The 60,948-nt window shown below is 32.8% G+C and overlaps 1 protein-coding gene and 1 long non-coding RNA gene across 6 annotated transcripts; both read right to left on the bottom strand.

Moving 5' to 3' along the window:
* Positions 1-37,683: 37,683 nt before the first annotated feature.
* Positions 37,684-41,999, bottom strand: LOC107949683 (histone-lysine N-methyltransferase, H3 lysine-9 specific SUVH5). 5 transcript variants are annotated; one of them, XM_016884413.2, is made up of 5 exons: positions 41,843-41,999; positions 40,840-41,145; positions 40,596-40,769; positions 40,334-40,438; positions 37,684-40,174 (listed from the first exon to the last, which is right to left on the bottom strand). In XM_016884413.2, exons 2-5 carry the CDS (start codon positions 41,135-41,137, stop codon positions 38,112-38,114), a joined length of 2,640 nt encoding a protein of 879 aa, XP_016739902.2. In that variant the 5' UTR covers positions 41,138-41,145; positions 41,843-41,999; the 3' UTR covers positions 37,684-38,111. The 5 variants fall into 5 exon arrangements, with proteins under 5 accessions (XP_016739902.2, XP_016739905.2, XP_016739904.2 ...); XM_016884416.2 differs by having other exon boundaries at positions 40,403-40,438; positions 41,843-41,996; XM_016884415.2 differs by lacking the exon at positions 41,843-41,999 and adding an exon at positions 41,705-41,841.
* Positions 42,000-58,502: 16,503 nt separating this feature from the next.
* LOC121215496 (uncharacterized) lies at positions 58,503-60,175 on the bottom strand. The gene is made up of 3 exons (XR_005911367.1): positions 60,059-60,175; positions 59,582-59,668; positions 58,503-58,741 (listed from the first exon to the last, which is right to left on the bottom strand). It is a non-coding gene; the product is annotated as an uncharacterized lncRNA (long non-coding RNA).
* Positions 60,176-60,948: the final 773 nt, after the last annotated feature.

The raw sequence follows: 60,948 nt of genomic DNA on the forward strand, positions 1-60,948 counted from the left end.
TGTATTTTTAAGTCAATTGACGCTCTTTATTTATAGAGAGAATTACAAGAGTTCTGGTTAAATAAATCTTTGTTAAATAGTATTATTAAAATAGAACATACAATCTCTCTCCAAGTGAGAGAGAGGGGGGCGACACATCCTAGTATTTTCTACTAAGGTTTCCTCCCCTTATACTAAGTATGAGGGTTAGTGGGACTTCTCATGTATTGGGTCAAATTATATGTGATTTCTAAACTTTTGACTCAGCGCTGTATAATTTAATCCAACATAATATTTATTTTCCGTTTCCCGAAATAAATATCAGTTAATTAATTTAATTCTCAAATAAATAATTTGCTCAACCCAATTCTAATTCCGTTAGAGTAATAACAACTTTATTGTAATAGAATTTATGAGGAAATATATTTAATTTCCTTATTCAACAGATTCATAAGATCTATTTCTCTTAATTCTATTTTAAATCTTCAATTATTTAATTATAAGTAATTCAATAATAATTCAAAAATCCTTTAACTAATTCTCAAGTTATTTCTATACTTAGCGAGAAAACACATTCATTGCAAATGCGATCACTGTTCCCATTCATTTCTATTAATTTGGTTCTACATGCAATTCATTTATGGTTTTAATAAGCTAGCGGAGGGACCAATTGGATATATATAATTAGGGCTCAAATAATTTATAATTAAGTTTCGAATTTTCACCTATTAATTATAAACTTATTTAATTACAAATTCATTCCACTAAAGTATTGTGACTAAGCTCTCCCTTATTATATACCATCATGTAATGCCGATGAGAGGATATCATTTACAATTTAGTTGGGCTACGAATTTCACTATTGTGGAATGATGCTACATATTACAAAAGTCATATACCCAATGTACTAGATTTCAGTTCCTTATCTTTTTGAACTCAGACTTTCATTTACATCAAAATTTATGAGTCACGCATACATAGCCCATTATCCACTCATGATTAAGGTTGTAACTGTAACACCCCCTACCCGTATCCATCACCGGAATAGGATACAAGGTATTACCAGATTTTACTGAATAAAATTTTTTTAACTCAATATAACCCGTTTATAAATATCTACTCTTCCCTAAAATTTTAAAACCGAGACCAATCCAACACAACCAATCCATTTCAAAATATTTTCAAGATAGATTTACCGTATTCATAAGATAATCTTATCACATACCAAAATCAAAATTTGTCAGGCATACCAATGGCTAACCATACATTCATTTCACATTAACATTTACTTTACTAGCTTATACATGCCATTGACTTCCAAAATAAAGTTACTTTATATACCGAAATCTTGAGGTTGATAGTGTGATGCGTCTCCGACCAAATCCGACCTCTGAGCTCTTAACACTACAAAATAGGGAAAAAGGAAACAGGGTAAGCACTTTGTGCTTAGTAAGCTCATGTAACAAGAATTATACTTACCTAATATTTTCAGTACAATGCAATAAACATTCATATATCCATTCAATACATTATTCCCCTATCATGCACAAACTCAACATTCAAATTAGCCCAATAATTTTCATGTATCAATAATATATATCATGATTGATGAGCTCATCAATTCCATGATTTCCATTGTCTTGTTATTTTTCCATATTTATCCCGTTGAACTTCTCGGAATTTCGATGGATTTTCAGAGGTACACTTTTAGTGTACAAATCCAGGTTCGTCAATTCATATTCATGTGCGCACATTTCCATTTCCGAGAGCACACTCCCGCGAACCTCATCCTTTCAGCGAGATTACCAGTCCAAGCTAAATCCCCTGTAATATAAACTCATAGAGTATTGTCGGGATTACCAGTCTAGGCTAAATCCCCTACAACGACAATTACTCTAATGAGCTTGGATCTGAATTACCAATCCAGGCTAAATTCAGACCCTAATTCAGATTACCGGTCCAGGCTAAATCCATTTTCCACATATTCTTCGGGAGGGCTATATCAGGATAGGATCACCCGTCTGGGCTAGATCCTTTTTACCATCAATTTCTTTTCAGAGATCCATCGAATTTTCCTTCCATTCAACCGGGATTTCTTCCCCTTTTTATCAAATATATCAATGTTTCATCAATTTTCATATAATGAACATTCAAATCATATTCACGTCAATAACAAACATTTCAAGCATTTAAGAATATAATTCAAGTTACACGAACTTACCTCGACACTTGTTCGTAAACAAAAATCTACTAATCCCTAATTTTTTCTTTTCCTCGATCTAGCTTCGTATTTGAATTTTCTGGATTTGGTGCAAAAATTATGAAAAACCAGCTTGAAGAAACCCTTAGGATGCTTTTGGCTGATGAGAATGCAGAAAAATATGAAGAGAATTCTAGATATTCCACTTTAGTCCTAACTTTTAAAGCAAATTTTTGCAATATTCTAATTTTACCCTTAATTCTTCAATTCTCCTGATTTTTCTCAGCTATTGCTGCCCAAAATATCTCATTTTAGGGTTATTTGCAATTTATGTCCCTCCTCATTTAACAATTGAGCTATTTAATCCTTCTAGTAACTTTTACACCTTTTTCAATTTAGTCCTTTTTACTTAATTGACTACCCAAACATTAAAATTTTCTAACGAAATTTTAATACCCTTTTACTAACACTTCATAAATATTTATAAAAATATTTTTGACTCGAATTTACGAGATCGAGGTCTCGATACCTTATTTTTACCCAATTTCTTCAATACTTTCTTTTTCTAACTAACCACTAAATCGGTAAAATTTTTCTATCAATATTTTCATACGATTTTCCTATCATACCAATATTCATGCAAAAATATTAAAATAAATTTCTCTTTAAATCAGATTTGTGGTTACGAAACCACTATTCCGATAGCCTTGAATTTGGGCCATTACAACTCTCCCCCCTTAAGGATTTTCGTCCTCGAAAATTTTACCAATAAAGAGGTTCGGGTATTGTTTTCTCATTGCCTCCTCCGGTTCCCATGCCGCTTCCTCTATCCTGTGCTTTCGCCATAAAACTTTCACCAAATTTATCTTTTTATTTCTAAGCTCATTTGGTTCCCGTGCCAATATCTTGACCGGTTCTTCATTGTAAGTCATATCCGGCTGAATGTCCACTTCTGTCGGAGAAATAACATGTGAAGGATCTGATTGATACCGTCATAGCATAAACACATAAAAAAACATTATGAATTTTATCGAGTTTCGGTGGTAACGCCAATCGATAAGCGACCGGTCCAATTCTTTCTATAATTTCATATGGCCCGATAAATCTTAGACTCAATTTACCCTTTCGACCGAATCGGAGAACTTTCTTCCATGGAGACACTTTTAAGAATACCTTATCACCTACTTGAAATTCAATCTCTTTTCATTTAAGATCAGCATATGACTTCTGACGATCGGAAGCTGCTTTTAGACTATCTTGAATCACCTTGACTTTTTCTTCTGTTTCCCGGATCAAATCAACCCCATGTATCTTTTTTTTACTAAGCTCTGTCCAATATAACGGTGTTCTACATTTTCTACCATACAAAGCTTTATACGGAGCCATTTTAATACTGGATTGATAACTGTTATTATAAGCAAATTCAATCAAAGGTAGATACCTCTCCCAATTACCTTCAAACTCTAATATACAACATCGGAGCATATCTTCCAGTACTTGAATTACACGCTCAGATTGGCCATCTATTTGAGGATGAAATGCAGTGCTGAAATGCAATTGAGTACCTAAGGCTTCTTGCAATTTGTCCCAGAAACGAGATGTAAATCGGGGATCTCTATCTGATATAATGGAGATCGGCACTCCGTGTAGCCTGACAATCTCAGATATATACAGTCCAGCCAATTTATCTAGAGTATAATCCATACGTACCGGGATAAAATGTGCTGATTTTGTTAATCAATCAACGATCACCCAAATGGCATCTTTCTTCTTTGGTGACAATGGTAATCCCAACACAAAATCCATAGTAATTCTTTCCCATTTCCATTCCGGTATAGTAATTGGCTAGAGCAATCCCGAAGGTACCTGATGTTCTGCTTTGACCTGTTGACATATCAGACATCTTGATACAAACTCAGAAATATCACGTTTTATACCTGGCCACAAGTACATCTTCTTCAAATCATTATACATTTTATTACCTCCCAGATGCACGGACATAATACCACTGTGTGCCTCATGTAAAATCTTCTGTACAAGCTCTGAATTCTTTGGTACACATACTCTGCCTCTGAATAATAAACAACCATCAGTCCCAATCTGAAATTCTGAATCATTACCCGACTCACATTGTACCCGTTTAGCCTGTAGCTTCTCATCATTTTTCTGAGCTTCATATATTTGTTGTAGAAATGTCAGTTTAACTCTCAACTCAGATACGACTGAACCATCATCAACCAAAGACAATTGGGCATTCATAGCTCGCAAAGCAAACAGAGATTTTCGACTTAAAGCATCAGCTACAACATTAGCCTTACCCGGATGGTAATCGATAATCAAATCATAGTCCTTTATCAATTCAAGCCACCTATGCTGTCTCAAATTTAGATCTTTTTGTGTCATCAGATATTTCAAACTTTTATGATCAGTATAAATATGACATTTTTCACCATACAAATAATGCCGCCATATTTTTAATGCAAATACAATAGCAGCTAATTCAAGATCATGCACTGGGTAACTTTACCTTCTTGCATCAAGACACAACCTAAACCATTTAATGATGTATCACTATAGATAATAAATTCTTTACCTGGTTCAGGTTGTACCAACACTGGTGCTTTCGTCAACAAATCTTTCAATCGGTCGAAACTCTGCTGGCATTCATCAATCCACTTGAATTTAACATCTTTTTGTAATAAACGGGTCATCGGAGAAGCTATCATAGAAAACCCCTGTACAAATATTCGATAATAACCAGCTAAACCCAAGAAACTTCTAACTTCAGATACATTTTTCGGTGGACTCCAATTAATAATAGCTGAGATTTTACTCGGATCTACCCTGATGCCTTCTGCAGATACAATATGTCCGAGAAAACCCACTTCTCGAAGCCAAAATTCACATTTACTGAATTTAGCAAATAACTGCTTTTCTCGCAGAATTTGCAACACAATTCTCAAATGTTCTGCATGCTCATTTTCGTCTCGAGAATAGACCAAGTCCATAAATACTACAGGTGCATTAGTCAGCCCAAACGGCATAACCAGAAACTCATAATGCCCATACCTGGTTCTGAAAGTTGTTTTTGGTACATCTGACTCTTTTACCCGTAGCTAATAATAACCCGATCGGAGATCAATCTTTGAAAATACAGTGGCACCCTTCAACTGGTCAAACAGGTCATCAATCCGAGGCAATGGGTACTTATTCTTTATAGTGACTTTGTTGAGCTATCGGTAGTCGATACACAATCTCAAAGACCCGTCCTTCTTCATCACAAATAGAACCGGAGCACCCCAAGGTGAATGACTCGGTCAAACAAAACCCCTGTCAACAAGTTCTTGCAACTGTGTCTTTAACTCCTTTAATTCTGTAGAAGCCATACGATACGGAGATATGGAGATTAGAGTAGTTCCCGAAATCAAATCTATAGAAAATTCCACTTCTCTTTCTGGTGGCAACCCTGGTAATTCCTCTAGAAACACATCAGAAAATTCACATACAACTGGCACTGCCTAGATCTTTGACTCAGATACCTTAGTGTCTAACACATATGCCAAATAAGCATCACACCCTTTTTTGATACACCTCTGAGCTATCATCACTGAAATCACATTAGATAATTCCTCTGTCTAATCAGATTTAACCCGAAGTAATTCTCCATTCTGACACTTCAACACAATATATTTCTGTCTACAGTTTACTACTGCATCATGCTGAGTTAGCCAGTCCATACCCAGTATTACATCGAACTCATCAAAAGGAAGTAACATCAAGTTAGCCGGAAAACAAATACCTTTTACCATCAGTGGACAATTTTTACAAACTTTATCCACCATCACAAACTGGCCCAAGGGGTTCGAGACTTTAACCACAAATTCAGTAGGTTCAACAGATAAATTTTTAACAAATACTAATTTTGTGCATATGTAAGAATGTGTAGAACCAGGATCAATCAATGCAGTAATATTAGTATCAAGTAAAAAAATGTACTAGTAATAACATCGGGTGCTGAAGCGTCTTCTCTAGCACGGATGGCATATGTCCTAGCAGGTGCTCGTGCCTCAGGCCTGCCTGCAGTATCTCTCGTAGCTCCTCGACTACCACCAACATCACCAGATGGTCGAGGTGGCCTACCCCTTGAAACTGGATTACTCGGCCTCGATGTCAGTTCAGCTTCTTTTTCACCCCTTTCTGGACAATCTCTGAGGAAATGATCAAAAGAACCACATCGGTAACAAGCCCCGCTCTTTAATCGGCATTCACCAAAGTGAGTTTTATTATAGTACTGGCATCTTGGCTTAGGGGTGCCAACACTGCCAACACTGGTCACTGATGGAGTGGAAGGTCTTGGATTAGTGCGTTGAAAACCTCGCTCTCTACTCGAATACCCAGTAGTTGAGGTAGAACGATCCTGGTATTTCTTCAATTTCTTTGAAGCAGAAAACTGAGATTTTTCCATCGATCTTTTACTGAAAACCCGAGCTTCTCTTTCAGCTTGTTTCTTTTCTTTGCTCAGTTCTTCTGCTTTATAAGCTCGCTCTGCAAGGGTAGCAAACTCTCGGATTTCAAGAATTCCGATCAATAGCTTAATCTCTTCATTCAACCCTTCTTCAAATCGTTTGCACATCTCGACTTCTGATTTTACCCATTCTCAAGCATATTTGCTCAATCGGACAAATTTTCTTTCATACTCAGATACCGATCTGTTGCCCTGTTTCAACTCAAGAAATTCTTTTCTCTTCTGATTAAGGAACCTCTGACTGATATATTTCTTTCTGAACTCAGCCTGAAAGAATTCCCATGTGATTTCTTCTTTCGAAACAACTGAAACTTTAGTATTCCACCAGTGGTAAGCTGTATCTTTTAGCAATGATACTGCACATTTCAGACACTTTTCTGGTGTGCAAGATAATTCCTCCAAAATCCGAATAGTATTCTCTAACCAAAACTTAGCCCGTTCGGGATCATCATCAACTACAGCTCTAAATTCTTCTGCCCCATATTTTCTGATTCTATCAACCAGAGCTTTTCCTTTTCTGATAGATTCAGTACCTGTACCCTGTGGAATCTCGGGAACCGGTAGAGGAAGGGGAGGAGGAGCTTGAGCTTGCTGCACTACAGGGTTAGTTCTTATATACTAAGCAAACCATTCATTCATCATTTGATAGAAGGCCATTTTAGCCTCTTCACCTTGGTCTCTTGTCTCGGACCTTCTACTACTAGTAGCTTCAACTTCTCTATGTTCTGAAGTCGGAGCATGACTCCCGGTTTCCTCGGGTTGAGCTTGGTCGGTAGACATTTACTATAAAAAAATCACATTTCAAATGGTCAGGAGATATCACACTATCAATAATAATTCGAATGACATGTATAGCTAATATCATATTTGCTACATCGGCCCGAGAACAGCTAAACCGTAGCTCTGATACCAACAAATGTAACACCCCCTACCCGTATCCGTCGCCGGAATAGGATACGAGGTATTACCAGATTTTACTGAATAAATTTTTTTAACTCAATATAACCCGTTTATAAATATCTACTCTTCCCTAAAATTTTAAAACTGAGACCAATCCAACACAACCAATCCATTTCAAAATATTTTCAAGATAGATTTACCGTATTCATAAGATAATCTTATCACATACCAAAACCAAAATTTGTCAGCCATACCAATGGCTAACCATACATTCATTTCACATTAACATTTACTTTACTAGCTTATACATGCCATTGACTTCCAAAATAAAGTTACTTTATATACCGAAATCTTGAGGTTGATAGTGTGATGCGTCTCTGACCAAATCCGACCTCTGAGCTCTTAACACTACAAAATAGGGAAAAAGGAAACAGGGTAAGCACTTTGTGCTTTGTAAGCTCATGTAACAAGAATTATACTTACCTAATATTTTCAGTACAATGCAATAAACATTCATATATCCATTCAATACATTATTCCCCTATCATGCACAAACTTAACATTCAAATTAGCCCAATAATTTTCATGTATCAATAATATATATCATGATTGATGAGCTCATCAATTCCATGATTTCCATTGCCTTGTTATTTTTCCATATTTATCCCGTTGAACTTCTCGGAATTTCGATGGATTTTCAGAAGTGCATTTTTAGTGTACAAATCCAGGTCCGTCAATTCATATTCATGTGCGCACATTTCCATTTCAGAGAGCACACTCCCGCGAACCTCATCCTTACAGCGGGATTACCAGTCCAAGCTAAATCCCCTGTAATATAAACTCATAGAGTATTGTCGGAATTACCAGTCCAGGCTAAATCCCCTACAACGACAATTACTCTAATGAGCTTGGATCTGAATTACCAGTCCAGGCTAAATTCAGGCCCTAATTCGGATTACCCGTCCGGGCTAAATCCATTTTCCACATATTCTTCGGGAGGGCTATATCAGGATAGGATCACCCGTCCGGGCTAGATCCTTTTTACCGTCAATTTCTTTTCAGAGATCCATCGAATTTTCCTTCTATTCAACCAGGATTTCTTCCCCTTTTTATCAAATATATCAATGTTTCATCAATTTTCATATAATGAACATTCAAATCATATTCACGTCAATAACAAACATTTCAAGCATTTAAGAATATAATTCAAGTTATACGAACTTACCTCAACACTTGTTCGTAAACAAAAATCTACTAATCCCAAACTTTTCTTTTCCTCGATCTAGCTTCGTATTTGAATTTTCTGGATTTGGTGCAAAAATTATGAAAAACCAGCTTGAAGAAACCCTTAGGACGTTTTTGGCTGATGAGAATGCAGAAAAATATGAAGAGAATTCTAGATATTCCACTTTAGTCCTAACTTTTAAAGCAAATTTTTGCAATATTCCAATTTTACCATTAATTCTTCAATTCTCCTGATTTTTCTCAGCTATTGCCGCCCAAAATATCTCATTTTGGGGTTATTTGCAATTTATGTCCCTCCTCATTTAACAATTGAGCTATTTAGTCCTTCTAGTAACTTTTACACCTTTTTCAATTTAGTCATTTTTACTTAATTGACTACCCAAACATTAAAATTTTCCAACGAAATTTTAATACCATTTTACTAAAACTTCATAAATATTTATAAAAATATTTTTGACTCGATTTTACGAGATCGAGGTCTCGATACCTTATTTTTACCTAATTTCTTCAATACTTTCTTTTTCTAACTAACCACTAAATCGATAAAATTTTTCTATCAATATTTTCATACGATTTTCCTATCATACCAATATTCATGCAAAAATATTAAAATAAATTTCTCTTTAAATCGGATTTGTGGTTACGAAACCACCATTCCGATAGCCTTGAATTTGGGCCATTACAGTAACACCCTATACCCGATCTGGTCGCCAAGCCTGAATCTCAAGATACCACACCACCGTCTCATGCCATACTCATAGTAAATTGTCACACTATTAAAAAATCATCATCTTTATCAGTGATCTTATAAATTTTTAATCAAACATATGTCAATCATCATTAGAACATGTCAAACATACTTTAAATAAACTTATAGTAATAATTAAACATGCCTTAGGATCACTTAGCAAAATTTCCAAGACAATCACGTAGGTATCGATACTAGAACATGGGTATCGATATTTCACATGCACAGTATTGATAACGTATGGAAAATCGGAACCAAATCAGCATTCTATTTCTCGTCAAAAATCAAAACACAATAAATTATTGGTACAATTGAAAAAGTATCGATAAAATTACCCTGAGTATCGATACTCGTGATAGGGTATGGGTACCAATTTACAAATCTGACTTCCTACAATTACAGTGGTATCATTTTTTACAACACGAATATCGATACCTTTACTTCAAACTAGAAAAATACAACATTTTTAAGCTTATAAGTCATTCCAACTTGTACCAATTCATCATGCTATCATATCATCATCAAATAAACATCAAAATGGCTATAATAACAGTTTCAAACATCAGGAATAAATTCTAGCAATAATCAACATATTACGATTCAAATCTTTAAATTCTAAGAACAAATAAGCTATGAAAACATCCAAAATATCATGGCAAATACCAAAAAAAAGTCTACCACATTGCCTTATTCCTAAAACATAACCAAATAATAATAACACCTACGAAATAACAAAAATGGACCTGTTTGGATCACCCCTTGGAACCACACTGCTCACACCGACACTTAACTTTTCTACATGGGTTTAAAAGGAGTGAGTGAGCTTAACAAGCTCAGTGAATTCCTAGAACAACTACCATGCAAACAATTCATCAAGCATTAACAAAACAACCATATATCACAACCTCAACTGTTCCAACTCTAGTGTCATATTATACTTACTCGCACATTATTTACTAGCTAATTTATATGGTAATCATACTACTTTTAAGTATATATCACAATACTCAAAAACATGTTTATAGATAAATTGACGCTTGACATATGAAATGTAAAAGTGGGCACTATCACCACTCATCGGATACACAAATCTCTAACATACCACATAGACTCATAGAGTCAAACATGTCCCAAAAGTGAAGTATAACGCTAACACTCTCCAACACACCAAATATGTCCCATTGAATGGAGCTTAGCTCACGTTCCCTTATCTCTCCAACATGTCCCAGGGCCTCAACGCCCAAATCATATAACATATAAGTGAATACTCACAATCATATGGCATGCCAACTATATCCAATGATTTCAAGGATCACAAGGCCAAAATATCTGTTATTAAGTACACATATATTACTTACCGATTTACCGTTCACTATCATTACATATTTACATCATAAGCACATAATTATCACTTCCACTTGGCATAATTGACATGCCTACATATGCACTTCCACAACAGTAATCATGAGCACATGTCACATGTTATTGCATCTTATCTCAATTCACATTTTTATAATAACACAAGCACATATTTCACAAGTTAAACATGAGTATGAGAAAGATTACACTAGAAATTTAGAGTATGGGTTTAGGCTACAACTAAATTCCCAAATAATGCATTGAATCATGTCCACAAGCAATTATTCCAAACACTTACCAATTATGCTTTCGTCGAAAAATCGAAAGCCCAAACTAGCCTTTCCTTAACTCGTAGATGGTCTTAATGAATCTGAAGCTTTAACAAAACAAATCACACAAAATACATTCAAAAATTAGCAAAGGACTCAACCCAAGCAATCAAAAACATAAGCCTAAGCTAAGTTCTCAAGTAATCGAAACCTTCAACATAGAAAACGAAAAATTCAAATATCTCGATCTATACTTAATATTTTTGCCTAAAACTGATTTTGTTCATCTATTTATTCACCTATGGCAGGTTATCAACCTTTAAACTACACAAAACTACTCAATTCATGGTATTGAAATTTTCAACATATTCATGACAATTTTCACGAAATTCATTAAAATGTTAGAAATATTTAACAAAAATTTAAAGTAAGTTTAGAAACCTTCTAATCATATAAAAAAAGTTGAAAATACTTTGAAACCGTATTTTTACCCAAAATCCCAAAATCCACCATTAACGACCCAATTTTTTACTTTTATTTAAAACATGCGATTTAATGGCTAAAAATTCCGTTTAAAAGACTAGATATCATCTAAAACTAATTAGGAGTCAAATCGTTACCTTAGTTGACGAAAAAACAAGCTTTTGATTGATAACCCGAAAAACCCGAAAGCTTGATAATAGAGAAAATTATGGTGTTTTGGGGTGTTTCTCTTAACTTCTATAGAGGTTTATGACTAGGAGGATGATAGAGATCAAAGGAATAGGGCTTAGGAATCAAAATTGGAAGATTTGTGCTTAAGAAACTCAAGGGATGACAACACTAAAATATGAAAGAGGAATTATTATGACCTTAATATAGATGGAGGGCAAAATAGAGTGTTTTAAAGTTTTGGTTTAATTGCCTTTTAAAAACTCACAATTTAGATCCTTTTACAAATCTATCCTTATTTCAAAATTAATGATCTTTTAAACACCTTTTTCAAAAATTGACATGATTTTCAAAAAATCATAGACAAAAACATTACTAATATACCATGTCAAAAAATTCTGAATACTCTAAGGCTAAAATTCCTAGATTACCTCTAAAACTCTTAGGCTCTATTTTGGGGTGTGACAAAGGTATGCTACACTATGAATGCGAAAAGTGAATAAATCCATAAACGGATCTAGGATCTATTCTACTTAGGTCCTGTCCAATGTATTGTTGGTTTAGTCAGTCACATCTATGTCTCTATCTTCTAGGAGTCATCCGCCCCAATACCCAAGATAAGGTATCTCCCCAATTAGAATTGATAGAAGACATATTAGTCTTTCAATAAATTTTCTCGTTTTCGATCAGACTAAGGACATGTTTAGATTATCTAATAATATAAGTTGTCCTTTCGTATTATGATTTGACCACATAATACCGCTTAGTGTTAAACATTAGATAATCAATAAGTCAATATTTTCTTTCATTTTTATTTGCGTACAAAAACCACTGAGGACGCTATATAAATGATATTAATGTAATTTAATAGATATTTTATTGAATTAATTTGTCCAAAAAATACAAATATTCATAAATGAAAATACATGTTAAGAAAAAAGAGTACAATGTGTATTTACTCACACTCATGAAAAAGTCACATGATATCTCAAATTCTACGTATTACAATCTTGAATACTAGCTTTTCAAAAGATCAATTGAATGAGTTTAATAGACGTTTTGTAACACCCTATACCTGACCCGAATTATCATATCTGGATATCGGATGTTACCATATACTAACACTTAGCATAAATTTTAAAATTATTTTTGCATAATCCTTTTTCAACTTATTTCATATTATTTTATAAAGGTTTTCTGAAAAAGAGAAATAAAGAAAACATTCAAGGATATCACATCCCGAAAATCGGGTTAGGAGAATCGGGTAAGTAAATTGGGGTTTAGTGAACCGAAAATCGTAATTAAATTATATATTTAAATAATTAGGAATTGATCAAATAAAATATTAGAATAATTAGTATTAATAATTTTAGGTTAGGAAATTAAAATTAGGTGTGCGAGAATTAATTTGACGAAAATTGATTTATAAAAACGAGTTTTGATTTGAAAATAATTTTGAAAATGGTTTTAATTGAAAAGTAAAGACCAGTTTGAAAAAGGGAAGAAGGCTGAGGTGGTTAAATGGGCAATGACCCAATTTTTAAAAATGGGTTGTCTATTTAACAACCCCCACGTCTCCTTCCCTCCCATTTTTCATCTTCGTCAAAACTTTGCCAAACACCAAATTAAAGCTTTTTTTTCCCAAAACTAGTTCATCCTTTTTTATTCTAAGCTCTCTAAACACAAAATCTCTTTTCAATTTTGATGAAAACTCATGTTTCCATCCTCAAAATTCTCAAGAGATCTTCACACGTTTTAGTTTGAATTAGCTTCATAGCTCATCGATTTTGAAAAATTGAGGTGAGATTCTAACTTTTTATGACTAAACTAAGTGATTTATTATTTCAATTTGAGAATTAAATGATTTAATCAAGATCTCAATATATCACTTGATTTTAAGTTGATTTTTAGCTTGAAAATGGTAGATCTCGTATTTCTTGGCTAAGCTTTGGTTTTAAAGTGATTTCTAACTCATTTTGATCTAATTAAAAGGTATTTGACCTTAATTTAACAAATCCTTAATGAATTTAAGCAAATCGAATGCTTTCCCCTTTTTAAAAGATCACATAAGCTTGATTTTTTCAGAAAAATTAAATCGGCGAAATTGGGTAAATTTGATGTATTAGATTTGTAATTAGATGATATTTAGGATGTAAGAAGTTGAAATATAAGCTTATAAGTGAGATTTGAGTGGTTAAACACCTATTTCGCCAAAACTAGTTAAGTTTTCGGTATAGAGGTTAATAGGCTCTGATCTATGATTTTGGAATGATTTAATGGTATTTGTTGATGTTAGTAATGCCTTTGTAATGTGTTTTATGTGTATGAAAAGTGTCAGTTCATTTGGGATCTTCTACAACCATGGACAAAGGTAAATAGAAGCTTACTTGAGCATGGTAGTTGAAGCTTCTACATTTAAACTCCGACATACAGGCTAAGGTAACATATGCGAACCCCCATTTATGGTATGTGAACCTTGACTTCTTCCTTGTGCAAATCCTTACAATTTTGGTTGAATCGTTGAGTATATACACTATGCGATTTTAATGGTGAAAAAAATGCATAAACTTATGATATATATACATGGGCTTTATTTTATATATAGTATATATATTAATGGGTTTTTTTAATATACATATATATAAGCGTGTGGGGTTGTATATATATTATATGCATGGGTTTTATTATATAATATATATGTTTATAGATTTTTTTATCTAGTATATATAAATGTATATGGGACTTTTAATGTATGCTAAAATTTGACGAGACAAAGGCCACTAAATAGGTAGGTATATACATGTAATATATATTCGTATATGGTTATGTATTACTTGCGAACAGGTATAAAACTAAATATTATAATATGGATTTTTATAACATATGAATTTTATTGATAATGCACATTTATGCACGCACGAACCTGTAAGTAAATTATGAGTTTTACGATATTGTGAGCTTTGATTAGTGCAAAATAATATTATCATGAAATGCTAAGTATGAGCTCAACTCTAGTGCGAGTCAATTATATTTGTGTAATGTGTTATATTGTGAACCATGTTAACTTGGTCAATTATATTGTTATGGTGAACTGTGTTAATTTGGTGATTTGTATTAATATGGAAAACTGTATTAATTTGTCAAACCGTGTATTGTGAGATTTTGAGTTGTATTGTATGTAAGCTAAGCTACTGTGTGCCCTATGCTAAATAAAATATGCGAACAATGACTTATGTGAGCTATGTCATGAATGATATGTGAATTGTGTTATGTGTGCAATATATGTTACATGAAAGTGATATAATTTGCAAACCATGCTCTATTACGAATTATGAATTGCGAACTATGTTATAATATGTAAGCTTTGCTTAATTGCTAGTCCTATTATACTGAATATTTTGAATGTGTTAAAGAGATATTTTGGCATTGTGAACTTATGGAACCATTGGATATAGTTGGCATGCCATAAGATTGTGAGTACTCACCCTTTTTATTGTGATGGGCATTTTGGCCTGGAGATGCTTGGAGAGATAAGGGAATGTTGAGTATAACTCCATTCACTGTAGATAGCATGGTGTGTTTAGAGAGTGTGAGCATACGTGCTACACTTACATGGAGATAGCATACGACTATGAGTCATGTAGTGTGTTTTGGAGATTCGTTTATCCAATATGTGGTGATAGAGTCCACTTATAGGTGGTGATAGAGTCCCCTATAAGTTTCATAATCACAAAAATGTCAATTTATAATTATTTGAGATATCTGAGTTATGATGGAGCATGAAATGTTATTTTGCGTGAATTGTTATTTGGTATGAATTGATATTTCATATGAACTATTATTTTGCATGAGTTGTCATTTGGTAAGAACTATTATTTCATATGAACATATGTTTGGTACGAATTGATAATTTATGTGATCTGCCCATTTTATGTGAATTGCTTATTATATGTGCACTGGTTATTGTATGAGAACTGTTGTGTTGTGTGAGTTACAATTTTGTATAGATTGTAATAATATGTGAACTGTTATTGTTTGTCACCTTTTAACCTAACTGATATGTTTATTTGTAGTATGTTTGAGTACTCACTAAGTTTTCATAAGCTCACCCACTCTTTTATAATATTGTAGTGATTTAACTTGTGAAGAGGTGTGGGAGTGAGTCATCCAAGTGATCCAAATTGAGGCTATATCTAGGAATGTCGTTGTGTTCCCAAACCCAGTGAGGAAGGTAACGTGGGACCAAGTTATGTGATTTAGTATTAGACTTATAATTTTCGGGTTGTAATTGGACACTATGGACTATTTAATTGTTTGGTTTAAAACTTTTATCATTGTGCTAGATATATGATTGAATGATGGATTATAATTATTTGACAATTGGTTTGAATAACTGTTCGACTAACTTGTAAGTGCAGGTTGAAGAGTCGCTGGTCATCGAGGTAATCCTTAGATGTTTTATGTGTGATTTGGATACAAACATGTGCTTGGTATGCATGGTGTAACACAAAATTTGGTCAAGTCATGTAAACTGTTAAATGTTTACTAACTAATTAATTAATAATATTATTAGGTTGTGCGAGATGCTTTAATAAATTTTCCAAAATAAGGTTTATACATTTAATCCTACAATACTAATGTTAAAATTTGTGAAATGGTGTTTTTCCCAACATGTTACTATATATTAAGTTTTAAATCTAATTATACATTTTTAAATTAAACAATTTTCCAAGTCTCTACAAATATAACCTTTCAAAAAATACCCTACTGCATGCATGTATATTTAACTAAAGTTTTCGAGGTAATTGTCTATTAAGTATTAAATTGTGAATTAATCTTGATGTTGATTGTTAATTAGAGTAGCACAATGAAAGCATGATATTCTATTTTTATTAAATATTCCATGATTAATTGTATAGTGTGATTGGTTGGTTGGTGTGTTTTGTGGTGGTTTTAAATGGAGTGTCACTTTGGTGGTTAATGTGACGTTCAAAATTCGGGTTGGACTATCCTGGCCAGGTTTGGGGTGCCACAGATACATCAAACTCTTAAAAATTATATAATACATTACAAAACAACAGTTTGTTAAAATAGACTTTCTTTAGCGTAGAAAACTATACGCCATGCTTTTAAGACGTTCTTTGTATGCATAATATCCCATCTCTCATTTTCCCTAATGCATCCCTGGCTTGGTCTCTCCTAGAAAACTTGTATATACAGCTACACTTGAAAAATAAACAATACGCTTGTAAGTTCATGCGACCTTAGTGAGATTTAATACAAAATACATTGGAACCTTTCTAGTTGAATTATTCATCCTGAAGATTTTAGATTACCACTCTGTCTTTGGTGGATACATTCATAGTATCAAACAGGTATCTATACGCCAACTTTCATACTTACATGAAAACTCATTTCACTACTTGGCTGACTCCAAATCTTACCAGACGATATATATATCTTCTTTTTCTTAGGAAAACAAAGGTACTTCTCAAAGAATATCCATACAGAGCCTACTTTCTACGGATTTCCTCTTTAAAGAACATTTAACATATTTTCCTGGAATGATTTTTCAAAGATACTAATCCTTGGCAAATATGTACAAAATAATCTTACCTTTGGTAGATTCCTATATTGAGTTTGATAACCATCAAACCAACAATAAACTTATACCCTGTTACAGACCAAAACAAGCTCATACTGATGATGAAACATCACAGATCATTCAGAAGAATTCCAAATGTCTATGCTATAAAACACAAGAACGCCCAATTTGATAATCAACTCAGATTCCAAATAACCCCAAAATGAGGCAAGATACTATTCATACATGGGGAATACCAGATATCTCATATTTCAACCTTACATAGCGTAGTCAATCTTAAACCAACTAACACTTAAACTTTTCATAATTACGAATACATTTATATCTTGTACTGAAAAATTATTATGACAAATTTCCTCTTTAGAAAATACATAGATATACTTCCTTTCAGAAATTTTTCCCTTAGACTCATTCAATTCCATCACAAGACTAATCAAACCAAGTTAACTTTAGGCGTATTAGATCTTTATCGTAAGATTATCATAAAAAAGATCTCAATACTTTACCCAAATTTACCACATAGGCGAATAGCCAAATTCTGCCAAGTAGGTATTCCCAAATATACCCCACAGGCTTTTCGTGATTCACCATAAAGGCAACATAAAATATGCCACAAAGGCACTTACAGAATATGCCACAAAGGCTTCATAGATGACTTGCCCAAAAAGGCTCTGTTTGGTTGCCACCAAGGCATCACATGAACTGCCATGTTTACAATATGGATTTTCCTAAACTCACTAGTGTGTGAGGATTATCCATCATCACCCTGGGACACGCAAAAACCCAAGTAGATAAATACAACTCAACTGCCCTCTCCAGAATGTTCCATGACCATGGTCTTTCTTCAGACTTGTTGTATCAAATTTCGTGTTTATTTTCCTTATGGACTTCATTTCAAACCACCATGGTGTTAAAACTCATGTCACATAATCTCTCAATACTCCGTTCAACCCTCATTTCTCCAACATGTGAAATTGTGCATCATATATCTAACATAATTACACATTCGTGTAGGCTATACTCAATTTCCTAATTGAAGCATACTTCTTTACATGTTTCAACCACAACAATACGATCATGCATTACATTATATATTTCATGTGCATACATACATTTTCTTCACAGAATCATGTACACCCATACATATGACACACCACACACTCAAACTTACATGGACATTATATGAAAATCACATATACACATTCAGTAGTCGTTTAAGAACTCATACATCGTTACTAAATCATCAATCATAATAAGATCTTACTGAAATAATTACAAGAGTAGAAACTACGATCTCAATTGATATTCACCTATAATGTAGCTTGGATTTTCAGACTCAAAAATTCTTTTTGAACCAGCAACAACAACTGCTTAAAAACATAATACCACCATTAAAACCCATTTACAGACAAATGACTAACATTTCAATCACAGATGACCTCCATGTAAGGTCTTTTATTCACAACTCACTGTTCATATGCTTCTTAATATCCTTATTCTTTCAAAAACTTAACATGCAGAGCCATCAGACATATCAGAAGGTGAAACATCCACTCATTGATTCAAAAACCTTAGCTTTCAGCTTAATAAAGGAGAAGAAAACATATAAGTTTAATAAGAAGAACTAGAGAGCAGTATTGAAGGAAGAAAACCATCCAGACGAACCCTTTTCACCATATATAGATATATATATTCAGTTCCCTTTAGTGGAACTTGACAAGTGTTAATTGTATCCAGAGTTTGTCATAATAAATGGCCTACACAGATCCGAGTGAAATATAAATGAAGGACCTATACATAAGTTATTTGACCAGTCAATTCCGTTGGATCCTAACCAAATCACATTACAAAACCCAATTAGCACAATGCTTAGGCAAACTGGGCGTACAATACATTTAGTAGTAACTCTTACCATGCTTACACTTCGCTTGCAATAATCTTTTCTTATTTTGCAGAAGAACTTGAGATAGAATCATTAATTACTTATACAGAGGATACTTTACGCCAACTCTTATCCGCCAAAAAACTACAAATGGGCAGACTACACTATGCCGAACAAATAAATTCACATCTACACGTCTACTAATCAGCTCCGCCGGTTTTGGGGTGTGACAACTCTCTCCCATAAAGAAAATTTCATCCTCGAAAATTTTCTAACTTGAGAATTTCCACTACAAGAAAAAATGTGTAGCTAACTGTCCGCGCTAGACATATAACACTAATTGGCAGATTACCCACATACCCATAACGATTTATCTTAATAGATGTACACTTTAAGGATCCTCTATTGGTGAGAGTTCCAACAGTCTGCTTCAATTGGCGGATTCAGAACTTCATAGGTACGCTTATGATTTCAAACGTTACTTAACTTACTCTTTGACAGTTACCACAAATTAAACTTCTTGCACACATTTGGTTCTCTATAAAATTGAAACTTAAACATCCCTTTCAAACACCTTGCTACAACATCGAAACCCTAATTTCTTTTCTATATAAGCTTTTTACTTCATTTGTCTTCAGTTCTCCTATTTTTCAAAGGTAATCACTATTCTTCTTTTCTTTCTATTTCATTTATACAAAATGGTTAGAACCACTACACGAGAGAGGGGCCGAGGCCATAGTAATCAAAACATCAATCTCTAAGGTCCAACAATCTTCGAACACAAAGGTCCCAATGACACACCCCACGCACAGAGGCTCTAATGCACAACTATAGTACTACCCAAGATGAATTACATCGGTACTAAAGAGCCCGGGTCATTATCTATCCTAACTTTGTTATGATTTTGGACGACCATGAGAGTGTCGCCTGAGCGATAATAACAAAGGTTTTGTCCTTCCTTTAATCTTGTTGGAGGTTGGCATCCACTTGTCACTATACCATTTCTTTTGTACGATGCTCAAGGAGTACGGCATCACACCAAAGCAATTACTAGCCCTATTCTAATGGACATTGGTGGCTTTCTTTATAAACTGTTGCATGTGTAATGAACCACCGATGCTGGGCGTGATCTAAAAGTTTTATCAGTTGAAGGTAAAAAGAAAGTGAGCTTCTATCGGTAGCGCTATTTTCAGTATACACCCAGGTTGTGAGCCCATAATCCAGAAAATGATTTCAAATATACATTTAAGGATAAATACGTGAGAGTTATCTACAAACTAGAGAATAGGTTTGCCTTTCCCACACGATGGTCTCTTCTTCAGGAAAGTGTTCGTGCACAATGCCAGTCGATTCCCAAGTTGCATAGAAGTAGTATAAACGATTGAGAAGAAGGCATGCACTTGAATTGGTGGAAGTTATTTCAGTCAGAAACATCTTCCAATATTGTATATAGGATTTAAGCCCAAATAGTTGTCAGGCGAATGACCCCATAAATTGGTTGGATGATTTCAATGTGCCTTATGCTACAGTAGTTTGGCCTCACAATGCAAATAGTGATTTGGCACAAGTTTTAACAGGGCGTATAAGAGAACCTCCCTTCTACTTCTATGACATTTGTGGACTATGTCCATGTAATTGGAATATTACGCATCCGGTACTTCTTCTTCCTCTTCAAGTTAGGCTAATTCTCATGTTGATGTGAGGGTCTTCTTCAAACTCTTATACTACGCCCGTTCCAACATCAAACATGGACATCATGGCAATTCTGGATAAGGCCTGTGCAAAAGCAAGGGTTATTGTTGCCCTACCTAGAAAAACAATAGTGAAGAAAATTCAAAAGAGACTGAGGGTAGAAGAAAGCACCCAAGAGACCGAGGAAATTGAATGCTTACAATTAATATGATGTAGGCTTAAGAGAGGGCTTGCTACAGTAGAAACTTATACCTCTCCAATTCCAACCCTACCTAAAGCACCTGGTCTACCAGTAGAGTCTGCCCAATTTGCAGACTCCCTCATTTGCACCACTGATCCTTCTCTGACTGAGATTTCAATGATAAGTCCAGAATAGCCCGTCGTTCCATCTAGTTCTTAAACTTTCAACGATTCTAATGGCGAGCTAAAAAATTCTTTCCATGGCATGATTTGTTAAATTCAGGGTTATCTTCTATCTATCTGGGCTTCATATATCAACAATAAATTAATTTAGTGCCTCAGCAGATAAAAGAGGCTATATCTTCCAATCTTACTTCCAATCCTGAGTTATCTTCTATTGTCTGTGGAGTACAGACTTTGGAGTTGGGCCCTCTAAGAAACCAGCAATCTTCATCGTGTTAAGATAGCGAGTTTGGAGGAGACTGTGAAGGCTGGTGAATAATCCTTGTGTTGGAAAAACTGGATTAGAAAATGCAGTAGAAAATAAATTTAGGGAAAAATCAGAGTTTTAAAATTTTTCCAAAACAATATCTTGGTTGTGATATATAAAGTAATAAACACTTAATAAAAAAATTACCTTTTCGATTCGTCTAGGATGAGCACTTTGACCGAGTAGTTTTCTTCGCTATCCTCAAGCTCACGTCTGTCGAGTGTGCGCTCACTTCGAATCAAAAAAAATTACAAAAATTATCAGTGGGGTAATTTTTCAATTTCTCTAAACTTTTGGTTCAATTTGTAAATTAGAAAAAATATCTCTAGAAATTTTCTGGAATAATTTCTTTAGAGAATTTTCTCTACACAACTTTCTCTTAAATTCAAGTGTATGTAAATAATGACCCAATGCTTTCTTTATATAAGGAGAGTTTTGAGAGTTCAACTATGATTAAACTTAATCACTTTAATATTATATTAATATTATATAATATTTATCTTGATAAATATTAGATTAAATTTAATATTAAATCTTATTAAAATAATATAATGTTTATCTTGTAAATTAAGTTTAATATTAAGATAATCAATCTATTAAGATAAAATACTATTAAGATAAGTATTAAATTAAATTAATATTAAACTATTAAAATAATATTATTAAGATACTATTAAGTGATTCTCTTAATATTAAATTAATAAAATACTATTAAGATAAGTATTAAATTTAATTTAATATTAAACTATTAAAATAATATTATTTCTGGAATAATTAATCTAAAATCAAATTTTCTAGTCAAGTCCTAGTAGGAGTGTAACTCTTCCACTGCTCAACCATCGTTGACCAACCACCGCCGGCCATCGGGATGTCGTCGTCACAGCCATCAGCAATGTCGTGTCCGGTGATGCAGTTGCGACACCTTTATCGCACCTCGAGCCGATTCGGTCTAGGTCAATGATGAACTGACCTGTCCGATCTAACCACTAGTTGGACTGTCGACCCAATTTCACATACCGGGCCCAGTTCGACCTGTTTTTGGGCTTCAGTTTTGGTTTTGGGCTCTGAGACCCAATTTACAATCTCAGGTCCAATTTTCAAATTCAATTACCCATTGAGCCAATTATCTGACTTGAAAATTAACTTCAAAAAATATTATATTAATTTTAATTGATTTGATTAATTTAATTTTACTTGATCAAAATTAATATTTCCAAAAATCACTTAGATTTTCAAAATTAATTTTTCAAGAAAATTCTTTAATCAAATTCTTTAGTTGAACAGTTCTCACGACCACCTAATTTAATTTCATATCGAATAAATTGACTCAATTAAATTATTCCCAAAGTCATAGAATTTTCTTCTGATTCAAATTCAGTCCGATTGGACTTTTCTTGAGCTAGCGGATGGACCAATGGAACACATACAATTAGGCTCTAGTAATTGCAATTATGTCCAGAAGCATCGTTCCAATAATTCGCAATTATTTAATCATGGAGTCAGTGCACAAGGAGTAACATGATTGAAAACTCCTTATTGTATACTCTTTACGAAAGCAATTCATCAAACTGCTTTATCGAATGACCTCGTCATGTGTGTGTTACCTTCACTTGATATCCTTAATTTCTTTGAGTTAAATTCATTGACGCAATACAATCATATTTTATCTCATTTTCAGCATTGTACCTTCTTAATTATTAATATGATCACTGTCAACAAATGACTATGCTAAATTGCTCGTTCGAGAATAAGCAACTCGTGACCACATTTCATATTTATCAACCCACATAATGCCAACGAGAGGATATCAATCCATACACAAGTCATGTACCCAACATACTGGCTATGGGCTCGATCATCTTTAAAGCATAAGCCTCCTCTTATATCAAAGCACATGAGTTGCATACGCATAGTCAGTGACTAACTCAGAATTTAGGTAAATCACACTATGAATGTCACAGGTGAACTAATTCACAAACATATTCAGAATTAATTCATCTTGGGTTCAGTCTAATGTATTATTCTACCAATGAATACATCTATATCTCTATTCGTGGAGTCAACTGCTCCAATAGCTAAGACTAGCAATCTCCCCAATTGGAATTGTAGACGACATAATAATCCTTCTTAGTATTGGAATCAAATGTTCACTTTGATTATTTTACGGGATTACGGACTCATTTAGATTATCTACTGAATTAAGTTGTCTTTCTCACAATGTAAATGTCCTTACAATGTCACGTATCTTCAGTTTTAACTTAGACAATCATTGGGCTAATATTTGCTTGTCACAATTTTGCTATGCATGGAAAATATAAAAGTTATAAATACAGAAGACATAATAGTGAAATGTGAAATTAACTTTATTTATTCATTCATCGTTCAAATAAATAGAAAATAGTTACATGTTTACTACAATATGGACACATTTCCCAACAATCTCCCACTTGTCGTAGTTGAGTAAATGTGTCACATTTCGCATTCTAATATCCTCGATGTGTTTGTTAAAAATCTTAGTTAGAAGAGTCTTATTAAATAGATCCGCAAGGTTATCTTCAGAAGCTACTTTCATCACATCTACAATTTCTTCGGCTACTACCTCTTGTATCAAGTGATACTTTTGATCAATATGTTTCGTCCTCTTATGACTTCTCATTTCCTTGGTATTTGTTATTGCAGCATTGTTATCACAATATAATGTTATAAAATTTTCCATACCAGGAATAACTTCAAGTTCAATTAAAAACTTTCGAAGCCATATTGCTTCTTTCGTTGCCTCAGAAGCAGTCACATACTTGGCCTCCATAGTAGAGTCAGTAGTGCAAGTTTATTTTACAGTTCTCCATACTATGGCTCCACGACCTAGAACCAATACATTTCCCAACATTGATTTCTTCGAATCTTTACAAGTTTGTAAGTCTATGTATCCAACAAGAGTAAGGTCCTCCCCAGAATACACAAGCATATCATCCTTGGTTCTTTTAAGATACCTTAATATATGCTTTACAGCTTGTCAATGCCTGAGACTTGGATTCGCCTGATATCAACTAGCCATTCATATTGCAAAATAGATATCTGGATGTATGCAAAGCATCGCATACATAAGGCTTCCAATTGCCAAAACATATAGAACCTTACTCATACACTCTCTTTCTTCCTCTATCCTAGAAAAGTCATCTAAAGAAAGGTGAAAACCTGATGCAGTCAGCTAAACGTTTGGATCCGTATCGATCATTGCAAAACGTTCCAGTACCTTGTCGATGTATGAAACTTGAGATAATACTATCATTTTATTCTTTCGGACCCTAAGGATTTGAATTCCAAGAATATAACTAGCTTCACCCAAGTCCTTCATGCTAAACTATTAAGCTAACCACAGTTTAATCGATGATAATTCCCCTACATCGTTTCTGATAAGTAAAATATCATCAACAGACAAAACTGGGAAGACCACATTTTGTCCTTTATACGCTTATAAACACAAGGTTCATCAGCATTTTGCTCAAATCAAAAAGTCTTAATCGTTTGATCAAATCTTTTATTCCATGAGCGGGACACCTGTTTAAGTCCATAAATGTATCTTAGCAGTTTGCAAACTTTCTACTCATTTCCTAACATAGATAATGGGTTGAACCATGGAAATGATCTCATCATGATAGTCATTCAAGAATGTTGTCTTGACATCCATTTGCCAGATCATGAATTCAAAAGCAACAGTAGTGAATAAGAGTATGTAGATAGACTTGAGCATGGCTACCAAAGAAAAGGTTTCATCGTAATCGGTGCCTTCTTTCTGCTTATAGCATTTCCCTGCAAGTCTAGCATTGTGTATTTCCAATTTCCCTTCTGTATTTCTCTTCTTCTAGTAGATCCACTTACACCCTATGGGTTTAATCCCAAACGGTAAGCCTACAAGCTCCCACACCGTATTGGATTTCATAGAATCCATCTCAACATCCATGACTTATTTCCAGATCTTGGAATCAATGTCCAGCATAGCCTCCTCGTAAGTGAATAGATCATCACTCTCATGTTTGGCTTCTATATTATAAATACTACCGTCATAGATGAAGAAATTTGGTTTCTTAGAAACTCTCCTACTATGACAGATTCCCCTATGATGTTGATTGTTTGCAAATTTTTTACAACTTTCTCAAGAAATGAATTTGGTGATTGTTCTGCCACTCCTGAAAGTTCCTCGAGTACCACTTTACTTCGAGGCTTAAATTTATCCATGTAGCTTTTCTCGAGGAAAGTAGCATGAGTAGAAAATTTATTCGTATTATCTTTCAAATAGTAGAATAATCCTCTCGTTGTTTCTTTTCGATATCCTACAAACATGCACAATTCTGCCTGTGCATCCAACTTCTTTGTATCCTTATCCAAAACATGTGCTGGAAAACCTCATATTCTAAGCGATTTAGAGCGAGTTTCATTCCATGCCACAGTTCATAAGGTGTCTTACAAGAAGACTTGGTCGACACATCATTCAGAATATAGCAAGTCGTTTGTATTGTATATCCCCAGAAGGAAGTAGGAAGTTGTGAATAGCTTAACATTGAATGAACCATGTCAAGCAAGGTTCTATTCCTTCTTTCAGCTATATCATTCTACTGTGGAGTGCTCAGCGCAGTCAATGGGGATAAAATTTCATTCGCTATGAGGTTTCCTAAGACCTTATCAGACAAGTATTCCCCACCTTGGTCAAACCGAAGATTCTTTATGGATAAACCTAATTGTTTTTCCACTTCCGCATGAATGTCTCAATTTTTTTCAAAGGTTTCACTTTTTACGGTGCATTAGATACACATATCCATATCGAGAGTAGTCGTCGATAAAAGTCACATAATAATCATCACTTCCTCAGGCCTTGATGCTCATAGGACCACATACATCAGTGTGCACAAGTTCTAAAGGTTGGTTGGCCCTTGTACCTTTCACATTAAAAGACCTCTTAGTCATTTTACCTTCCAAGCAAGATTCACATTGTGGAAGACTAACTTTCTTAAGCATACTTAAGGGACCGTCTTTCACGAGACTTGTGGTTCTTTCTTGGTTAATATGACCAAGTCTTAAATGCCATAGGTACCCCTCATTAGAGTGAGAAGTTTTAAGCTTTTTATTCACTATTTCAGTTTGAAGCATCGAGTAGTTATTTGGTTTGATAAAGTAGAGACTGTTTTCCATCCATCCATTACAAATTAAAGAAAGATTTCTGTGGATAGCAATCCCTTTATTGAATGTCACGGCATAACTATCATAAAATAAATATCATACAGAAAGTAAATTCCTCTTAAATGAGGTACATAATACATGTTTTTTAAAACAATCTTCCTAAAATTATCAAAGTATACAACAACTTTTCCCATTACTTCGGCTAAAACATAACTCCCATCTCCGGTCTGCAACGAGAGACTCCTGTCACACAGATTTCTCATTTCGATGAACCCTTATAAAGAAACACACACATAGTTAGTGGCTACAAAATCAATAACCCAGTTGTCAATTAATTCTTCCAGTAAGCAAGCTTCAACCAAAAAGAGTTCCATACATTTTCCCTTTTTGGCTAGGTAATCAAATACTCCTTGTAGTTTGATATGAAATTCCTTTTCCTGTTGCAGAAGAAACATTTGATATTTTTAGGATCTTTTGACTTCTTAGCCTTTTTCTTATCCACAAGAGGTGGAACCGAATACTTAGTCGGTTTCTTCTTTCCCATGGCTTTCTATTTCCTCTTCAAGGACGAGTGGCCCACAACTAAGTTTGCCTCAAGTTTCTCCTAAACCAACTTACCACCATTTAGCATCAACTCATAGGATTGTAATTCCTTCATGAGTTGAGTCAAGGTAAGCGCCTTATTCTCAAAGTTGTAAGCGACCCTAAAACCCGCAAACTCCTTGGTTAAGGATTTATACACTATTTCAATTTGAGTGTTCACGTCTAGTTCAACCTCATTGTCCTTCACTTTCGTAAAGAATCCCATAAGCTTAAGCATATGTTCTTTGACCGGAGTGCCAATTTTCTGTTGAGAATTCATCAAATTCGTAAAAGCGGATTGTCGAGGCAATGCGACTTAGCCTCCGAGAAAATCCTCCAAATTTTTCATGATCTCTTTGGTAGTACAGAAATTCTCGTGTTGCTTTTGCAACACACTACTCATGCTCACTAACATATAACATCGAGCAATCGTGTCAAAATCTCTCTCTAGCGATTTCTCGCTTTGGGCTGAGCTTCAAAATGGCACGTTTAGTTAAGAACAAATTAGTGTTTCTCCTAACTGATAACTATCAGCAAGTTCTGTTTCCATTCTCAAAAGTTATCCCCATTTAATTTATTCTTAGTAAGAATGCTAATAAGATGACTAGGAGACATATAATAAGATGAGTATGAGACATATTTGAATTGAAAAAATAAACATTTCAGTAATTACTATCTTTGTATTAAGCAAATATTTTTCATTTCAGCAACATATCAAGAATGCAATATGATGCATGTGTCTTGTATTAAAACCTTGAAAAAATATTTTTCCGTTGCTATGATCATTCTCACACCCATCAACCATGTCACTTTGGGATCTCATGATTAACTAGCAAGAACATCGATTACATCCAATCTGTTCATGAATCTTAATTCTCAAAACTCAACACAAACTTACAACCGTTTAATGTTTGGCTATCATCTCTAGCTTAAATATCATTTCTTGGGAAATTATTTAATAAGAGATGATCTTGAATGTGTAACCATTGACTCAACACCCATCATAAACATGTTTTCATTTGTGAGTCATCTTAGGACAATCTCTCTGAAAGTCATGCATGACTAGTTGTCCTTAAAAGGAAATCACATCTATTGAACCCACATAACAAAGTTTACCTTAGGATGCAGTCGGGATAGGAACCGGCTCAAAACTTTATCATGCTATCACTTAGGGACCATCAATGGAGGCCGTAGGTCTTATTCAATGACCTTCTCCGACTCAATATTTTAAAAACATGTAAGGTTTTTTTTTATCCCAAATTTCAAAAATGATCATACAATAGTCCTAGTGGAATTCTTACCTAATCTAAATGACATGCTTCTGATATCTGCATGACAAGTTATGGAAATAATATTCATTCACAAGAATCAATCAATCTTAAAACAAACAATTTTGATTCTCCGCAATTTTTCTTTTAAGGGAAAAACTGAATAATTGAATGCGAACCATGCACCAAGTAGAGTCTCAGGAAAGGGAAATAAGTCAAATGTAACCGCTTAAAAACCAAGTCTTTCCTAGCCAAAGCCAATCCTAGACATGCACCTTCTCATTACCACACTTCTCACAATTAAAAAAATAACCTAAAGAAGTGAATGGAACAATACAACACATGCATTTTCTCATTATCATACTTCTTATTTTTTAAACGATCAATTGTGGATCATTTCATATATATATCACAATTATAACATTACATAACATAAATATAATAAGCAATTATAAAAAAAGATATATAATGAGATAGGTAATTAAAATAAAATTGTCAGCCAAAGTTTCCATGGTTCTATTTCTAGAAAATAAATGAAACATAAAATTACATAATTTTTCACCACAAGGAATTCCTTGGGTCTTCAACCACCATCACATCTTTTCCTCGTCATGAATTCCTTTTGAAAAAATTACATTTAAGCCCCATATCTGTTTTCGGCTCACAAGAATTCTATTAATTTTAAAAAAATAGTCCTACATGGAGATGATAGTCTGTGGTCTATTTCCTAAAAACTACAACATCGGCAATAAAAAAACAATTATATAACAAATATAAAATATCACATCTATTCCCATATATAACTCAAAACATACATAATATCTAAAGAATGTTACTTTCTATGTAATCAAATCATTCAAAAAGAAGATAAATTTATTTTGATTATCTGTTTATACTTATAAATAGAATACAACCTGGCTCTGATACCAATTATTAGAAAAATAGGTTTAGAAAATGCAGCGGGAAATAAATTTAGGGAAAAACAAGAGTTTTAATTTTTTTTCCAAAACAAGATCTTGGTTTTAATATCTAAAGTAATAAACACTTAATCAAAAATTGTACCTTTTTTATTCGTTTAGGATGAGCGCTTTGACCGAGTACTCTTCTCCACTATCCACAAGGTCACGTCTATCGAGTGTGGGCTCGCTTCGAATCAGAAAATTTTTCAAAACAATTACCAGTAGGGTAATTTTACAATTTCTCTAAACTTTTAGGTCAAGTTGTAAATTAGAAAAATATCTCCAGAAATTTTCTGGGATAATCTCTTCAAAGAATTTTCTCTCTATAGCTTTCTCTTGAAATCAAGTGTGTAAACAATAACCTAAGGGTCTCTTTATATAGGGAGAGTGTAGAGAGTTCAACTATAATTAAACTTAATCACTTTAATATTAAATCTTATTAAAATAATATATTATCTATCTACAAGATAAATATTAAATTAAATTTAATATTAAGATAATCACTTTAATATTAAATTAATAAAAATACTATTAAGATAAGTATTTAATTTAATTTAATATTAAACTTTTAAAATAATATTTTTTTTGGAATAGTTAATGTGAAATCAAATTCTCCGATAAAGTCATAGTAGGAGTGTAACTCTTCCACTCCCCAACCACTGATGACCAACTGTCGCTAGCCACCGAGATGCCACCGTCGCAGCCACTGGCAGTGTCGTGTCCAATGATTCAGGTGTGACACCCTTATGGCACCCCGAGTCGGTTCGACTGCTACCGGTCCAATTCGGGTCTATGACGACTCGACCAGTTCAGTCTAGCCAATTGGTTGAACCGTCGGCCCAGTTTCACATATCAAGCCTGGTTCGACCAATTTTTTTTGTCTTGGTCTCTGTTTTGGGCTCCTTAACCCAATTAGACATATACAATTAGGCTCTAGTAATTGCAATTACGTCTAGAAGCATCGTTCTGATAATTCGCAATTACATAATCATGGGGTTAGTCCACAAGAAGTACCATGATTGAAAATTCCTTATTGTATACTCTTTGCAAAAACAATTCATCCAACTGCTTTGTCCAATGACCTCATCATGTGTGTGTTACCCTCATATGATATCATTGATTCTTTTGAGTTAAATTCGTTCACTCAATACAATCATATTTTATCTCATTGTCAGCATTGTGTCTTCTTAATTATTAATATGATCATTGTCAACAAATGACTATGACAAATTGCTCGTTCGAGAACCAGCAACTCATGTTCACATTCCATATTTATCAATCCACACAATGCCAATAAAAAGATATCATTAACTCTTTAATTGAGCTATGAATTCCACTTTTGCTAGTAAAGTCATGCCATACACAAGTCATGTACCCAACATACCGGCCATGGGCTCGATCATCTTTAGAGCATAAGCCTCCACTAATATCAAAGCACATAAGTTGCATACACATGGTCAGTGACTAACTCAGGATTTAGGTAAATCACACCATGAACGTTACAAGTGAATTAATTCACAAACGGATTCAAAATTAATTCATCTTGGGTCCAGTCCAATGTATTATTCCACCAATAAATACATCTATGTCTCTACTATTGAAGTCAACTGCTCCGATAGCCAAGACTAGCTATCTCCCCAATTGGAATTGTAGACGACATAATAATCCTTCTTAATATTCGGATCAAGTGCTCACTTTGATTCTTTTACAGGATTACAGACTCATTTAGATTATCTACTGAAGTAAGTTGTCTTTCTCGCAATGTAAACGTTCTTACAATGCCACTTATCTTCAGTTTTAACTTAGACAATCCATGAGCTAATATTTGCTTGCCATAATTTCGCTATGCATACAAAATATAAAAAGACATAATAGTGAAACGTAAAATTAACTTTATTTATTTATTTATTCATTGTTAAAATAAATAGAAAAAACTTACATGTTTACTACAATATGGGCACATTTCCTAACATTTTGGCCCAACTACGCCGAACTAGCCAAATTTATCAGAACAAAATCAAGTTACTCAACTCCTTTGTCCTAGCTTGGAAGGCTAAGTTCAAAGATACACAGACTGATTGCATACAGTTGGAGAGGGAGAATAACCTGCTGAAGAATAGGGAGGCCTCTTGGGAAGAAAAGTTCAAGGCCCAAAAAGAGCGCCACAAAGCAAAATTGGAAAGTCTACACCAGTTCAATGATGAAGCTTTAAGAAAATAACATGAGGATACCAGGAAGAATCTAATGAGGCTCTGTCCAAGCTAAGGCCTAACCTGGTTCTTCATTTACAAGTGGCTACTGGCCCTCTAGATCTGAGTCAGGTATATTTCAACTTCCTTCAAAATATTCTACCGAGTCTTTAAACTTTAACATTTATCACCCCGAAGGCAAAGACTGGGAAAATTTTCCAAAGGGAGTGGAAATATGCAACTAGCTTTTTCATTCCTACAGCACCCGAAGTAAAGGACGATGAGGAGAACTTAGAAGACTCGATAGATTTAGATAAAGTTCCTAAAGAGTACCCCCAAACCGAGAAAGCCTCCACAGAAATGACTACTCAACCTACTGAAGAAGGGAATTGATAATTTTATTTTCTCTTCCTTGTATTTAATTTCCTTTACTCTTTTTTAATATTTTTTTCTTTTTTTAATGAAGTCATCCCCTTCTTATTCGTTTGTATAACTTACTTTAACATAAAAATATATTAATCCTTGGTGGATAAGTACTAACTTATCTTACCTTTGGCAGATTCCCATATTGAGCTTGATAACCATCAAACCAGCAATCAACTTATACCCTGTTTTAGACCCAAAACAACCTCATACTGATGATGAAACATTACAGATCATTCAAAGGAATTCCAAACGTCTATGCTATGAACCACCAGAACGCCCAAAACGAGACATGATACTATTCATACATGGAGGATACCAGATACCTCATATTTCAACCCTATATAGCGTAGTCAATCTTAAACCAACTAAAATTTATTAATGTGTTTCATTAATAATATTATGAACAAATAAAAAATAATATTAAGAATAAAATTGTAATGAATTTCAGCACATCACTTTAAACAAAATTTTATTCAAAATAAACCATAATAACAAATTATGCAAAATATAAATAAAACTATCAACATGTAAAAAAACTTAAAATCTAGAAGTAAAAAAATTATAAAATATAGTATAATTTTGTTTTATTTTTTTATTCAATAAATAGAAATATTAAATTAAGGCTCTATTGGAGAATTCAGACCTAAGCATTAATCAAGAGCGATGGGGACGACGGAACCCGTGAATGTAGAGGATTCTATTGAAAACGAATCCTTATGATTTATCGAGGAGGATGAAGGAACAAACCAGAGACCACTGCAATTCTTTTATTCTGATTCTGAGGTCATGGGTTAACCCGACAACTGAACTAGAAAAAGAGTAAATATTCACCCGCGAAAATTTGAGTTTAATTTTATTTGATTGTTCAATTTTTGTTGATTTGAATCTGATATGAATATGATAAAAAAAATAAAGATTCATTATAACATTATAATAAAATCAAGATAAGACATTTTCTAGAAATAGAATCTGTGTTTAATTCCTTATATATATTCAATATATCCAAACAAGATATACAAATTTCTAGAAATAGAATCCGTGTTTAATTCCTTATATATATATATATCCAATATATCCAAACAAGATATACAAATTTCTAATAGATCAGATAAAAAAATTTAGTCTTTTTTTTTTCGCGATGAGCTGGATGAGAAGAAACTCTCACGTCCAGTTCTGTAGTAGAGATGGAATTCATAAACAACCATCAACTATAACCCCAAAAGAAACCGATTTCGTAAACAACATAGAGGAAGAATGAATGGGATATCTTATTAAGGTAATTGGATTTGTTTCGGTAGATATGCTCTTCAAGAACTTGAACCCGCTTAGATTACATCTAGACAAATAGAAGTGGGGCACAGCACAATGACACGAAATGTACAACGTGGTGGAAAAATATGGGTACGTATATTTCCAGACAAACTCGTTACGGTAAGACCTACAAAGACACGTATGGGTTTGGGGAAACGATCTCCTGAGTATTGGATAGATGTCGTTAAACAGGGCAGAATACTTTATGAAATGAGCAGAGTAGCCGAAAATATAGCTAGAAAGGCTATTTCAATAGCGGCATCAAAAATGCCTATAAAAACTTAATTCATTATTTCAGTATAGGAATATAGAACCAAAGGAAAGAAGCCTTATCTTGGGAATAAAAAAAACAATTGCGAGTTTTCTTTTTTTTTTTTAAAACAATATTTCTTTTTTTTCTTCGTCCTTTGTTACATTGAAAAAAGATATTAAAAAAATGATTCAACCTCAAACCCATTTGAATGTAGCAGATAACAACGGGGCTCGAGAATTGATGTGTATTCGAGCCATAGGAGCTAATAATTTTTGATTTGCTTGTATTGGTGACGTTGTTGTTGTGATCAATGAAGTAATACTAAATACACCTCTAGAAATATCAGAAGTGATCAGAGCTATAATTATATGTACTCATAAAGAACTCAAACGTGATAACGAGATGATAATACGATATGATGACAATGTTGCCGTTGTCATTGATCAAGAAGGAAATCCAAAAGGAACTCGAATTTTTGGTGTGATCACCCGAGAATTGAGACAATTAAATTTCACCAAAATAGTTTCATTAGCTCTCAAGGTATTATAAGACGAGACCCAAGTATAGTTATAGTATTTGAAGTATTTAAATGACATAGATTAATTAGTAGATTGTGTCTCATGTATATACCTTTACTAAGTAAAAAAAAAAGAACACGTTGGTTATATCAAAATTCGAGAGTAACAAAAAGTTTAGTTTACCATGGGTAAGGACATTATTGCTGACATAATAACCTCTATAGGAAATGTTGATATGAATAGAAAAGGAACGATTCAAATAGGATCTACTAACATCACTGAAAACATTGTTAAAATGCTTTTACGAGAGAGTTTTATCAATAACGTAAGGAAACATCGAGAACGCAACAAATATTTTTTGGTTTTAACCCTACGACATAGAAGGAATAGAAAAGGACCATATAGAACTATTTTAAATTTACGGCGGATTAGTCGACCAGGTCTACGAATCTATTCTAACTATCAACAAATTCCTAAAATTTTAGGTAGGATGGGGATTGTAATTCTTTTTACTTCTCGGAGTATAATCATAGACCGAGAGGCTTGACTAGAAGAAATCGGTGGAGAAATTTTGTGTTATATATGGTAATTTGTCCGGTATACGAATTGTATCTTTAATCTTACGTTGTTATTTAAAAGATGAAGCAATCCCACATTGTCTAGGAACAAGCTACAAACCTATTAATGTGTCTATATATACACATATCTCATATCCCACATTGCTTAAGAAAACAAGGAAAACGGGACTTTGAGTTTATATAAAGGCTTGTTTTGTAAGTTTTATTTCTATAATAATATGTGGCACCAAAAAAAATTGGTGCTGCCACTTTTAGTACTAATGTGGCGAAAAGCACTTTCCGCTGGAAATGTTTTTTTTTTATCAATATGCTAGCATCCAACTGAAAGCACTTTTTTAGTTTTCCCTGAAAGCGTTTCCAACTGGAAGTGTTTTGCCAAAATCGGCTTATTCTCGTAAATTTTCAAAAATTCAACCTATTTCTATAAAAAAATTTAAAAATAGCTTTTTTGTTAATTTAGTCCAAAATGTCACACTAATAAATTTAACACTATGTTAACAATTGGATCTAAAATTTCAAATATGAAAAATAGAAGGACGAAATTCATGGGAATAAAAACGAAGGGTGCATTTGTTTCACGAAAAATGTTTTCTGCATTTCCTATGTTTATTTCATGAAAAATAGCTTGTTCAAATAAAAATAAATCATTTTTCTTGAAAATTGACTTACCCTTAATGGTGTTCAAATGGTAAGATCGGTTAATATTTGAACCGAATTATCATTAACCGAATTACCCAAAATAGAAAAATCTTTAACCGTTAACCAAATTGAAAGTTTTTTCAAGTACATTAACCGAACCGAAATATTTCGGTTAATTCGATCGGTTAACCGAATTAACCATAATTTATATTTTTTTATCTTTTGATTAAAATAAATGTAGAACATATAAAAATGCATTGTTAATGCTCAATTTATTTTTTTTAATAGTTCAAAAAACTTTAAATGATGATTGATGGGCGTCGAAACAACCAAATATAAATTCCTACAACAAAATAACATTAATTAACGGTATACAGTACGGTCGAATCCACAGGGATTGGCTATCTAATTTCGCCTTTTTTCGTGACCAAAATTGCTGTCGCGGTTACAGTCGTGCCCACGACCTGTGTAGAGAAATGTTGAAAATAAAGTTTAAATTGATTAAGACAATAAAAGAAGAAAATACGAAAAATAAAATAAAACAGATTCAAAAATGCAAAAAAAATTAAGAAAATAAAATAAATGGGTAAATAAAATATTTTTTAAACTTAGCCTTAGTTTCGGTGTACTCCAATCTTGAATCGATCCTTGAAATAAATCTTCCCTTCCAAGCAATAAGCTGGTTATAGTGACCAAGAATGTCCCGACTGCCAACTTTTCCTTATGTAGTCGATCCTGGTGCGACCTACAAACCGACTCTTGCCAAATTTCTAACTGGGATACACGTGTTCACATTTTAAGATTTCAAAAGCCTTGCAATTTAAAAAGTCCAACTCAAATCAACGGCCTTAACTGCGTGGGTCGTTTAAATCCAATCCCTACATCCCTTGACGGAATCTAACTGGCTTTTTCCACCTAGACATGCCAATTTGTTCGCAGGAATTCGAACACAGCATAGCCAATTCATCTACCAATTGTATGCCAAACAACTTGAACCCAACGTGCACTTTTTGAATCAAAGTTGAATCAACTTCAAAGGACGAATTTGTACTATCTCATATACCGGAGAGATAGAAAATACTACGTTGAGAGATTTTTTGAGAGGGTTCATATCCCATGATTGTTTTGTTGGAGCAATTTTCGAGCTAAAGCTAAAAAAAAAAGCTTAATTAATCGTGAAAAGAATCATAATAAATGGTTTAAATAAAATTATGAAAAGTGGGAAGGGATAGGGTCTTGGAAGGTAATTAAACCTAAAGTTGAAAGTAAAAGAAAAAGAAATTGAAAGAACAGAATAGAAATAGAGTGACGCAGGAAAGGGAAAGAAAATAAGGAATTTGATTATTCCAAAAGCGTGTGTAATTTGGCTACAGTCACTAGGTATTTATGCATACTTTTAGTATTAAAATTTAGTTAGATTTTTCTTAAATATTATCACTAAATAATTTAAAATTTAAAAATTAAATTTAAATTAATTACAAAATTGTAACAATATCAAAAATTATTCCATCTTTATCCAGCCACTTTTAAAAAAAATCGTCAACCCTTCAATCTTTATCTAGTCATCTTTGAATCTTCAGTCTTTCAATCAAACCATCCTCTTTGCTTTTTGTTCCAATTTATCCCCTTTTTTGTAAGAGTTTGAATTCAACACACCAACTTTATTCTTGATAAGAAAAACTCAAATTTAATAACATTTTATTCAATAATTAACCAAAAATAAATATATTAAAAATATAAATTTATCTTGTTATCAATGGTGAAAACAACAAATAAGATATTAGAAACACTACATAAATCTCAAAAGTTAACCAAACAAAAAGTCAACAATTATATAATATATATTATTTATTTCGATTAATTAGTTAATTCAGTTAATTACCCGTTTCAAATCAAATTAACAAATAACCAAAATTTCAAAAAATCACTAATTAACTTCCAATTAAACTAAATTCGACCACCAACCAATTAACTGAATTAAATTGATTCGATCAATTAATTTGATTTTAATCAAACTATGAACACCCTTACTTACCTTTTTGCAAAAAGATAGATCATTCTCCAAGAAATTGCTCTCGCATATGTAATATATATGTTTTAAATTAAATGCTTGTTCACATGTGAAACTAGCAAAGAGTAGATAGTAACAATGACGATGGTTCACCTTACTGAGGCAGAGCAATAATCAAAGTAGGAGTGATCATGAGTCAAGTTAAGTTTGAGCCAAGCCTCAACATAATTTTATACCCATTTTCTAACCTAACCTGACCCAAAAAATAAACTTAAAATTTTACTCAAATTCAACTCGAATAAAAATACTAAAACCCAAATCCAGCCCAACCCGCCCATATTATATTTTTTTATATTATTATTTTCATATAAAAAAATTTTAAAAATACATCACATCAAATCGACTAAAATTTCAAAATAAATGTTTCCCAACCCATGCATGATGAGGTCTAATTCACGAATGAAGAATACATCTTACCTAGTACATTCTCCCGAGGCAATCACTAGAATCACAATAACAATGCTTGATCTTGATATTACCATTTGCATCACAAACTCCACCTTTTTCATAATTATAGTCATATGTTAACTCATTCAATGGTGGTATATCTTCCATAGCAAATAACATAATATGTGGCATTCTTTTGTTATCATGATCAAAGAGAAGACTTTGAGGAAAAAGATTCGGAGAGCAACTATGATTGATGAATCGTCCCACATTCCCCACTCGAGCAGCATCAATAGTGAAACATTCATTTCCCTCAAATGAACCGAGAGAATTTGCATCTCGCAAAGAATGATCACCGTAACTAACTCCTATATCAAACAAGTATTCATCGTTACCTATCCTTTGTTCACCTTCATTGTCTCGTAGGATTTCACCTGTATACTCACATATAAAGCATCCACGTCGAATAAAAGACCGTGATCTAACACCCCATCCTTTTGCTTTAGTCTTAAAAACTTCTAAAGGAAGTCGAATTCCACGTTGACTCACTCTATTAAGGCAAGAGGTGAAGCACTTACAAGAAGGTCCACACTCAACAATAAGGGGCTTTGCCTCAAAAAGGCGTTCTTCATAATCATAGGTTGATCCTCCGTTCTTGACAATGCAAGGGCAATCCTCAGAGTCTGAGCATCCATCAATACAATCACAACCATCATTAATCATTGAAGGACAATAGGACTCTGGATATGTCACACTGGTGACATAATTAAATATCGGAAGCTTCTCATCATCCAAAGCATTTATTGCACGAATAGGTATCCTCTCTTTACCTTGAGAAATATCATCGGTGATTAGGGGCTTCTCATCATCCAAAGCATTCACTACACAAATAGGTGATCTCTCTTTGCCTTCAGAATTATAACTCATACAATCAAGTTCCCTAACCAATTTTCTCCAATCAAGTTTTGGTTGGCTAGGAATTCTCTTCAGCAAAAACTTAAAAACAAGCTTGCCAGATGATGCTATTTCTTGTCGATAACTATCAACAAAGTACAACCCATCATAAATATATTTGCGCTTTTCTACCTTCCCACGTTTAAAGAAAATCTTACGAATAACCCTTACAGGATTTTTTGCTTCTACACTATTCTTCAAAGCAAGATTACCACCTTTAAGCTTTTGATCCTCAATAGATTTCTTACTTTGAACCTTTGGATTTGAACCTTCCCCTAAATAAACTAAGGTATCTGGAAACTCTTCATTGTTTGACTCAAAAACATTGTCGTATCGCCCGGAGTCCACAACACTTATGGCTAGATTTTTTCCATCCATTTTCATAAAATCTATGCCATGAACATTTCGACAATGGAGGCCAATTATATTCAATTCAGCCCTCCAGAAAAAGTAGTCACCTATTTCAACTCCTGAGATAGAGCCAAACTGCTTATTTCTTTTGATCCACTTATGTTGATTTTGAAGAATTATAGCAGCTTCAACAGCAAGGCCACTCCTAAGTTTCCCGGACTTAACCTGTAAGAGCTTGTTGTAAACGTGTCTAAAATGATTAATAATCTGCTTAACCTTGTCACAATCATTTATCAACTCATTGTTAGAGAACACCTCGTAATTGCTAAGGTCAACTTGAGAATTTTTCTCCTCTGCCAAAGTAGTTTTGACACTCTCTTCACCATCACTAAAGGCTGCTAGGGAATCATGCTCTTTCACACAATCTTCATCATCATTAAAGGCTACCTGGGAATCCGAACATCGCTCATCTGAAACCATTAATGACCTCGCTTCCTCTGCCAAAGTGGTTTTGACACTAACTACATCATCACTAAAGGCTGCTTGGGAATCATGCTCTTTCACATAATCTTCATCATCATTAAAGGCTGCCTGGAAAATATCTACGCCAAACAGGGAATCCGAATATTGCTCATCTGAAAGCATTAATGAGCTCACTTCTTTGGTAAGAGACACAAGATTCTTACTCTTTTCATCCTTCAGAACTAATTGATAGTCATCAAAACTGGTTACAACAGCTTCACACGGATCATCCCCGATGTTCATTAACACATTGGCCCGTTCAACACCTGCGTATGAATAAATCTTAGTTGCAGCAGGAACATCCACTTTTACATTGTTCATCATGAAAGGCAACTAACAAGATTCTTTTACATCTATGCACACATAATTTTAAATTAAATTAGAAACAACAATCGAACAGAAATGCTTACAGACCATAGACGTACCTTCTTGCTTAGATTCTATGCAAGCATAAATGTTATTTGCAAAAGGGATATCAACTGCACATTGCTCACCCTTAATGTTCATTGAAGAGTAGGATTCTTCAAAACCTGTGTACTTGTAAACATTAGTTGCTGCAGAAACACCCACTTGACATTGCTCATCATTACAGCTAGTGACAAGTGAGATTCTTTTAAATCTGTGAACACATAAAATTGAGTTAAAATTGAAACTTTAACCTACATTCATTAAAGACAATAGACATACCTTCTTTGATAGATTTTAAGCATTCATAACCATCACGTGAGTTAGCAATATTAGGAACACTAGATGGCTTGTCATCCCCAATATCCGTGCACAGATGAATATTAATTGCAATAGAAGCATCCAATTCACTTCGCTCTTCCCAAACAACCATTGACAAGTTGGATTCCTTAACATCTGTGCATGATAAACTTTTAGCGAGAATATAAATCCATCATTTTGTGATCCCTAAAGACAATAGACATACCATTAGTGCAAGCATGAATATCACGACCATTAGTAGCAATAGAAGCATTAGATGACAGGGAGTTTCTCAAAGCAGCAGGAGCATCCAGCTTTACAGGAAAATCCCGCTTGACAGAAACCCCTTTCCGAATTTTTGAAGGTGGGTACTTTATTGAAACAGGAAAGCAACTGCATGGGTGGACGTGAGCCTGTATAGGATAGTCCCGAACAGCAGAGACTCTTCGTCGCTTAAATTTTGACGGATCCATATTGCCTTTTGATGGATTCACATTGCCATCAATTTGAAATTGCAATACCATGATAAATTCTGATATGAATTACATAAATATTAATTGATGAAGCCTTAGGAAACACAATTCAAAAGGAAAAATCCAGATTTTCAATTTCTCAGCAGAAAACTGCCAATATTTATTAAATTCAAGCAATTACACACATGATAATAAATTCTGATCTACATCATATAAAATATTAGTTAATGATCAAAGCTCAAGAAACTCAATTCCACAAACAAGACCTACAATTCAAAGGGAAAAGGATCTGCAACCACATAAGTACCATTGTATTGTTAAATTCAAAAAACAAACTAGCTGTATCTCTTCTCTGTTTCCTTTATAAAAGAGACAATTATCCTAGCAATAAAGAATCAAAATTAAGAATAAATTCAATGAGCATCGTTAAAAATAGGAAAAACTACAATAGTAAAAACAACCAAGAGCATGCAGTGGAAGAGTGAAATACACCCACACCTTAAAACTATAATCACAATAAGAGCAAATTATTGCAAAGTAAAGACACTTTTTTTACACCAAAGAGGCCGTAGTTTGGACATAACAAAATATTGCAGATACTGAAATTTGAAACCATACCCTAGGCAACAGGAATGACTATAAGAACTAACATAGTTCTAACTTCGAACAAATAATCGAAGCTCTTGAACCATAAGAAAATCCAACTAAAACGAAAACCCATAATATAAAAGCGAAGAAGAGAGAAAAAGAACATACAAAGCCGCTGCCACCGCCGCTGTTATATGGTAAACAATAAATGGGGTGGAAAACCCACACGTTGTTTATAGACAAAAACAAAAGTAGAAATTAATTCCTATTAGGAGACTGAAATCTCTGAGATAAAAGATTTTGAAAGAATTCAATTTCTTTTAAATTTTCGGATTTTTCGGCGGAAAAAAACACTTTTGTACTCACCATAAAAGACGTGAAGACTACAGTACAAACGTTATTATTGAAGAAAATTACCCCCAAAAACACAGTTAAAAGTTAAATAAATCTAAAAAGGAAAATTAATCAAATCACTCCCCTCCTTATTTTAAAAAATAAAAAAACCACATCTATTTCTTTACCTCCAATTATCAAATAAAAAATTAAAAAATTACACATATTTTCAAAACCCATAATATTTATTTATTAAATACATATACCAAAATAAATACATATGGCATCTTAACTTTACCATTAAATTGTCTCACTAACTCTAAGTTGATACTTAGACATAAACTAAAATAAATACAGATTAAAAACCAACACATGATTACATAAAGTGAGATTTGAACATGAATCTTAAAATTCCCAAAGCCTTAGTTTTATCATTAAATTGTCTCATTCACTATAAGTTTTTTTTTTTAAAGTTGAGTGATAACTATATTTTGTTTCTTCTTTTTTTTTAATGTGAATACACGTTAAATATTTAAATTTTAATTTAATTATAATATTACATTGGATAAGACTCAAGTAGAATAGATCCTAGATTCGTTTATAAATTTATTCACTTGTGACGTTCATAGTGTGACATACCTTAATTTTGAGTAGATGATTGTGTTGGATCTGGTGCCCTAAGTGTAGTATATTTGTTTGTAAACTTATAATTTTTTTAAACAAATTAGTTAATAAAACAAATTAATTGATTACATTAATATACTTTGTATAATTGTCCTCGCATGATTTTTGCACACAAAACAAAATGGAAGCAAATATTGTCCATTGGGTGTCTAAATGTTTAACTAATACTAAGTGGTATTATGTGGTCAAATTGTAGTACGGAAAGACAACTTGTATTAGTAAATGAACCTAAACATGTCCTTAGTCTAATCGGAAATGAGCAAACAGATTAAAAGACTAATATGTTGTCTATTAAGACCAATTGGGGAGATGTCTTATCTTGGGCATTACAGTAGATGACTCCTAAAAGATAGATACATAGATGTGACTGACTAGACTAAAAATACATCAGACTGGACCTAATGAGAATATACATTGAATTTTTTTATGGATTTATTCACTTGTGACGTTCATAGTGTGGTATACATAAGTCTTGAGTGGATGACGGGCTATGTATGCGTGACTCGTGCACTTTGATGTAAGTAAAAGCCTGAGTTCAAATAGACAAGGAACCGAAAGTCGATGCGTTGGGTGTACGACTTATGTAGTATGTAGTGTCATTTACAGCAATGGAATTCATTGCCCAAAATATGGGTAAATGATATCCTCTCATTAGCATTACATGGTTGATGAAAAGTAAACATGGCCAATGGTCACCCGTCTTTATGATAGATGACATGATCACTATTTGATAGTGGTTGACTTTTCAAGAAGGAAGATGTAATGGTTACCATAAGATAAAATAGAATCATATTGGGAGAACGGATATCACCCCAAAGAGATCAAGGATATCCTATAAGGGTAACACATTTATGACAAAGTCATTGGACGAGCATTAAGTAGTTGATTTCGTAATGGTTTGTTGTTGGGGAGAGCTTAGTCACGATACTATAATGAGATGACTTCGTGAGTATATGAGTTTATAATTAATAGGTGAAAATCTAGAACTTAATTATATATCATTTGAGCCTCAACTACATATGTCCAATTCGTCCCTCCACTAGCTCGTTGAAACCAAAAATGAATTACATGTTTGAATAGAAATGAACGGAATGAATAGGAAAAGAGAAATGGGAAACATTCAGGAATAATTATGGTTTTCTCCGAAATGAACAAATGGAATCATTTAGAAATGAATGTAGGTTTCCAAAAATGAAAATGAAAATAGAAATGATCCATTTGCAATCCTATATAGATTACTTAAAAATGATTGAAAGAATGAGTTTATATTTTTGGACTATTTTGAAGCCTGAAAATTAAAATAAATCATTCGATCATAGTGAACATGTTAAGTTGTGAAATATTGAACATATTTTTTCAAAATTTTACCAAGGTCAAAATCGTCAAAATTTTACCAAGGGTAAAATCATCAAAATTTTGTTGGGGTAAAATAGGGATGAGAAAATTGTTTTATATATAAATATTAAAGTTTATTTTGGGAAATAGAAAAACTGAATTGGGTTGGATCACATTACAAGGTGCCCACGAAGTACTCATAATTTGACCCAATGTGAGAGAAACCCAAAAACCCCTTATGGACTTGAAGGGGGCAACAATCCTAGTAGAAAATACTAGGGTGTGCCGTCCACCCTAGTCTTATTCTAAATAGGATATAGTTTTTCTATTTAAAATAAATCTCTACAACTCAACAAGGATTCTACCTTCTCTTCCTATAAATAGATAGCACAGGTAGAGCTATTAACACAACTTTAAGAGATTGTTATTCTGCCAAAAAATCGAGATAATTTATTCTCAACTATTACATATATATTTTTGGAATAATAATTCTAACGGTTTCTATTAAGAAGAGAGAATTTTCGTTTTCATCCCAAAAGGAGAATTTTTTCTAGTTCTGTATTTCGATTCAATTGATTCAAGCCCACACTCAAAGCAGTTCATGGTATGAGAATAGTGGAGAAGATCGTTTGGTTGAAAGCCAAGAACAACGAACATCCGCTAAGCTAAAAACATATGTATGAATTCAATTAAAGTTTATTGCTATAAATATCACAAAATGAGTCAGTTTTAAAATATTTAATTTTTCGTTGTACAAGAAAACCGTTTTCAAACCGGATTTTTTCTAACAGATGTGTAACACCCTTAACCCGTATCCGTCGTCGAAATAGGGTTACGGAGCATTACCAAATAAACGTAACATAAATCATTCATTTCTAAACATTTCAATGAACATAGCATAATCCAATATTATACAAGCATATCGTCCCTTATTCGAGCTCTTGAGGCCTTAAAATCACTTTAAAAGTGTTTCGGGACTAAATCGAGAACATTTGAAAATTTTAGGAAAAAGTTAGAAAAGTTTCAACTGCAGAGGTCACACACCTGTGTGCCTCACAAGGCTAAGACACAAGCTCGTTTCTCAGGTTGTGTAACTCTTTGATTGGGTCACACGCCCATGTGTGTTGCCCGTGTGTGACACACGCCCGTGTGGCCAAGCTATATGCACCCAAAAGTACCTTAAAACTCAAGTTTACCATTTCCTACTTACTTGGGCACTAAGCAACTCAATTATCAATCATTTAACCTATTCAAAACACGATTAAACATGCCTAAAATACACCAAATTCATCACCTAATATGCCTAACCAATGTTCCCTCATTGGTGCCACATGTTATACCATAAAAACATATCATTCATGCGTCATTCAAATCAATATTTTAAGCATACCAATTCATTATTTTTAACCTAACTTATAACTACCTAAAATATCAAGCTTAAGCTCAGATACATATCACAAGTAATGGTTCCAAAATGACATGTCAATTTATAGCTTCAAACATAAACATATATCTATTTACAATCCGTTCATAAAATAACTATCAACTAAGATATCCTAGGTACATGTCATCACAAAAGGTAAACTTCACCACATTTGAGATCGGGATTGTTGTTGGATGCTGAGTTAGCGATCAAAAGAGAAGTACCTAACCTACACATGGAAAACAAAAGCGTACGCTGAGTAAAACTCAGTGATATTTCTATAATCCGAACAATTAAAGACATAATGATACAAGAATGCATAAATTGACTTATACGAACATACTATTGTCTAAGCTTACAATTACCATATACCATCATTTCAAATTCATGCATATTACCATATCATTTCATACCATACTCAATTTTCACATGCTATCATATTTGATTTGTTTAACAAATATCTCAATTCACATCACTTGTTATGTAAATAGCTTTTCACATATCAATCCACATTTTATTTAAACAATGGCATTATCCATTCCATATTCAATTCATGAGTACATAACTCATATATTCATTTGTTCATGACATATTTCACATTTCATTTTCCATCCACTATCTCATTTCCATTTCACATGTCATGTCATTTCAATATCAACTATAGAACTTTATTATTTATTTACCCCTATTAACCCGACTTAGACTCGGATGGATATATGGATCCAACCAACACACCAATTTGGCACCCAATGCCTCATCGGATAAATCCGAAGTAATAACTGCGCCTAGCACTATATAAATTGACACCCAGTGTCTCATCGGTTAAATCGAAGCAAATTGACACTGGGTGCCTCATCGACTCGAAGTCGAAGAAATCCCTGAACTCTTCCTATCCTATGGCATGCCATCTATATCCAAATCAACCCAATACAGTTAATAAGGTTTCATTTCGCTTTCAATATATATATTCAATATCAATTTCATATAAACACATTATCACATATGCACCTATTTAATTCAATCAATATAAATTCAATAAATTCATGACATACCAAATCAATCCATTTCAATTGTAAAACACAATAGTTCTCACCTCCAATGCTTACCATATGCAAGAAACCAAAATGAAATAATTTACAACTTAGTTCGGATTATAGAAACACAAACTGTAGATTCCGAGCTATTCGACATCGATTTTATTCTTCCCATTTTTAGTAGAGGATTCCAGTACGACGTTAGCTACGAAATTAAAACAATTAAAATACATCAATACAACACAATTCAATTTCATATTGAATATTTCAATTTGTACTCAATTTTTGCTTAAATTCCAATTTAGTCCCTAAACCAAGACTAATTTTTATTCTTTATAATTAACTCTATATTTTCATACAAATTTCACTTTAAACTAAATTTAACTCCCTATTTTCAATTAAACCCTTAAATTTCAAATTTTTCACAATTTAGTCCCTATTACTCAAAATTTACAATTTGTTCTACAATTTAATCCTTTTCCATTTCTAGCTTAAAAATCTATCAATTTAAAGCACTAATACTAAAACTATTCAACAATAACAATACCTAAAATCTTAATCAATGTTAAAATTTCGACATAGGTCGGGTAGTACTTAACACCGGGATTCCAAAAATATAAAAATTACAAGAAAATGGAGTAAATTGACTAACCAAAAGTTTGAAACACTTAGGGCCGTGCGTTTCTCTCCATTTTTTCTTTCTTTTTTTTCTTTTATTTTCTATTTAATTGCATGCTTTCTATCATCCAATTTCACTTTCTTTTCTTTTATTAAACTTTAATATTATAATAATTATTATTATTTTATACCTTATAAATATAAATTATATTTCATTCATTAAAACATATAATATATATTAAATTATCATATATATTTACTATAAACCATCAATATCGTCCACTATACATATATAAAGGTATATTTACTACTTTAGTCCCTTAATTAATTTTAATCTTATAATTTAACTTTTACTTTATACATGATTTAGTCTTTATACTATAATAATTCTTAATTCATGCAAATTCACTTAACTGAAATCTAATTAACTATACAACTAACTTCGTAAATATTTATTAAAAATATTTACGAGTTTGATTTACGGGAATGGAGTCTCGAGAATGCACTTTCCGACTCCCTTGACTATTGGGTCATTACAAGATAGACCATGTATGCGTGACTCATATACTTTGATTTATGTAAAAGCCTGAGTTCAAATAGATAAGGAACTGAAAGTTGGTGCGTTGGGTATACGACTTCTGCAGTATGTAGCATCATTCACAATAGTGAATTTATAGCCCAACTAATGGGTAAATGATACCGTCTCATTAGTATTACATGATAGATGAAAAGTAAACATGACCACGGGTCGCTTGTCTTTGTGATAAATGACTTGATTACTATTTGATAGGACTTATTAAGTAAATGAATTTATCCTAAAGAGATTAAAGATATCCTATTAGGGTAACACACTTATAACAAGTTCATTGAACGAGGACTTATTAAATAGCTTTCATATTTGAATGTAATTAAGGGGAGCTCAATCACGATACTATAGTGAAATGACTCCGTAACTAAATTAGTTTATAATTAATCGGTGAAAAGTTGAAACTTAATTATAAATTATTTGAGCCTTAATTATATATGCCCAGTCAGTCCCTTCGTTAGCTCATTGAACCATAAATGAATTGCATGTAGAATCAAATGAACAAGAATGAATGGAGATAATGAAGTTAGAGAAATTGGTCGCATTAAAAAATGAATGCATTTTCTCACTAAGTACAAAAATGACTTAAGCATTAATTTAAGATATCCAAATTATTATTTAATTAATTATAATTAAATTATTGAAGTTCAAAAATAAAATAAAATAAATTAGTCATTATGAATTCATTGAATAAGGAAATTAAATTTATTTCATTATAGATTCTTTTACGGTAAAGTTGTCATAACTTTAACGGAATTAGAATTGGATTGAGAAATTTTTTTAATTGGTAAATAATATTTATTTTTGAAAATAGAAAAAAAATATTGGGTTGGATTAAATTATAAAATATTGGGTTAAATGTCCAATAAGAATATATAATTGGACCTAATATGTCACACCTAAGTTTGACAAACCAGTTCGATTCAAGAGACTACGCTAGCGAAGACCACCTAAGTTGCGAGACTTAGACCGGATAAGGTTGGTAACTTCGTGGAAAAGTAATTCGTAGAACTTCGCCAAAGTTGTAGAGCTTCACTTCATGGATGGTGAGTTCTTGATGGTGGTAAAAACCTTATTAGGCGGACCTTCCTGCTAATAAGTCTACCACTTGTGTTTTTGTGTCACTGCTAACGTAAGCATAGTAGTTAGTGAGACACGTTTAAATTATCTAGCATCCTAGTGGAGGTAACGTGTTAGTAATTAGGGCACCTGGAGAGCCTCGTAGGATGTGATTAACTAGTGGAATCGTGTGAGAATAAGTAATGATTAGAAAAAATCCTAAGTGAGATTTGGTTGTGAGTTATCTATAAATAAGATAACCTGATAGTGGAGAAAAGATTTATGTTTTATCTTCACTACTAGACTTTGTTGTTATAGAAGAAAAATCAGGAGAGTTCTTCGTTGTTAATGAAGGTGTTGTCTGTTAAGCTTAGGAGAGCATTTGTCTTAAGTCATCTGCTGGTAGACTCTTAGACCTTTTTTTAAGTTTTACCAGGAAGGAAGAGGTTACTATAAAAGTGGTTCAGTAGGACTTTCATTCAGATATTGGGTAGGAAGGAAACTTTTACCCATAGACTGTTTGCATGTCTATAGATTCTTGACATTTCATAAAGTTTTGATTATTTTTTATGTTTAAAGAGATCGTTTTATTATTTTATCCAAAGAAACGGGAGAAGGTAGAGTAGACAAAGCTATGAGTAAAGTATTCTAGTGAGTTCCTTTGTACTTTGAGTTTATAAATATGCATTATTTCGGTTAATCATTATCATTTTACAGTCAAGTAAGTGGCTTTATCCATTGTCTCTGGTCTTCGTGTCTACAGAAGTGTGTTTTAAGAGTCAGTGCATGCAATGGTGTAAACAGTTGCATATACTGAGAAATATAATGTATTCACAGTGAAAATACATCTTTCTTGGTGCACAAGCTCTATATCCAGACTGGTGTAAGGAGACAACAAAAAGATGTTGTGTATAATGTTAAAAGGAAGACACATAATAATAAGTTTTGTCTCTGGTATGACACTCTGGTGCAAACCCTGAATGGTAAAAACCCAACTTTACAGGGGGAACACATATGTGTTTGAAAACAAGGAGGAAAGTTAGAGGGTACAGAGGGGATGAATTGTAAAAGCTCTGATGAGTGGTGTGAAGATACAAGAAAAATGGTTCTTCGGAACTGGGGTCAAAAGCTAGCACAATGAAGAGAGTATGTGGGCAAAAAGGTGTATGCGTGAAAATATTAGTGGACGTTGCATGAAAAGTAAACAGTAAGTCTGACAGTATAAAAAGAGTAGTCCGCGCAAGTGGTGTATTCACGGATCAGTTGTACCTGTGTTTGCTATGAACGAGTTTCCAAAAATAGATAGTGTCTACCAGTAGGTTGAGTCTCGGTAGTATCTGTCAACTGATACTATGGATCAGGGTGTGTTTTACCCGCCAAATATGGCGTGTTAGTCTGTCAACTTGAGTCAAATATTTTATTTTTTATGGTATATATTGTGGGATATATATCCCAGGATCTCACTAAGTTCTCACAAACTTACCCCGTTATTTCTCCTTATTTTCAGGTTCTTAGGTTGAACGTAGTGGTTTAAAGGAAACAACCAGATCAGTAGCCACTTGTGAGCCTTCTTTGTTTTCATGGGTAACATGTAATTGCTAGGGGTAATAGAATGATTGTTAGATGTTGCCATTTAAAAATCATTAAAATGTATTTTGAAAAGATATTATGTACATCAAATATTTATTAGTAGCCTTGTTGGCTTATGATCGATTGTGGGTTATGGTATTTTCGGATTAAATTGAGTAGAGTTTTAAACTACAAGATCGAGTAGTAACTTGAAAGGAAATTTCATTTAATTTTATGAATATTTTCTAAGCTACCTTCAAAGGCAATATACTCGTATCTTCAACATTTTAAAGTGGCATGGTACCATTTTAAGTTTTGATTTCCATCATATACATATATCTTCAAGTTAGTTTAATATCGCTCTGGTAAGTGGGTACTTGCCTAAGTAAAATGTTGGTTTAAAAACAAAGGTTTAGTGTTTTCAGTGGTTCACTCGTGGCGCTTCATACCTAAATCTAATGAATAGGCCGGTGTGGGGTGTTACATAATACATGAGAGACCCAATATCCCTTATACATTATGTGAGGATGCAACCCTAGTAATATTTACTAGGGTGTGCTGCCCACCTCTCCCCTAGTTGGACTAGGGGAGTAATTTTTATTTAAATAATATTATTTGTTTAAGCTTTTTTCAACTAGGATCCTTCTATCTCTCCCTATAAATAGATAGCACTAGTTGACCTAAAATAACAAGTTTCATATATCGTTATTCTTCCAAAAAGTAGTAGAAATTTATTTTCTTAGAATTAATTCTATTTATTAGGACTTACGATTTCTACCAGTTTCTATTGAAAGAATTACTTTCTTACTGAAAGTAATAAAATAGTTTCTTGTTTTGTGTTTGATTCGTGTTGCTCGAGCCCACACTCAGTGCAATTCAGGGTACAAGGATAAAGGATAACGTCGTTAGATTAAAAGTCGAGAATGATTCAAATTCATATCGAACAAAGCACAAGTACTTTTCGGTAAAATTTTATTGCTATAAATATCACAAACTAGGATGGTTTAGAAAATTTTAAACTTTCGCAGTTATAATAAGTCATTTTCTTAATCAATTTTTTCCAACAATTAATGCATGTCGAGAAAGTAAAGTTAGGCAACTTGTGTAACACCCTTAACCTGTTTCCGTCGTCAGATTAAGGTTACGAAGCATTACTGTACAAAACAGAATTTTAAACTTCAAAATAGAATAAATATTTCAACTTAAGTATAATTTCTAAAATCTCAATACAAACATAGCGCACACTCATTTGGGCCGTAAATTGAGCCTAAGAGGCCTTAAAAATAGTTTGGAAACAATCAGGGACTTATTCAAAGCAAATTATAAATTTCAAGCCAAATTTAAAAATTTTAAAAATAGGGGTCACATGGCCTTGTGGCTAGGCCGTGTGATGTAGCCTAGGCTGTCTGAGAAAGCTTAGATCGTGTGGACATTCGAAGTTTGGAAACACGGCCGTGTCCGAGCCCATGTGACCACTTATATGGGTATTTAAAAATAGGGTCACAAGGACATGTCGCTGGCCGTGTGTGTAATCGATGTTGGGTCACACGGCTGTGTCGCAGGCCGTGCACCCAACCGTGCTCAAAACTGTTTTGGGAGACACTACCTTGTTGTAGATCATGTCTCAGACCATGTGAATCCTATACTTAAAACAATAAAGACACACAACCGTATGACAGCCTGTGTGTACCAAAATATGCCTTGAAAGACAAGTTTATCAAAAATACTTTCTTGTACTACAAACATACCATTTGCCAACGTTTAAACCTATTTAAAACACACTTAAATAATACCAAACCATGCCAAAATCACACATATACAACTCATTTCACTCAATCAACCAATGTACCCTCATTGGTACCCAAATGTATACATCTAAATAACTCAACCATATAACATGGTTTTATGCTTTCATCTTACACCAAACACATAAAAAAAATCCATCCATAATAACCTCATATAAACATAGTTCAAAACATATACTTAACTTACACATAAAAGTGACCAAATGATCCATACTTACTAAGCAAAATAAGCCAAACAACTATGTTCACAAAAGATATATCCACAACATGGCCACCAAATAGCATACACAAAAACTTTCATCATATAAAAACCCTATACATGCCATTTATAACCATAGCCAAAATGACTCGAAATCTACCAAAATGATTGTTGGATAGTGTGATAGGACTCCGACAAGGTTCCAACTGATTGAGTTTTCGATGATCTACAAAACAGAGGAAAAACAACTACGTAAGCAACTAATGCTTAGTAAGTTCATATTAATCTTAAACGTAAACTTACCAAACATAAATTGACTAAATCATTGAAACATTAATCACAAATCATATGGATACTTTCCTTTTCTATTCACAATATTTCACATGGTTAGTAGATATACTTTTAAAATACATTAACCTATGAAACACAGTACATATCATGAAATGAATTTCAATATACAACAACTCATCACATGTTCAATTAGTTCTATTTTCAATCCATAATTTTCCTTTACATATGTTCATTAACATGAACAAATGCATACATACATCTTTCCATTTTATATCTTAATTTCTATTCAATCACATATTACGATTTCATTCCATATTATCAATAACATAGCTCATTTCATATACACACATTTTTGTTTTAAACCTTAATGTGTTAGTTGAACTAAATAGAATAAGATTGAATACTCATGATAATACTTGTATAACAATTTAATTCTCTAACTAGATAACATATTATAGTTATATGAAACATATAATTACCCAAGGCATTAATATTCATTATCAAACTATACTAATCAAAACATTCATCTCATATTCATACTTATGGTACGATCTTACCTGAAACATATTACCTGAATAGTGGATGATTGAAGGATGAAATACCAACCTTTTCATTACTATCCTTTTTGACATTTTCATTGATTTCCTTTTCGACCTTTTCATTGATATCCTTTTCGAATAACGTCCTTTTTAACCTTTTCATTTGATATCCTTTTTGGACATATCCTTTTCAATATTTTCAAGTGTTATCCCTTTCAAGTAACCTCCTTTTCAAACTTTTCAAGTATTCAGAATTTTCAAATGTAATGCCATGGTGTCTTTCAAACATGGTATTTTCCTTTACGAGTATAATACCATGAGGTATTTCAATCAAGTCATTTCCCTTTTCTCAAATCAAATCAATCAAATAAACAATTTCATAAACACATATATAATGCTATCAATTAATCTTATAAATTCTAATATAATATTTTAAAATGAAACACGAACTTACCTCGACTGAAACGGTTACTAAAACAGAGTCGACAACTAGTCCGAAACTTTAACTTTTCATCGATTTAAATCCAATAGTAGCATCACTTGAACTAAATAATATAATTTCATTTAATTAAACAATTCAAATAGTTTTAAAAAAATTAATTCAAGCTTATAACCCATTTTAATGTGAATTTACAAAATTGTCCCACTATTTTTTCTTTATGCAATTTAGTCCCTAAACTCATAACTTGCAAATTTACCAATTTTAGTTACCAAATATGCTAGTCGAATTTCTTAGGCTTTCTAACCTGCCCATTTTTGTCAAGATTTCACATTACATCTTTAAATAATTTAATCCCTAACTTTTAGAATCACTAAAAATCCTTTAACAAAATATGTTTATTTAGCAACCAAGCTTAATATTCTACAAATTAATTTCAAAACACATTCAGAATCACTCATGGCAATCCCTAAGCCTTTAATAATTTTACAAATTAATTCTCGGGCTAGCTAGATTAAGCTAATATGAACTCAAAAACATAAAAATTACAAAAAAATGGGGTAAAATTACATACCATGCAATGGAAATCAAACTTGGCCAAAGCTCACCCTATTTATGGCTTCATTCGATTTTGCAAACAAAAACAAATAGGTTGAAGATGATGATATTTCACTTATCATCTTTTATTTTATTTTCAATTTACCTATTTACTAAATTAACCTTTAAAATTAAAGCAAATTTCATCAAATGCCAAGCCATGATCATCCACTATATTTAAATTTGGTAAAATTACAACTTAAGGTCCTTACTTCATGCTTTTTCACCCATTTAATACAAATAAGTCTATATCGATTAACTTTTACAGCTTTTACAATTTAGTCTTTTTTCTTTAATTAACTATCTAAACATTAAAATTTCTTAACCAAGTTTTAATATGACCCCAATAACTAAATATTTGCGGGCTCGTTTTATAGAAATAAGGTCCCGATACCTCTTTTTCTAAAACCACTTGACTTTAAGGATTTACCACTTGAACCTAATTATTCATTTAAATAACATAAATTCTCAAATCAAAATTTATTATAATACTATATTTGACTCGTAAATATTGTATATTGAATAACAATATTTACGGATTCACTCGTTAGATTTGTGGCCTCGAAACCACCGTTTTACACACCACTGAAAAACGGACTGTTACAACTTGTATACAACAATTCTGCAAATGTATTTTTGTTTTATGGTTCACAAGATATACTTAATGGTGATAAGTCCTTCACTTACCCAGGGAAAGTATGTTTAATATTGTTACAATCTACTAAAACAATTTTGGGTTTTGAGTTTGGCTTTAGACCTGAAGCATAATTTATGGGTTTTTTTTTCTCTTGGAATGTAGTTATGGTTGGGGTAGTCGGTGGTGGTAGGTTGGTAGGTGGGCTAATCGGAATGGGCGAGGAGGTCTTGGTCATGGTTTCGTCGTCACCGTCATTAGATTCCCTCTTCTCACATAGGAGTCAAATGCTGATGATGCCACAATTGAAATCTTCATGTTGCAAAGAAATCTTTTTTAAAAAGTTTTTTGAACTAATTATAGAAAGGACCCTAGCTTTAGTCGTAAGTCAAAAAATGCCACATCAGCAATCCGTTAGTGGATTAACGAAATTTTTAATGGTAGTGACCAATTTGAGCAATTATCTTAATTAGAGTGACTAAATTGACAGAAAAATTTGAGTGACCAAAATAGGAATGACGCTATTTTAAAGTAAGATGTGGTGTAGTTTACCCTATTAACTTTGAAATAAATTCTTATGTCTTTAGTTTTTTATTACTTAGTCAAATACTTTTCTATTAAAATCTTCTAAATAATGACAACTAATTAATTTTACATAAAAATAATTTAATAAATTAATTTTAAAGTTAATTTATAATTAATTTAAATTTGAATTTAAAATATTTAATTTTAACCAATTAGTACAAGAGTTCTTGAAAATCTCTTAAATGTTGTAAATGGTGTCATTATAGTTCAGGAGAAACCTATCCCTTTTTCTTCTGAGGATATCAATAGTTTCTTAAAAACTCCAAACTTGGGTAATGTGTAATATAACCATGTTGATAATCAATTATCTAATCGAAAGTAGAGAGCGTTGGTCTAGAATGGATACCATAATCAACTATTTTCTATGATTGTGCATGTGAGAATATAAATGTATTTTTTTTCTACTTGTTTAATGCCTTCCATACATGTAATGGATACCACCCAAGCTAGGCAAGGTTTTTAAATTAGATCAGTGATTAAATCAATCAACCCATTAGTTCATCTTCGATTGGTATTCAAAAATTTAAAAAATTTAAAAAATCCTATTCAATCGATCCATGTCGATTCTTAAGTCAATTGGTTTAATGCCTTTTTCTAAACCGATAACTTGATCAATTCCTAACCTAACCAATGTGACTGATTCAATCTGTTTCAAACAACCATGAAGCGAAGACAATTTAGTTGTAAAATATTTTATAAGGAATAAGATTTAAGTTGGTGAAAGAGATCAAATGCATATATGTGCTACTAGGAAGAAGGAAGGATTGTGGTTTCCCCACATGACCATGGAGATGAGTCTTTGTACGAGAGTTATGGTGGAGAAGGATGAGGAATTAGTTCACATTTGTGGAGATCAACTAATTTTATGACTATTATGTCGCCTATAAGTCCAATTGAGAAGATGCTAGTTTTGGTTATCGAAGCTAGATTAACTCCCAAAAATAGAGGCATAGATGTGATTATTTGAATTTAAAGTTCATTAAAAAATAATCAAGCTGAATTAATCACAGATCTATTTATGTGTTAATTCAATTATGACGTTCTCAATGTAACTTACCTAAACCATGAGTAAGTGAATGACTATATGTGTATGACTCATGTATTTTGACATTTTGAAAACATGTGCTCTTAAGGTAGTTGTAGGCTGAAAGTTGGTATGTTGGGTACATGACTTGTGCGTGATTTGGCTTCATTCAAAATAGTGAAATCAAAACTTTATAAAGAGTAATTAGTATCCTTATTAGCATTGTATGCATTATGAAAATGAAACATGATCATGGGTCATTTGTCTGAGGCAAATGATTTAATCATTACCAATATAACTAATTGGGTGAACGAAATTTAACTAAAGGGATATCAAATATCCTATGATGGTAATACAAATATGACAAGTTCATTGACTCCATGACTACATAACTTTCTAATTAATGGATAAAGAGTTAAAACTTAATTACAAATTATGTTAATCTTAATTATAATATCCAATTAGTCCCTTTGCTAGCTCACTGTAACTCTGAATGGTTTCTATAATAATATTTGTGAATGAGTAGACAAAACAAAAAATAAGAAATAGATTGTATGAATTACTATCCACAGTAATTTTTTTTCTAAAGAAGGTAAGAGAGGACATAGGATTAATTTAATTTCTTTAGATTATTATATAATTGGATGAATAAATTAATGGCATAATGATAATTTAGCCCTTAACATTTACATCTTTTGTCAATTTTTTCCTTATTATTTTTTAGCTAAATTTGGCCATTGACCTTTCAAAAAGCAGTCAAATTACTTTTTTTAATGGAAATGTTTATTAAAACATTAATTTTTTTAACAATATTGACATGATGACTTGCGTGGCAGTCCACATATGCTTCATGTTGATATGACACTATTTGTCTTGTATGCCACACCAACAAATAATTTAATAATTATAAAAATATAACAAAATAAATCAAATTCAAAAAATCATAAAATTAAAAAAACTAGTATGAAGTACACATGGATTGTCATGTAACTCAAAATGTGTGGCGTCCCAAACCCGACTGGGACGGTCTGACCCGAATATAGACCATCACATTAACCATTTATGCAACTCTCCTTACCGACCACAAAACACACCACAAAACCATCGTTCACACCTCACAATATTCACGCAACATATTTACATGCATAAACATCAATCATATAGTCCAGGTTAAACATATAAACTTTAAATCACGCTTCCGTTATGCTATTCTGATCAATACAACAATAGGGGTAAATTCATTTTGTAAATTCATTTTTTATCATGCGATATACAAATCATACATAAGTCAACAAGTTAAACATACATACATTTTAAAGCATCTAAGCTTAGACTATATTTGAAAGAAGCAATTCAAAACGATAAGACTCATTTAATTACAAAACAAAGATTTAAAGACTAATTCGTAGGTTTAGTAAGATACTTTGAAAAACCTTTTTGTAAAATCGAGAGTAAAATTATGAAATTAACCAAATAGGACTTAACCATGCAAATTTTCAAGTCATTTCATCGCATTTAAGGACTCTAATTACATAATGTAAAAATCAGGACTATATTGCAAAACTATCAAAACATGGTTCAATCACTCAGTTATTATGTCACAACCACGTGACATTCCTCGTCGTGACGTTGGTCCCTTATCGCGACATCATTCCAACATTGTCGCGACGTCGTTTGCAATTTTTGCAGAAAACAACCCAAAATTGCATATGACACTTTGTCACAATACCAAGCATACCAATTTGTGCATTTAGCCTAATTTCTCTAATCCAACATATCATATAACATACATAGATTGTATTAAGCATGCTCACACACTTCAAAACTTACCAACACATAATTCTACATCTAAGGTAAATAGTTATGCTAGCATGCAATTCCTAACATCTTATATCAATTACTTAGCATGCCAATTTTATATTACCAACATTTTTATGTGCATCAAAGGTTTATTTCATACCAGTAAGTCATTTAAAACTTTCCACGACATCCAACATGCACTAAATACATTTATATCATTATTCACCTATAGGCATACAAATCATTTATCATGCAAATCAAACCATCATAACATTCATATTCAAAATCAACATTCTCAAGCAATCAATGATCAAAAGCCAATTATAAAAGTCCATAAACAGTCTTTAAAATGTAAATTACAACCCAAGAACTTATCAAAGTCTAACTCCCCAAATAACATCCCATATTTCCATCCTTATTGAGGTAGAAAACACAACACATACTCAAGAAAGTTTAGCCTTGCTTTGGACCTCTTGGATGACTCACTTCTTCTTCAACAAACCAGCTATTTATCTGTAAAATATACATAAGAGTGTGAGCTTTTACAAGTCCAAATAAGTGCTCAAAATGACCACAAATAAACAACAATCTCAAGGTTATAAGAAAGCATGTTATATCATTTACTTAAGGCATTACATCAAGCATACATCATAACAATTCATGATAATATATTGGCATTTTGTGACTATGAAACATGTATGAACATATACGCATTGGATAATCGAATCTCCCAACACACCAAATGACTTATAGAGTCTATACCAGTCCTATAAAAGTGTAGCATGAAGTTAACACTCTCCAAACACACCAACCAATCCCATTGAATAGAGCTAAGCTCAACATTCTCTTGTCTTTCCAAACCAGTCCTGGGGCCTCAATGCCCACATACATAAGCAAATAATGGTGAGTACTCACAATCCTATGGCATGTCAATGATATCCAATGGTTCCAACAGATCACAATGCCAACATATCCATTTAAACACATATGTACTTACTATTTTATGCACACTTTCACATATCATATAACACATATCCATATCACTTAATCAAATATCATATAAGGCACTTTCAAGTGCTCACATAATGCTCAAAGAGCCATATCACATTGATCTCATATCATGTGCATAAATACCATCAAGCTCATATCATATTTATTCATAATCACATAACATTTTCATTGACATCTCATGATAATTCATATAGCAGCACATCTTATAAACATGATTTGTATAATGATAATAGATCAAATAGGGATACTTACACTCGAAACTTAAGATAGGTGTTTAGGCTACCCTAAACTCTCTAATAACACATTGAATTGTACCTAGAAGCAACAAATCTGACCACTCACCGGATTACTTTTGGTCGAACGTCAAAGGCTAGGTAAGCTTCTCTTTGCCCTTTACCTTGCTCGTAAAAGCTCCCGATTGATCCAAAACTTTGCATACATAATAAAAAAATTACACACTCATTAATTACAACCTTATTCGCATCCAAACCATAGCAAAATCGTAGATCTACACACTCTTTTATTACTATTGAAAATTAACTAGTTTGGCCGAAATAAGAGATTCCATGCAATATCTTCATTTTTAAACCTTGAATTTGATTTCAAACATCCTAAATGCTATTTAATTACAGGTCTAAGTTTTCAATTTAATCTAATTATTCGAATTTAAATTTTTTAGAAAATCAAGTTGTCATGAATATTTAAAAGAGGGAAAACATTCGATTCTTAAAAATTCATTAGCAATCAATTAAATTGAGTTGAAATTCCTTCAAATTAGTTCAAAATGAGTAAAAAATCACTTTAAAATAGTAGGCTTACTTAAGATTTTAGGATTCACCATTTTTGAATCAAACCTTGGTTTAAAAACGTTAGATCTATTAAAAATCTCCATACAATCAGGTAAAACTCAAATTAAATTAACAACATGCTTTGTTTGATCATAAAAAGTCAGAATGTTTCCTCAATTGTGAACTACGGATCTAATTCGAGGATGAACGTGAATAGAAAAATAGCGAAATTGATGGAGAAATCATAGTTTTTATTTCTTTGAAATTGGAGGTTATTTTTGGTGTTTGAGAGGTTAGAAAGTCTAAGTTGTTTGGCTAATTTGAGAGGAAAACTTAGATTGGATTTTTAGAGAGAATTCAAACGGAAGAAATGAACGAAGGAAAGTGACGGGGCCATTTTTCAAAAATTGGGTAATTGCCCTTTTAACCACTTTGAATTTCCACCCTTTTTCAAACCAGTCCAAATTTAATTAAAAACTCATTTATCAATTATTTTCAAAACAAAATTTATATTTAAAATCCATTTTAAATTAATTAATAACCAAACACTTAATTTTAACTTCCCTAACTGAATTTTAATCTTGTTTATTATTTTAATATTTTTACCTAATTATTACTATGAACCTAATTCCGGTATCCAGTCCACTAACCTAATTCTTGTAGCCCAATTTTTAGGATGTGACAAAATATATGTAAATCAATTTAAGCACAAGTAATCTGCAAGCATCACGAAGCCAAATTATAGTATAGAAATTTGTTTTACAGTGAAATACTCAAAAAGTATTCCAAGGACCATACCTATAGGGATTGTCAACAAATAATGAAAAGATTGCAATTACAAGCATATTAGATAAAAAAAAGTACCAATCTATTAGAACTTAGGATTATTAGTATGATCAAATCATGCATTATCATAAAATT

This window comes from Gossypium hirsutum, chromosome D03 (assembly GCF_007990345.1).
Source record: "Gossypium hirsutum isolate 1008001.06 chromosome D03, Gossypium_hirsutum_v2.1, whole genome shotgun sequence".
Taxonomy (NCBI): domain Eukaryota; kingdom Viridiplantae; phylum Streptophyta; class Magnoliopsida; order Malvales; family Malvaceae; genus Gossypium; species Gossypium hirsutum.

What these genes read in the sequence shown, in the direction of transcription:
- LOC107949683 (XM_016884413.2), bottom strand. Translation starts at nt 41,137, where the DNA reads ATGGTATTGCAATTTCAAATTGATGGCAATGTGAATCCATCAAAAGGC. An exon ending in TATTCATGCTTGCACTAATG is followed by an intron (nt 40,770 to 40,839) that starts GTATGTCTATTG and finishes TATCATGCACAG; the next exon opens with ATGTTAAGGAATCCAACTTG. An exon ending in CATAGAATCTAAGCAAGAAG is followed by an intron (nt 40,175 to 40,333) that starts GTACGTCTATGG and finishes ATTCATACGCAG; the next exon opens with GTGTTGAACGGGCCAATGTG.